At 29.0% G+C, this 54,454-nt stretch overlaps 2 protein-coding genes, 1 long non-coding RNA gene and 2 other non-coding genes across 6 annotated transcripts; 2 read left to right on the top strand and 3 right to left on the bottom strand.

Moving 5' to 3' along the window:
• Positions 1-751: 751 nt before the first annotated feature.
• Positions 752-2,075, bottom strand: LOC100803032 (calmodulin-like protein 3). The gene has a single exon (XM_003549695.5). The coding sequence runs from the start codon at positions 1,903-1,905 to the stop codon at positions 1,216-1,218; it is 690 nt and encodes a 229-aa protein (XP_003549743.1). The 5' UTR covers positions 1,906-2,075; the 3' UTR covers positions 752-1,215.
• A 25,292-nt stretch (positions 2,076-27,367) lies between these two features.
• MIR396D (microRNA MIR396d) lies at positions 27,368-27,475 on the top strand. The gene has a single exon (NR_048685.1). It is a non-coding gene; the product is annotated as a microRNA MIR396d (primary transcript).
• A 4,779-nt stretch (positions 27,476-32,254) lies between these two features.
• LOC121173825 (uncharacterized) lies at positions 32,255-35,849 on the bottom strand. The gene is made up of 2 exons (XR_005889318.1): positions 35,218-35,849; positions 32,255-34,316 (listed from the first exon to the last, which is right to left on the bottom strand). It is a non-coding gene; the product is annotated as an uncharacterized lncRNA (long non-coding RNA).
• MIR396I (microRNA MIR396i) lies at positions 35,541-35,675 on the bottom strand. Its single transcript, NR_048896.1, has one exon. It is a non-coding gene; the product is annotated as a microRNA MIR396i (primary transcript).
• A 14,907-nt stretch (positions 35,850-50,756) lies between the features above and the next one.
• LOC102664297 (uncharacterized) lies at positions 50,757-53,817 on the top strand. 2 transcript variants are annotated; one of them, XR_001385900.3, is made up of 3 exons: positions 50,757-50,956; positions 51,753-53,271; positions 53,364-53,817. XR_001385900.3 is itself a non-coding variant. In XM_006600680.4 (2 exons), the coding sequence occupies exon 1, from the start codon at positions 51,784-51,786 to the stop codon at positions 52,240-52,242; it is 459 nt and encodes a 152-aa protein (XP_006600743.1). In that variant the 5' UTR covers positions 50,972-51,783; the 3' UTR covers positions 52,243-53,271; positions 53,364-53,817. The 2 variants fall into 2 exon arrangements, 1 of the variants encoding a protein (XP_006600743.1); XM_006600680.4 differs by lacking the exon at positions 50,757-50,956 and having other exon boundaries at positions 50,972-53,271.
• Positions 53,818-54,454: the final 637 nt, after the last annotated feature.

Raw genomic sequence — 54,454 nt, 5'->3', positions numbered from 1 at the left:
AGAATATTTTTCAACCATTATAGGATTCATATAATTAAGTTAATCACTCATTTCAATAATTTTAATATTGAAGTGAATTTCGTGTAGAGTATTTAAATTTATGTGGAATTATAAGGTTTCACAAAATTATGATAAATAATTCATCTAAATAATTATGCATTTTAGATGTTCTAACAAACTATAAAATAAAATTAACCGTAAAGTTATTAGTTAATGATTAAAATCATATTTTATCTTGTAAGGTGTATTTCTTGAATTAAACTAAATTAAATTATAAAGCATATTTTACGTAATGTTTAAAACAACTTTAAAATCAGGCCGATTATTGAAATAATTAAAGTACTGATTTAAAACTTTATAGTTTAGCTGTGATCAAAACGCTATTAACAACAACATAATATCATTTCAAAAATGGGAAAATATTTTAAAAAGAGATAGACTTAAAGCATGATTAAATAGAAAACGTAGCAGGCTTATTTGAAAGTTGAAACAAACAAAGGATTTACAAGTTCTACCAAATTAAATTATTAATTAGCTATATATGGTGAATATCATTAGAAATTAGGATATCGGAAGACATCCACATCCATCGTTGAGGGTGATCTTGAAGAGTTGAAAGAAGTAATATTTTTCTTGATTGGATTTCAGAATCCAATGACATTAGCTAGCTTTTAGTTTTCGCTTAAAATAGTCTCCCTCGTGGAAATTAATCTTCATAATTAACTTCGTAAGTTTCGTCCTATGAGGCAGCATAAGCAACATCATTGTTATATAAAATAAAAGTGCATACATCCATAATTTACTTTTCCCAATTTCATGGAGAAAAGAGAACAGGCTGGAAATTCAAGACTTTCTTGTGCTGCAAAGCGCAACTGTAGGCGGAGTTGTTGTATAGTTATTGGTGCAAGTATATATATATATATATACACAGACACAAATTAAAGAAAATAAATTCCTTGCCAAAAAGACAAAGAATTAATGGATCACAACAATAGCCATATGTTACAGAGAAACATGGAAAATTAACTAAGAATCTACACTTACTAAATCAGAATTCATAACAGTATTTCATTCCATGTAAAACGTATACATGATTATGATGTGGGCATCATATTCATATACACACACACAATTTCAAGTGAGTGATGAATTTTCGGTGTTAATAGTGATGGCGGATCTGAATTGAAGAAGAAATTAAAGAGAACCTGTAGTGGATTATGCGTTAAAGAAAAACTTTCCTCCATTCATCATCATTCTCTTGAACTCGTTAAAATTGACCATGCCATCTCCATCCATATCAACCTTCTTAATCATCTCTTTGCACTCTTCAATCTTTCTCCCTTCCCTTAGTCCCAACGAAGTAAGCACCAAAGCCAACTCCTCCACCGAAATAAGCCCATCATTATCTTTATCAAACACATCAAAAGCCTCCTTCAAATCAACCTCTTCATTTTCAATAACACCATCACCCTCTTTCTCATGATCCACTCCTACACACTCACTAGTCAACAAGCAAAACTCTTCAAAATCGATCAACCCGTCCCCGTTGGAATCGTACTTGACAACAATATCATCGACCTCTTGTTCTGTCATGAAGATTCTGATGTTCCTCAGGGACTCCCTCAGCTCCTGCTTCGTTATGAATCCGTCGCCGTTTTTGTCGAAAGTGGAGAACACTTTTCTAAGCTCTTCCTTCTTCTTTTGGGAACCAGTACTCTCCACCTTGGTCGTTGGTGAAGAAGAGGAAGAAGGAACTAAGTTGGTTTTGGTTTTGTTGCAAGCATTGTTGTTGGGGAATAAGAAAGTTTGAAGCCACGCACCAATCTTGGTGGTGGGTACGTAAAAGAAAATATTAATGAGGCCTGCGATGAAGAGAACAGCTAGCAACAGTGTAGATAGATCCATGTATTTTGTTGGATTCGATATTGCAAACGACAGAGAGGGTATATTAAGGGATAAGGAAGAAGAGAACCAGGAAGAGCTAGGAGCAAGTAACCTTGTTATTAGAACCTAGGAGCCAGAGAGCATAGAAACTTTGTCTGCTTTTAATGGTTTTGTTTGTTATAGAAAATAAAAACAAAAAACCACCACAAACTTGTTCTCAACTTGAGTTATATTCATAGAGTATCAGATCAGCAATTTTATTTCACATTTTCTTTCTCTTTTATAAGTATCAAGCTAATTAATTAGCATTGATTTTATAAAATATTATTGCTTGATTTCTTACATTCAAAAATATTATTAATTATCATTTTATAAAATTAAGGATTAAAATGATAATTTTATAATTTAACAAAAATATCACAATTTTGTGAAAGTTGGAATTTAAAGTGACCTGATCAATATTGTAAATCTCTTAAAAAAAAGGGGTAATATTATAAAGACTAAAAAATTTCACCATATAGATTATTTTTATTTAAATAGTAATATTAAGTTCAAATTATATATATAATTACATTAGATTATTAAAAAAACATTATCTCTAATAAGAATTCTATGACTGGATCAGAAATATTTTTGCCACTATATTGTTAATGCGAAATATACACTAGTTTAATCAAAAGAGTAATTTTCAGTCTAGATTTCATTCAATAAAAAATACCTGTGGGACTATAAAGAAAAAGATATTTCAATTTTTAAAGTGCAAAAGAAGTTAAGTAGTTTAGGTAATGATTCTCTTTTTGATCCCACAAAACAATTTTACTTATATAGGAGTATAACAGTAATTAAGATTTAATAAACATATACATTATAACACATAATTAACATTTTATTTGCTGAACTAACGGGCTCACACCCTAATTAAGAACATTTTAAATATATAGCAACGTCGTAACATCAGATGGTCTTCCTTTCCAAAGTGAAATTCAATTCAAGTGTCATTCTTTTCCAAATCAGAAGCTAATTAAAGTCATGGTCTTCGTTGCTTTTTCATTAAGTTATCCATTCAGTAGTGAGTGTAATAAGATGTGTGCACAAACAGTTGCCACAAGTGCTCTCATGTAATAAGGAAATGATGTCTACTTTCTCCCACCCAGTCATGTGATAGAATAAGAGAATCGATTTATTGCTCTTTCTGCTTCTCCACACACTCACTCCAATCATGGTTTCACAACACACACCTCCTTATACAACCGGAATTTCCCAGAGCTTGCATTTACTTTTTCAATATGTTAACATTTCTGAATTATTTTCCTTTTAAAAAAAAAACATTTCTGAATTATTGGTATCCCAATTGGTCTTTTAAATTAGAGAAACGCATAACTGTACGAGAAAAAAATTAATTAATTGTTCGTATATATTCTTACATGCATGTTAGAAATATGTTTCACGATTAAAGAAAATGGGTAACAAAGAAAATTGGTAACAACTATATTCTATATATATACTCACACAAGTTAAGCGTGTTTGGGGTCAGATTGATTTTTTAAACAGATAATTACCTAAGGAATTTGATTCACTACCTTACCCAAAGTTGTAGATATACTTGTCCCGCGTGACAGGTGATGTAGATAACTTTAATACAGAGGCAAATATTTTGTGTTTAACAAAATAGGACAAATTAACAAAAGTTGTCTCCTTTAATTTTTTGGAAGCATTTTTAATAGGAATGTATATAAAAAAATAAAAATAAAAACAATTACATATGGTATCACATGCAGTATCAGTTATTTGATATTTAAATAATAAAATTAAAATATAAAAGATTTTGATCTAAATTTCTTTCTTTTAAAAATACAAAAGTGAAATGAAATACAAAAGGAACCATTCTTTATCATTTTAAATCCTAATTTTTATTCTCGAAATTGGAGTGGATTAGAAAAATTGAAATAATAGAGTTCCATTCACAGGATAGAGTTATTGAAGAGGTTGGTTGTTTCCAAACTCCTCCATAGCATGAACTCATATACCAATTAGTCGTCATATTAAGAGCAATTAAAATTGACTCTTTAAAAGTGAACAACATGGTAGCACACTAGCTAGCACCTCTGACTTTTGTTTGTTTTAGCTTTAATTAATTATCAATGCAAGCAAAGTTATCACTAATAATTTGCATCATTCATTCTAGTTAATTTGGTGCTCGCAGTGGATTTCATCTCCGGTAACTGTCGATGGAGCTGTGGAGGTTTCAGTCTTAACGCGATGAATGTGATTGCACGTTTTCCTGTGAAAAATCGAACAGAAGAGACTAAAGAAATGGTCTCTTGAAAGAAAATGGTGAGAAAGGAAACAACGATGCTTCCATTTAATGAAAAATTACTTGAAACTACATAAATTCTTCATAGCTCTGAGTAATTTAGTTAGTAGTGAAAAGTCTGAGTAATGAAAAATTACTTGAAACTACATAAACTGCTGTTTTTGTTGCATTTTTTCTTTAATTCTTCACTTCTGTTATTTTGCTTTTCATTGTTTGGGCATGACCTGTAGATTTTATGGGCTCCAAGCCAGTGAAGCCTCTTACGGGCTACGGCATTTAACTCGGCCATTTATTTAGGTCCAATGGACGGACCAAAAATAAAATACTTAGGCCTCGACGACTCCTGATGCATTTTGTGTCCAATCCCTCATAAAAAAAATGGTACATTAATTTTTAAAATTTATCATTAAAATTTGTTACTATTAATTATTTTATTAAAAATTATTTAATTTTTTTCAAAAAATTCAATTATGAGCATAAAAAATTGTAAATTTTAGCCTTGGTTCACGATTAATTTAAATTATTTACAATATTATTCCATTATCTTTTGACAAATGATAAAAATATTACTGTGAGAAATTCCTCTAAAAAAAGAACATGGTGAGTGATACTTTTAAAACTTTTTACGCTAATTAGTAGACAAAAATTAATCCATAGTTTATCCCTTTTTTATGATTAAAAACACATCAGTATTGGTATAGAAAAAAGGAATCAAAATAATAAAGAGATAACTATAATTAAAATAGTTCAACGTTTTAAAGTTGTATGTGTTACTTCTTTTCTGTGTTATTTCGAAATGATAGAATTTATTTCTTATTTAAATAATAATTTAATAATTTACCTTAAAATAACATCAACCCGGGCCAGGAATTCATGAATTAAATATTATACTGGTTTGATCTTAGAAATGTTATTCGAAATTAATCTTTTAGAAAGCCCAAAAATATTAGGACTTTAGTTGGGCCATTCAATTGCAATTTGCATGAGACAACGAGTGGATCATCTATTTTGATGCCTAACCTCCTGGCTCCTGAGAGAAATTTTCATCCATCACGCGCCTGAGTTCTGCCTTAGTCTTCATTTTAATTCTTTTAGTTTAAGCCTAAAAATTGGCACCAAGGCTACTTACTAAATTTACCACAATTGACTGGGATGAAAAAAAATTGGAAGAGAGATTTCAGTTTATAAGTATCACTATCAACTTTTGGATGTATCGAATTGTTAAATCCAAAATAAAAGCATCCCACTAGAATATTATTTATAATTTCACACAGCGAAAATTGTGATTTTTATTTTTGGAAAACAATAGAGATTGAAGCCAGAGAGAAGTGAAAATGAAAGAAGAAGAAAGAAAACAGAAGAGGTTGGTCCACTATTCCTATATATTCGTTATCACATGCAGGAAAGTGTGGGAAGAAGTCCTTCCAGGAGGTACTTGAGGTAGGAGCCCAAGAACACCAGTGGTTGGGGCTTTATTACTATTCTGCTTATGCTCCACTTCTAAAGGAGTTATGATTTGATTCTAACTTTTCAAGTGGTGCCCACAGTAGTATTTTTTTATAAATAAAAAAACTTAAATATATCTTTATTAGAGATTAATAACTAATTTCTCGAGAAACATAAAATCTATTAAAGAAGTAAGTATCTTTCATATAATACTTTTTCATATACATAGATTTGGAAATCAAATCCCCAATCATACGATTAAGGGAATAGTAATTCCACCAAAGCAATAGCCAAAGAAAAAAGTTTGCAACTGCATTGCAAGCTTCCTTCATTAGTTCCTTTTTTCCCCTTCAATATTAATTAACTAATATTGAAAATTATGTGTGTCTTTATCTTGTGAAAAATAAAAAAACGTATGTTTATATAAAATTAATAATTTAATTTTTATCCATTATCTCTACTTTTATATATTGATAACTCATAATAAGTATGATAATGCAAATCATTAGATTAGACTAAATTATTAAATAACATGACAGTACATAATTAAATAATAATGTAACTTTGTTCTGTAACTATAACACATTGGAATCAAAATTTTGAAACAAAAATGAATATATTTCACAAGGTAGGGATTGTTCTTGAGTTAGTTTTACAATATGAATATGATTTGTCCTAATTTTATTTTGACATTTTATGATTTTAAAAAAAGAATATGAACAAAATCACACATTTGTTTAATATCTTTATCATTTTTTTCAAAACAGATCTTTATCATTTTCTTCTTATTTTTTATATATATATGAAAACCTTGCCTCACGATCCAAATACTCCAAAAGGGTTATCAAGTGTGAAATTTAGCTTTATCAATGTTTTCTTCTTCTTCTTCTTCTTTTTTTCTTTTTACAAAAGCCAGAATCGTTTAATTTAGCTTAGGGGTCGACTTGAGATTTTTGGTGTTTTGTGCGAATTGAGAAAATGGAGCTCTCATAATTATTTTGAATATTGTTTCTCTTAAAAAAATCAAAATCATAAATAATTTGTTCATGATTAAGGTTCTTTAAAAAAATGATAGAAATTAAAAGAAGATTTTTTAATTACCTTGTGACATAGTAAATCATAAATAAATTTTCAACAAATTTTAATTTCAAAATATTCTCTCAATAAATCAATAACAAAGACAATTAATATTTTTTTATAAGTTGCGCAATATTCATTAAGAAAATAATTAAATATCTTTGAAGAATTCAATATCTCAAACTTGATTTTGGTTCAATTTTTATAATTTCTCTAATGACTCTATTTTTTGTTTCTCTTTTTCCACTCACAAGGTAATAATGAATAAGTAATTTCTCTAATGACTCTATTTTTTTTTTCTCTTGTTTCTCTTTAAATAAGATAGAATTTTATTATTTATATCCTTTTATTATACAAGATATTAATTAATAATGATAGATAATAATTATTTTTATTATTATTATTATCTGTGCAATATTTTGGTATTACACCATTTATTGACCATTAAATAATTATTTAGATTATTTTTTATGTTGTATTTAACATTATAGTTCAAAATATTTTAACTATTGCACTAGTTAATACAGTGAAAGTACGTTGTATACTATTTTTACTTTATTTTAATTTTGATTGAAAATATTTTAAGATATAATATAAGATTAATAGTATAATATATTTACCAAAAAAAAAAGACGAATAGTATAATACATAATATGAAAAAAAAAAATTGAAACTAAAAAGTAATTAAAATCATTCATCTATAAATGAAAAAATACAAGAGTTTAAAATTAATTAAAAAAATAAAACTATAAAAACATAAAATGTATAAAAATAAAATTGTAAGTGATTATAAAATTAATAATTGAAATAGATATTCTATTATATTACCTTGAGCGGCCGTCCACCCTAAACATGTTGAGAATGATACCTTAAAAAATTTCATTTGAAAATTCTAACCAGTAAAAAAAATGTATAAATAGACAAGAATGAAACTAAATCAAGTGTGGATGGAAATAATTTTATATTTGTATAAACTTAATGAATTAATAATAAGTAACGGGCTTTACATTACATAATTAATGTATTTATTTGAAATGGAAATATTATTTACGTTGATGCATGTGGAGAGGAAGTCGAACAGGCTGTTAAACTGAGGCAGTGACCCCATGAAGGCGACTTGATACGGAAACAGACAATCCCACCTCTCCATCTCTCTCTATCAACCCCGTCCCGTTCTAACGTACTCCTACACCTTTATTATTTATTCCTCTTTCCCTTTGGGAAATTATCACATGCTCCTACTTACACGTTCCTTAGCATGGTCCCACTCCCATCACCATTCATTCACCACGCGCTCCTCCCTCAGCCCCACTATGGTCTAGATTAGGTCTGCCACGTGATGAACCTGTAAGACCCCACTCAGCCCACGTGATATTAACTGTCTCCCGTGTGTCTGCGCGTGCTTTTTTTTTTTTCATTTCAATCTTTTCCTCTTTAATTTAATTTCATTATCCTCACCAATGCAAATCCTGAAATCCTTTCTTGGGTGACTATGACAGCATTACAGCAATATAATTGTCAGCCAAATTTTATGTTAGAGTCTATTATAATATAATTTACACATTTATATTTTTTAAATGTACTTTTTGTCTTTTAATTTTTTTAAATATCCCAACTTAGTCCCTTATTATTTTTTAATTGAATCATTTTGTATTTCATTTTTTAAAATTTCACAATTTTAATTTTTTATTTTTTGATTAAGATTTTTTTTTTTCATTCTTAAGAAATTTATGATTATAGTTCTTATACTCAATTTCAAATGTTAATGATATTTTATTACCGTTAAATGACTTGACACGTGCTTGTGCTTGTTTATTAGTAATGTGACATGTTTTTTCTTAGTTATTTAATTAGTAATAACCTTAATTTGTATAAAAAAAATATTAAAAGATTACACACTTTTTAAAATTTTGTCATGATAACTAAAATTATGAATTTTTTATAATTGGAGACCAAATTTCTCAAATAAAAAAAATGACATACTAAAATAAAAGAGAAAATATCTTAATAAAAAAATAAGGTGATTAAAATTACATTTTATTCTTTTTAATTAAGATTTAATAATAAAGTAATTCTAATATCTCATCCTATGGTCAATCATTCAATCACTATCTTGATATCAAATTGAATATAAAAATAATTTTGAAAATTTTCTTATAACAATATTCATGTATATACATATTTTTAAATTATGTAATTCACTAATAAAGTAAGTACATATAATATAGTAAAATTTATTATCAAATAATTTAAACTAAAAAAAAATAAACCTATACGTAAAAACTAAAAAATCAACAACATAAACTTGAGGCCTAGTTTTTGTTTTTCAACTCAATAAATTTGAAGTTCTCTTAAAAAAAATCACATAAGAGTTAAATTTATAGAAACATGCATGCCACTTTCAATAATTTATATTATAAAAAAAAATCACCAATTCAGCGGTTAGTCTAAAGTTTTTATAAAATAGATTAAGATTATAAAATTTCATATACTAAAAAAATAATAAATATTTTATCATGTTATTTTATTTAATGTATAATGTAAAATTTAAAATACAAACAATTACTATTTGATTACATATAATCCTATTTTAGTTGGACGTATAGAAATATGATTTGAGTTAGTTAATTGTGAAGGACTAAAAGTAAATATATGTATATTACGATATAACAATAATAATTTAAAATAGATTGATACGATGGTAGGGATCCGTACCACTACATATCATTAGATGCCGCGGGTGCTCGTGCACCTGACTTGTCAAGCATAAAAAATTGACAGTTTATTCATATTATTGTAAAGAATGGCATGGCCATGTGTTGATTTGGAGGATAGCTCGCGTGGGACCAAAGTATTCAATTATATATCATGAATCAAAATATTCTAAATAATCAAATTATTATTATGAGTATGTAAATGTAGCTAAGCTAAGCTAGGTAGCCCCTCTTGTTCTGCTCAGACTGCTGCCACACGCTTGGGAGTGGATTCATTCATTCACAGCCTTTTTACTTCCAAAATCACTACATCTTATTTAGCACACTCCTTTACTACACTTCTTCTCTTTTGCTTTTTTCCTCACAATACTTTCATTCTGCCCATCTCCCCTCAATTTTTACTGCTAAGTACAATAACTAGGTCAATATATATTTATATATTATCTCACTTATCTTTTGCCACAATATATATCTATCTATCCAGAACTCGATCAGTTTCTCCATTCTCATTTCGACATGAGAGTTGCAAGCTATGGTACATTGGTACTAATTAATTCAAAGGGTTTCTTGTTTATTATTTATATTAACTGTGTTCCTTTAGATTCTCAAACAAGTGGTTTTAGAGTTATTAAAGAATCACACACACACACACAAAAAGTTACTAAGGTGACAAAATGGGTTTGACTCACTACATCTTCCCATTTGGCCCTTTTTTGGTGAGATAGGCTCAAATTTTCAACTCACCAACCTGCTTTTATTCAACGCGTTTGAATCGTTAGAAAATGGGTTGAGGAAGAGTCTAGACTCGCTTGACATATTACTAACTTTTTTTTAAAAAATATTATTAATATATTTTATTATGTGCAAGCATTATTGATGTTCATTTTATTATTTTTTTTAAAAATAAATTATTATTTAAAATTTAAGATAATGCATATAATTTTTTCACCAAATAATTATTATTGAATATCTCTTATTGGTAAATTAATATATATATATATATATATATATATATATATATATATATATATATATATATATATATAATAATTTTTACTTTTTAACAGATTGACCTACCAACCTACAATCCGTTGTTATTTTGTTTTGGCAAGCTCACCAACTTGCCGGATCCGAGTATAAGGTGAGGTGAAACTTTTGACCCACTTTTACAATGTGGATCAAACTGCTCCAATTTATTTTTAACAGACCAATGAGGGATTGATGCATTTTATCACTCCTAATAATAACTTTTAAACAAACTAAGGAGTGTTATAATAGAGAATATAATACTGTATTAAAAGTCTTCCTAATGGTAAGATTTGTTAGACATTTTGTCTTTTTATCATTTGTGAACCACCATACTAAAGAAAACAACTTAATGAATTATATATAAGATATATGATCATATATTAAATGCCCGCCTTAAGATTTTTGATGGAGATGCGGTGTTTGGTTCTATTGGTAGTCTTTGTTATTAGCACATTAACCCTTCTTAATGTTTTCCGAACTCATAGACAATTAAGTTGTATTATTAGATCTTGGTTAGGCCTAGGAGAGCAAGAGCATATGCCGCTAAAAAAGCATAAAACCGTGGAGACTCGAATTTAAGGGAAGGGATCACTATATATCATAAACTTAAGTGTGAGTGGTTAATTAGTCTTACATAGCTGGGAAATAGTTCAATAAATTAATATATAAGAGATGTGACCCATATACTTAATGCCTTATAGTTTTAGGTGGAATTGTGGTTTTCGATTAAGTTATAGTCATTAGCCCATTAATTCTTGTTATTTTTTCGGATTCCTTAGCAAATATATTATATATCAAAGTTTAGTTAGACCTGAGGGGGAGCAAGATCCTAAATATATCAAAAGTATTAATGTTGGCTAGATAACGTGTCTTGTTAATGGCAACATTAAAGAAAACCACTCGATGAAAAATATATAAGAGATGTAAAAATGTAACTCAGATACCCGATATTTTAAGGTTTTGAATGAAAATAGTCTCTTTTAATTCTTTTAACTCGCCTAATCATCATTAGTCTATTAATTAAAGTGCTCCATCAAACTTCTAATAGTTCCTAATATGTAATTTGAGTTGTAAATCATTCAAATCCAAATCACATTTTTTTAATGATGAGTCCGAACAGTGACGGACCTACATTGATATGAAGGTGTGTACTTACACCTCTCATTTTTTAAAATTCATTAAATTTATAAATAAAATCTTATATTTTTATATTTTATTTTATTTATATTTATATAATTAACTTCCCTAATTTTATTTTTTTATAATTTGTACCCACTTAAGATCTTGGATCCACCACTGAGTCCAAACATGTATTTCACAAAACCAAATCAAATTAAGATTTTGACCCCTTATGTGCTGCTATTGAAACCGGTGAAATTATGACGGGATCAATTAAGATTGGATGTTGGGAGTGCATCATACATTTTAATGGAGAATGTCTGTGCTGACTGTTTAGCCAATCATACTCTGCAATTGGAGATTCCCATGTGCTAGTAGATATGCTCCACTTCTTGTCGCCTTTGATTCTTGCTAATGTTTCTGTGGTGCTGGTACCCGAGAACTTGTAGTTTTCACCTTCTTCCTTTTAGGTTTCTGCCCAACCCGAGGTTATAATATTTGATATAATATTATAATAAAAATTGAGATATAGCATATTTACTATAGTATTTTTGTTGACTGAGGTTCGAGGTTAGTAGTTTACATAATTTTATCATCATAATTTTTATGCTTTAGGTAAGTGTAGGCTAACAGCATAAACCTATAAATGAAAAGAATATAATTCACAAGGAAAATTTTACTAATTCTGTGAATGAAAAAAATATAATTCACAAAAGATTCAATTCCAACATGAATAGTTAGATTTTGGAAACCGAAAAAAGAAAAATGAAGTTCAAAGAAATCCTCATTCGTGTGAATTTTGCGTACGGATTTTTAGACAACAAAATACATAAACCTACTTAATTAATGTTGGTCAAACACTTTTTTATATAATACTTATACAATAAAATATGAGTACGTCGTTTCGTACTACATACATGGCTAATAAGATTTTATTGAAAAGACAATTATATACATAAAATTGGTATGTGCCTGTAAGATAACTATGACCTAGGCACATACTATACCTAGTGCATCAGAATTTCTGAACCTAGCTGTTGCATCAAAATGCAGGAACTTTGTGTTTGCTCATGGGCATGCATGATTCTCTCAGAATTAATTAGACTATTTTTTTTAAGTTTTACTCTATTATTTTAAGAACAACAATTGTAGCTACATCAAAAAGAAAGAAAGAAAAAATTACCTTCATCAAAATACATCAATTCTACTTCCATTTGTGAGCATAATAGATTCCGAGTTCTGAGTATATTATCGTATATCTGACTTTACCACATCTGTATATATGTGGCATCTCTGCAGATCTAAGATGAACCAATTAGATGAGTTGTGGCGTATGGACCCCTTCGCATGCTATAGAGAGGGAGATGGTACAACTTAGTGACGAAAGAGAATTAGATGAATAGTATAACAATAGGGACATTGCATACATATGGTACCCCTGCTGAATGATTTCTCTGGCCACTGAGCCCTGAACTATAACATCAAAACTTGAAATACTAAGCATCTTTATTTATAATCCAAAATGCCAAGCATGTTCAAACATTAAGTTTCCATGCAGATTATTATAGTATTGCTGTGGCTCTTTGGGCCTCTCTAATTGTCTTCAGCTGATAACATTTATATACAGCAGTACCAAATATGATGAGTAGTTGAATAGACCTTACATAGCTCAAGGCTGTCTCTGCTTTATACATGTGCAACCAACAAGAGTCATCATTTTTTTTATACTACAACAATGACATCATCATCATCATTAAATAATTACAAACAACATATATATGTATATAAACAAAAGGCAAAAATAGGAGAGAGAATTGCAATGATATAAACCATCATCATACACTGAAAATATTATAAGATCCATCATGTATCCATTATTATTTTATGTGGCTTTTACACATAACATGACGTTTTCCATTGGCTGTATATATTTCCCTCAATCTTGAACTTAATTTAGAAAAAAAAGATGTCCATTATGCAGAAAAAAAGCAAATGGTGCTGAGTGAGAGTGTGACCCGTGGGAGACTGCCACTGCAAAAATAAGGTCATTCAATTCAATTCAAATTCAACCCTAGCTAGCTTTGTCCCCAGTAGTCTTAGTCTCAGTGGCAACCCTAAAAGCCTAAGAAGTCTCCCTACTTTTAGTCTGTGATAAGCTTCAAGTGCAGAATTTGGTTCCATGCAGATGAACAATAGGACAAAGCTCCAGCTGACTGCTGAGTCCAACCATGTCCCCACTAAGATCAAACTATATACTTCTATTGCATATTTACCGTCCCAAAGTTGAATCTATTTTTAATTTCCTCAATCCATAACCACCCTTTTCTTTCTTTTTTCCCTCTCTGATCTGATGTCATTGACACCCATAATTGAGACTATGGCAGGCCCCCACGAGGTTGAATATCCTTCTCCAAATTCATGATGAGGGCAAATGATCGAATGTGTGTAGAGTGTTTTGCATGAATTTTTAGTTTTAATTTTTTTTATGAACTTAAAGTTTGACGGTAGGGAGGTTGCACATTTCCAGGTTTGGATATAACCACCAGCTAGTCTGTACAAAAATTCACCGCAGTATTTATAACCCACCTACTAATTATAAATTGCAGTTCATAGACACCAATTTATGGAATACTAATGTTATTTTGCTTTGGAGAATATTGTTTCTTGTTTGGATGGGAGGAATATATGGGATTTTGGGTAAAGAAAATTATGGTTTTGTTTTTGAGTTAGAATTGATTTTACTCCTAAACATTGTACTTCAAAATTTTGTACTTTTACTTGAAACTTGCATTTTGAAATAAAAGTTTCCAACCTGACCTATTTCACTTCAAATTCACTTTTAATTAGAATTAATTTACAAAATCACCAGAATTAAGCTTGTAAATGCTTATCCAAACACACTTACAGTTGCTGCCATAAAATTTCTAGTCGCTTACAATTTATTAAGGTAGGATAAGGACCTGGAAATTTTGTGGCTTTACATACCTAAGTACATGTTGTAAGACATGCACCTACTATACTACAAGGAACAACACAAAATATATAGAAATTATTAATTCAAATGATACTAAATTTGATCTCTTTAAATAAGATTTTATGTTCAAAATAAATAAAAATATAATTAAAAAGAAAGACTCATTGATTAATTAGATTTTTCTAGTGAAAATTAGTTAACAACTACTTCGCACGTACTTTGATGGTTAGCTCCGGCTATGATTATGATCATAATGGAAGAGGGGACATCGTTCAGGTGGTTTATAAATCACTGATATCAGCAATGTTAGTTTTGATTAATTTAGTCACTCTCCAAACACATATATATATATTTCGCTTTAATTACTTGGTTTTGATTATATATAGCCTAATAGCCTACTATCATTTCTAATCACGCAACAATTGTTGGATGCTAAAATGGTCGATTTTGAAACCTATATAAACAGCATCAGGAAGAAAAATAAAATAAAACGCATTCAAAGAACATGCGGTGATCCCGGCCGGTGCTGAGTGCTGTGGTGGTGGCATGACAGAAATTCTTCTGGCTACTGCCGCATCAATGATGTTTAATTGTATCCTCCACCACGTGAGACATATATATTATCTTTATATCATATCTACCTAGAGTTTTGGTATATTAAAAACAAGCCAATTAGAACGCCATGTTTCGGTGATATTTTATATATATATATATATATATATATATATATATATATATATATATATATATATATATATATATATATATATATATATCACTTAATTAGAGATAAAGTGTTTGTGTGTCTATATATTTTATATATAACTTTTTTTTTGGAGTGTAAATCATTATTAGGGGGTGTGCCTGTGTGTGGTAGGGTATTGGATTAAGAAACTGACACCTAATACGGAACTCTGGCTAACTAATAAATAAATTCAAATAACCACAAAGAGGGTGGAAAACTGGAAAGATTCATACTTTTGGGAATCAAGAAGTGAAAGATGTGACTTTGAAAAATTGTCAACTAGTGGCTTGGATTATTCTAATGGACGCGTCTTGTAACAATCCTTTTCTTTTTACCTCTGAGTGTGTTCGTGCTCTTTCCTCTTCCCATTCTATTTTTGAAATTTTTGCGTGGGATGGTAATTTTTGTAATCATCCTTAGTTTGCACGCCTAAAACCAGAATAAGAAATTGATAGAGGCTCGTGACTCGTGACTCGTGACCAATCTCTTCTTAATTAATCCTGATATAAGACAAATGAAGTTTGTTAATGCATGTACACATATATAGCAATCGATGTTATATATCCAGCAGTTCAAAAGGGAAATTAAATTTTCATTGGTCTTATATCAGGATTAATTAAGAAGAAATGTATATTAGTTAAAACAAAATAGGGATCGCTGTTATATATCCAAAAGTTCAAGAGGGAAATTAAATTTCAGTCATCAAGAATATATAGCGAACAAATTAGTACGAGACGGAATTATATTATACTCATTTACAGCTCACATGCAATTGTGCGACTCGTTTTGAGTTTTACTATGTTTCTTTGATTTCTTTAATTCAGATCTTTTTTTTTTTTTGTGAGGTCTTTAATTCAGATCCATACCTTGCCAGGTGCAATTTGAATTAATTTTAGTTTATGGGATGTTTTTAAGTATAACATTTTATTGTTCTCTTCCTCAACTTCATCACTATATTATTTTGAAACATTGTTCATATTTTGATAGACCATCTTTCTCTATTGAATTGTTATAAGGATAATAAATTGTTTATTCCCACGTATTCATTAATTGTTTCGTCAAATAAGTTATTCATTAGTTAAACTTCCATAATAGGAAGTCTTGGTGTCTCGATTAAGACAGTTCTTAAAATCTATTGTTGATAATAGCAGAAGTTCTTGGAATAATTAATGAGAGCAAGAAAGGGATTGTTTCACAATGTAAGCCTTATTCTTCATTGTCCACGTTGAGTCGATCCCATAAATTTGCAGGCAAAGTGATCATAATACAACTCTGAGCTTTAGTTCAAAAATTATAATGACCATTAAGAGTTAAAAGGGATAACTCAATTATTTTTCAAATGTATATGTTTGTCGATATCGAATCAAACCGCGCCTAGGATTGTTTCATTGGGTAGGTAAATTGGTGATGTTCCACTGAGTCAAAGAAATTTGGTAAAAAAAAATCTTTTCAAACTTGCATATGATAATGAGAATGTTTTGCTCTAACCTAACCAAGTCATTCATCTTTAGTGTATTGCAACAAAAATTTGGATTAGATTCAATTTTTTTATAATCAATTCCAAAATCACGTTGAGAGTCAAAGTACAACTTTTTTTTTATTTTTCCAATTTTTCACCACGATTTTGCATCTCGAAATCAACTATGATATCTATCGAAACATGTTATTACTCAATTCAGTAAGTGGTTTCCATACACATTTTGATAACTAATGAAAAGCACTGTTGAGTAAAAATACCATGAATACATGACAATCATGGATATCCATCCCATTCATCTTGTGTAACACTTAGTTTTTCTACCTTCATGATTAACTTGATTTGCATCATTTATAAGTTAAAATGTTAATTAGATTATAAAGTTTAATTAATTAGATTTTCTGGAAAATTTTCAACTATTAATTCAATTGAAACTTAGTTGTGTGACAAAACAAATAGTAAAAGATTCTACTAATTTATGCAAGAAGACAATCAACCTTTTCATGAAAGTCAATGTGATTAGCCAAATTAATCACAACTAGTCTTCTAAAACATTTAGAATATTCTAGAATAAAATAGTATTATTTTATTCCATATTCGATGCACATTTTACCTAAGACACACTAAGTACCCTCAATCATCCAAGAAGTTACCATGTTACCCTTTATAAGCGAAATGTAGTCTAATAGGATAATCAGTCACACTAATTGAGAATATGTTAAACTATTTTATATTTTTATTTTATTTTTCTTAACAGTATCTTAAAGGAATGTGTTACACCCATTGTTCAATTAGATTAAATAAAAATAAATAAAACGTACTTAAAATTGAGAATTACACTAAAATTATAAATATAAAAGTATAGGGAAACTAAAATTATAATTTATCCAGATTTTTCATATTATATTACATATTGATGCATAAAATATGTATTCACTAAAGATAAGTGTATCCTACGCAATAATAACAACGGACTCAAAAGTTTGGATATCGTATTCTAGAGACTATTTGTGTTCCCAAATAATTTAAATCACATAAGTTAAATAATTTTGAGTTTTTATCTTGAGTTGGAGATTGTTTATGTTTGCATTCAAAAAATAAAATTAAAGACAGACAATAATTTTAAGGAAGAGATATATATAAATAAAAGTAACTTTGATTATGATTTCACATGTACCATTTTTTTCTTAATTCTTATTTTAATTCTTAATACCTCTTATTTTAATAATCAGCCCATGGTCAAGGGTTTGAGGATACTCTCTCCCCCCCCCCCCCTAAATCAATCCTACAACCATTTGGGATTTAATTTAGGATTAAAGATAAGTAGCAAAGAAGTTTGTAAGAAACAATTTATAGTGCCAGTTTGATCATGCAAGCTTTATGAATCCTATCATTCCATAGGTTAGTTAATTACGAGAAGATGATCACTAATACGCAATTAACTAATAGTCAGAGTAATCAATTCCAATATAGAAGTGAAAGTAATAGATAGATACAATCTGAATAACATAAAAAATTATTAAAAAGAGGAACTAAAATACATAGGTATAACTACATCACAATCTGAGTTTTAAGGGATTTAGCCAATCATGATCATAGAATAACTAAACATCATATAATAATACATTAGAAATAAAAGAGATAATTTTTTTTTACAGATTCGGACCCCAATTGTTGCTGGTGCAATTCTCCTCTCAAAAGTTCTTGTTATTCGTCAAATGTCTAATGAATTTCAAATCCCCCAAGTAAAGACTCTAGTTTCTTATTCATAGATTCCTGAAGATAATTGCTTTAATTATGCACACTATGTATAGGTATTATAATATGATCTCTAAAGACAATTATTTTAATTAGACACATTATAGATAAATATTCTAATATGATATCTAAAAATAATTACTTTAATTAAGTGTATTATAGATAAATATTTTGATTAAATTCCTAAAGATAATTACTTTAATTAAACACCTAAAGATAATTTTCTTAATTAAACTCACTATGGTCAAGATGATATCTACCGCGACCGTTATCAAAATATCCTAACTAAAATTTGAGATGTTTTGAAATGACGATGGTCCTCATGATTGATCATGATTTTTCTAGTTAATCATGTTATTTGTCAATGTACCCCAATTGTTATCAAATAAAATTAACATCATATCTGTATGAGATTGTGTATTTTTTAACTTTTTCACTTGATCAAGCAATTCTACTTCTACAAGATAAAAATTATGTCAAAACATGAATTCTACCAATAAAATAACACAAAAAATCTCATAAAATATCACTAAAATTATGATTTATCTCTCTCTCACACATATATACACACACACAATTTTGATGTTTATTTGCGTTAAACGTTTATTACATAGAAAAATGCTAATCATTACGTACATCACATTGTGCACGAAAACTTATTTTATAATTTCAGTTTTTTAAATTTAATATTTAAAACAATCGATCCATATTATAATTCATACATTTCATGCCAATGTTATTCAATTTGAATAGCAATGTAGTTTGCCATATAAAGATACAATTACCAATATAAAAAAAATATAAAGATATAACTATTTAAATGTTAATAGAATATTTAGCACATAAGTTGCAATATGCATATCAAGGCTAATTTTGAAACACTGGCTCAAATTAAATATAATAATTGATTTGTCGGTGAAGGAATTTATTGCATTTTTTATAGAATAATTGCTCAGTTCATGAGAAAAGTCTTAATCTTTAAAGATATTAGTTATTTTAGTTTTCTGTTACCATTGGCATTAGTTATCGCTAAATTGGCTGCTTTATGGTTTTCTTGTTCCTGGCTAGTTTCACATCGATCACATCAAAGTTCCCAACAATATAGTATCAAAGCCTACGACCTGTTCGAAATTGAAGAAAAAATTGCCAATTAATTCAATCAATTTTTTTAGTTTAGTTTAAATTGTCGGTTCATTATCATCAAACATATAAACTAATTGAAATAAAATTTGTTATTTTTGACAAAAATTAGCAGTTCGTTTAGTCAATTAGATTCAATATTCACTATGTCATCTTTAATTTTTTTAATGAAAACTTATAATTGATTTTCACTCTTACATTTCTAAGAAAAAATGTTTGAATATTATTTATTTTAATTATTTAATTTTATATGTTCAATTAAAAGTATTTTAATTTTATTGATACTAATTCGAATAGTGTAATTGGCATTAAAGTTTTTAAAAATATATACAAAATAATTAGTTAAAAAACTTAGTGTAAAATATAATATTATATATATATATATATATATATATATATATATATATATATATATATATATATATATACATTTTTACATTTTTAGTATATATTGAATTGTGTTATTGAATAAGATAATGTTTTTAATATGATAATTACAATTTTCAAATAATAAAATTTGAAATAACAACAAATTTGGATTAAAGTTATTGGATATCCTAACCCTATGATTGGTGAGCGCAGATGAAATTACCAGCTAGCTGCTACCAGCCAGCAACAAACAGTGTGACATGTGGCCGGCAGTGAGTGCAGAAGGGAGCATTGGCGAGACAGAAGAATATAAAACTTATATTTAGTTAATTACAAATTAAAAATGAAAAGTATTTAGTATCAACTTTTTGTATAATCTTTATCATTTTCACTTACTCATGTATTCAATAATTATTTTTAGATCTTTTTAAAAAAATAGATTTTTATAAGTCTAAACTTTAGTAATTTTTTAATTATTTAATGATAAATATATAACATTTTATCATATTATAGATATAAAATATCTACCAACTGAGATGATTCTATTGAGGAAAATCTCATTTATTTGGTTATTTTCAGTAAAATATTTTAATTAATTTTTAAATTTTTTTTATTAGTTGAAAAGTTCAATTAGGTTAATTGATAAATAAGTTTTTTAATATTTTTTTATTTTTAATATATTTAATTTTTTATTTATCATTTTAAAATAAATTATTTTTTGATTATTTTATACTTTTTAGATATTTCGATCATCGAACATTTATTTATAATTTAATAAATTAATTTTTTAGTTTTTAACTAATTTTATGATTAATTTTGTCAAATAAAACCTTAAATATATATTTTTATTTAAGAAATTCATTTCCACCCGGATGAACATGATGTTAGTAATAAATATAGAGATGCTACTTATACATAAATTTATAGAGTGAATAGGTAATTTAGTCCTTGAGATTGTACTCATTTTGTATATTAGTCTCTAACTTAATATTAAATTTAAAATAGTCCCTATCTTTGCATAAGTGTTGCAAAATAGTCATTTCGTTAAATTTTAAAATAACGTCGTTAGTGAAGTCAATTTTAGTGCCAGGTGAACTATCCAACGTGACACCAAAGGATGACATGACATGACACATGAACGTGCCTCTTAAAAGATGTCACGTCATTTGATGATAACAAAACGAGTAAATAGACAATTTAGTCCCTGACTTTGTACCCCTGTTGCATATTAGTCCCTATCTTTTGCATAAGTATTGCAAAATAGTCATTCCGTTAAATTTTAAAGTAACGTTGTTAGTGAAGTCAATTTTAGTGTCACGCCATTTGATGATGTTAGAATGAGTGGCTTCTTCAAATTTGATGATTCTGAACCAATTGAGGTATATATACGAAAAAGAACCCACACACACTTGCACAAATAAAAAGAACCAAAAATCCACAATAACAACCTTATCTCTGTAGCAATCAATACCAATGGGCGAGGTATGCATAACCATTCTCTTTTTCTCTTTTTTTTTCCTTCAATTACCATCAATGTATTATTCCAGGTTTTGATTTTTTTTTTGTGTGTGTTTTGAATAGGAAGAAAAAAAACCCAGAGGAAAACAAAGTGGAGGAGAAAAAAGTAGAGGAAGAAGAAAAGAAAGAAAAAGAGAAAAAAACAGAGGAATCAAAATATGACAAAGAATCCAAGGAGGAATCTGCGCTGCCAGAAATCATGCAAGGCACAACCTTTGTAATGCACGAACACTTTAGCACGATTTTTGGCATCTTTTAAGTTAGGGACTATTTTGCAACACTTATGCAAAAGATAGAGACTATTTTGAATTTTTCATTAAGTTAGGAACTAATATGCAACAGGATTACAAAGTCAGAGACTAAATTGCCTATTTACTCGTTTTGTTATTATCAAATGACGTGACATCTTTTAGGAGACACGCCTACATGTCATGCTACGTCATCCTTTAGTGTCACGTTGAATAGTCCACGTGACACTAAAATTGACTTCACTGACGGCATTATTTTAAAATTTAACGGAAGGACTATTTTGCAACACTTATGCAAAGATAGAGACTATTTTGAATTTAATAATAAGTTAGAGGCTAATATATAAAATAAATACAATCTCAAGGACTAAATTGTCTATTCACTCAAAATTTATAATACAAAATAGGGATCGATGAAAAAAGTAACGGAGATCATTAATGAAATAAAAAACAAATACTGAATAGAGTCAGATAGAAGTAACATTTGATTTTGCAATAATTTTAGTGGAATAATTCCAGAGCAGCAGTATAGAATACTCATAAGTCATAAGTCATAAATCATAACTAGAACCACACGCTCACTCACTCACACGGTAAAATCTTTCACTTCCATGCGAATGGAAACAAACCAACCCACTTGCTCCGTACGCTACAAAAGAAAAACAAACTGAATATCAAACTGATATAACTGGTGTCTGCTGCTCCTGAGGTGGACCTTACAATAACACCTCTCATGTTTTTTTTTTCTTTCTCTATATATTATTTACATTCGAAGGTAGTATTTCATTTAATTTTTCTAGTAAAATAATTAAAATATAGAATTACGTCCTGTGAAACTGAAATAAAATAAAAACATTTTTTGTATACGTAAAGTTGCTCAAGTGAATATGGAGGACCCACTTGAGCTCGGGATAGTGACCGACAATGCCACAACCCACCACCACATTAAGATAGAAACACGCACATGATCATGATGTGATGATAATATCTTATGTTATCCGCTTCTCATATTTTATGTTATGATGCCATAATAATAATAATGCAATGCAACTAACCCAATCGCCTACAAACTTCGTGTGAGGGGCTCTATGTCCTATCGTATGTCATCATATCCCCATCCCATTCATTCATCACCGTCACAGTAGTACATGTACATTTTATGCTTCTGTACACAGGTCTCAAAAATACGTAGAGCTTCACACATCAACTTAAACAATTTAATAAACTGTGTTAGATTTATAAAAAATTTAAAATTTAAAAGTATTGTAAATAATTTAATATAATTATAAAAAATTAAAATTTCCCAAATATTATATTATTTTAACAAGTATTTGTACGTTTTAAATAAAATATTTTAAAATACAAAAACCAAATTAGTTTAATTTTCAATACAATTTGATTTTCGTAAATTATTTGAAGAAATGTTTTATACTTTAATTATATAAATAAATAAATTATATAAACCATCGATAGTTCGATTAAATAAAAAAGTTACCAATGTAATTTTTACTCGACTTATAATAGGCCATTTTGCATTCGGCCCAACTTATAATGAGCCAGGTCAAAATAAACATACCTAATCCCAGATAAAATGGTTGTAGAGGTCCACGACTAAAGATGTACTGATGTAGTTCTTGAGTCACGAGATTCAAAATTCAATGATATTAGTATCAGGGAACCTTTTTTAGTTCTTAGTTTTTCTTATTGTGTTATTATACGTACGCAATGGAGTATCCATTATCTTTATTAATGCTTTTGAAAAATTTATTCATAATTTATAGTAAAATTTTTCTTTTTAATTATATTTTTTTATTCATAAAATTTGAATTTGAGATCTAATTTAAAGAAGCTAAATTTAATTAATTCGAATTAATAACTTGTTGATAAACTTTTAATTCCTACTCGAACCAGTAAAAACATTGATTCCTATTTACCAAACTTTTTAAATTTGGCACACTAGTTATAAGTGGATTATCTTAAAAGAAATGCATATTTGGCTCAATAATTTAACAATAGCATTTTTTTTTCTTCATTTATTCTCAATTTGTTTGGTGTGGGATTAACTTTTGAAAACACTATGCTATGTTTTGTTCAATGAAAGTAATAAAGAGAGAAATTAGAGAGATTTGTTCATTTCTTTTAAATACTCGCACTATATATCCTTCATATCATACAAATATTACTTTTTTTTATTATCATATTATTACTGTGAAGTATTTACTATTTTAATATTTTAATACATGTTTGATAAAAAAATTTATTAACTAATCTCTACCTGTCGTCAGAACTATATACACTTTTAACTTGGAAAGGTGATAGAATTCCATTTTAATTTAACAATGTATAAACATAGTTGTCAACAATGAGAAAGGGAAAACCTTTATATCAAAATATTTTATTTTTCTTTTACTTTGTTACCTAACCAAATAAGTAGAGAAACAATGTATCTTTTTTATTTGCTAATTAATAAAAAGAACCTAGAACTTTAGGCCGTGTTTGTTTATTGTTTTCAAAAATAATTTTCAGTTCTTTGAAAAAAAGTGTTTGTGTTTTGAATACAATTGAAATATATTTCTGTTTTTTTTAAGAAAAAAATTGTCCGTATAATAGTTCATCAAAATGCTTGAAGAATATGAGAAAATATTTTCCAATTGTTTTTTTTTTAATTCTTGTGTTCAAAAATAATTTTCAAAACTTATATTTTTGGATGAAAAGTTATTTGTCGAGTAGAGTAAAATTGTTTAAAAAATCGGTTTTAAAACAAAAAGTTAAAAGAGAAACAATTATTTGTTTAGCTTTGATTTATTTTCTCTTTCCCTTTTTTCTAATTCTTTCCTGTACACATTTTTCTACATTCAAGCATATAATAAGAACTTGATAGTTTTGAATCATTTAAGAAAACGATGCTTTTGTATTTTTAGTTTAATGGATATATATATACTTGTTATTAATATAAAAAAATTACATTATCAATCAATTAAAAATCATCATTGATATGAATTTTAAAGTATTTATTATTAAAGTTAACAAACTTACAATAAATAATAATTTAAGAATAAATGATAGTGTAAAATTATTTTACATTTTTAGTGCATAACTTTTTTTTTTTTCATGCTAAAAGGTAATTTACATTCTGGGGGGCGAGGATTTGGAAACATGTTTAAAAAGGTCAAAATAATTAGATTAGATTTAGAAAAAAAAAACTAATAAGTTAAAATAATAAAATATAAAAATGATAAAAATCAGTATTCTTAAGTTTAATTATCTATTTTTCTTGACTCAGTTTTATCTTTATGTTTAGTCTTATATAATAAAACATAATAATTAATCTAAGAGATAAGATGATTTTTTATTTACAAGATAATTGGTTATTTATTTATTTTAATGTTGTTCTAGAACTTTAAAATTATTTATTACTTTTAACGTTTTTATATTAAAAATCCTTTGTTAAAAGTGTTAGCTAAATATTACATTTAAAAAAAGTTACTCTCAAATATTCTTTTTAATATTATTTTTTGTACATTTTTTAATATTACAATTTATTCTTCTTTACCTAGCTAAATCATAGCTTATAAAACTAGTTCCTTTTAAAATTTATTTTTCCTCTGTCAAACTTTAACTTTTACAAACCTATGAATATTAAATTATGATGTACTTTCTCCAAAGTGACTTAGTTGTTTAGTTTAGTCTTCCTTAAATAATAATACATGATATTCTTAATTTAAATTTTTGAAAACGTGAATTTAATTTCTTACATTAATTTTATTTTTTTAATTTCTATATTACATCATTACAAAACACTAAAAAAATGAATAGAGTTAGTAAATTATATTAAATATACAGGGAATATGTTGATTTTTAAGAAAAAAATTAAGAGTTTAATTTATAGGAATTGCTAATGTGGAAATTATTGAAACACACGCTTATTGCCTTTTTCCGCTCATGTTACCATATTAACCTCTTGCTTATTTTCACTTTGTGCAGAATTGATTATAAGTTTATTCTCCAAAAAAAAAAAAAACTTGTAAAGTTGATTGTTTCGTATATTCAAGAAATTAAACTAAAAGAAAATGTTATAACATAATAAACTGCCAAAAATATGAACGTTATTAAATAGCTGAATTAATGGTGGACACACTTTAGACATATTAATCTTTTGATACATCTCAAGTAGCAAAAGTGCAGATAAAAGTGGGCGCATTTTTAAATTTGAGCCAACATTTGGCATTAAAAACTCAACCACTTTCTAGTGTAGTACACCTTGATTTGTGTAAGTAGCTAGTTGTAGATGTGTAGCGCATAGCTGGAATAGCTCCAGGATATATACTCATACAAGTGTAAAAATAGAAAGGCCCTCTATATAGAAACAATCTTTAGCTCTTCTTCTTTTTATCCCTTTCCCGTGGTTAAGTTAGATTTAAAATTAGAGAAATAATATACACAAACATACATTTATTTTAAATATTTCATTAATATTTCTCATTTATATGTATTTTTTTTAAAATTGAATGTCTATACACTAATAATTTTAAATAATTTTATATTATCATTTAATTATAAATCATGATTTAAATTACTTTAACATAATTATTTTAAAAATCAAATAAATTTATCATATATAATAAATTATGATTGAATAATTATGTAATATATAACTTTTTTTCTCTTTTCTATTTTTCACATCATAAATCATATAATATATCTATATTTTTTTCTATCTAGGTGTCTTATAGCATTTAGAATGTTCATGAAATAATTTTTAATACGTGCACAATAATAGTCCCTTCATTGGGCAGCCTCATATGCCACCATATTGTGCATTCTCATAATAGCTCTACACAGATTAATTATTCTCTCAATAATAAAACAAACATCTGCATTACATAAGCAAAATGATTGATTAGCAACTACTATTGTAAGTCTGTGTGGTTGTTTTATTTATTTACAAATGAATTGAAAGAAAAACAAATTAATACGTATACAAAGATTGGGGACCATAAACAACCCATACTTTAAATCTACACACAAAATAAAAAAGAGATCCTGCTCACATGGTGGCATGTGAGGGGAATGGGAAGGGTTTATTCAAATTACAAAAGCTCTCTCTCTATATTTATATTTTTCTTTTTGTTGCTTAAAATCTCATTTGCCTGTCAATTACATTTCTTTTCTTGATTTGTCTTTTTTGGAAAGATTATTGTTCTTTACCCATCTGACGTGTTTGTATGTGACCCACTGCGCACTCACCGGGAAAGTAAGCCATTTTGTGGGTAAATTGCACCTTTGTAAGTGAACCCTACTCTCACCCCCTCCCTCTCTCCTCTCTATAAAGCTGGTAGATTGATATTATAAATGGTAGAGTGGTCCACGAGAAACTTTGTATGGGCATGGTTATTTCTCGCTTCTCACCCTCCTTTACTTTCTTATGCTAATTCCTCCTTCCCCTATATCTCCACACACCCCTCAATCCCTTTTTCTCATTATAACTTTTGGTGCCTTCATTAGTCTAGATGCTGTGTGTGTGAGATCTGAGCTCAATTTTCCTCTCAAGTCCTGGTCATGCTTTTCCACAGCTTTCTTGAACTTCTTATGCATCTTATATCTCTCCACTTCCAGCATTTTAAGCCCTAGAAGCTCAAGAAAGCTGTGGGAGAATATGGCAATTCAGGCTTTTAATTGCCTTAATTTGGTATCCTAGCTGGCTTACCACCACTTGCAAGATTCAGAGTATACAAGGTGAACACATCTTCTTCCTCTTCAATTCTCTTTTCTCATCCTAATTATCTTTTCTTTCACGGTAACTCTCACAACCCTCTTTCATCTTTGTTATATACCGGGGGTGTGATGTTGATGTGTGTAAAGTAAATATATGTGATCTCTTTCTCTGGAAGATTTTTCAGTGTGATATACATAATAATCTCTTAATCTAGAGATTTTATATATATATGGCTTTGTTATATATAGGATTCACTTTACCTGATGAATTTATAGCCTTGCCGATGCATAATTCTGTAATTTGATCCGGTCAAATTGTTTTCTTTCTGTTTAATTTAATTTAAGGAAAGAATTGGAAAATACCCACTTTAATTTAATTAATGTCCGAATTTAACAGTCCTGTTTTCTGTGAAAAAATGGGTAGGTTCTTTTTCTGTTGGGTCTTGGATGAACAATGACAATGTGGGTTTTTTAATTACCCTCCGATGATAGGGTTGAAAAAAGCACATACACAATATATATATGTGTGTGTGTGTGTGTGTATATTAAATCTGATGCTACACGTTTGAGCCATGCAAGGTGAGCGGCAGTAGAAAATTGAATTTTTATTTTTGAGATAAATTAAAGAAGAAAAAAATTAATGTTTCCTAGTTGTCTGTAGAATTGGGTGAACTTTCCCATTAACTAATTTACTTTTTAAAAATTTGATTCATTCAATCAAATGGTGAAAAAAAAGGGCAGTGCTTGCAGAGAAGATTCCCCCACCTATCCTTTTTATCATTAATGATGATAGTTCTTCCTGTTGCCCTTTTAGTTTAGTGAATCCACATCGTCTCCTACATTTCTGTGAAAAAGGTTAACCTTTGTCACTACGTGACATCATTTTTTTAACCACTCCTCTCTCCTGACATCATTTGGCGTATTGATTTTCAATCCCCTCTTCTCTCTCTCTCTCTTAGCCTCTCCTCTGGCTGCCTGTCTCTTTCTCTCTAGAAACCCAAGTTGGTGCTGAAATCTTTGGTAATTTAATTTATCACACTTACAGTTTTACACGCTCACATGGTCACGAACTTTGTCTAGATCACTGTGTCTATGTTGCAGACTGCATTGTTGTAAAAAGAGCTAAATAGACCCAATTTAGCATACCAATCTGAAAATCAATTGAATTTTCACACCCGAAATAAGCATCTGGGTATGGCAGAATCTAGCTTTGTAATTGTTGGCCTAGATCAGTAGAGAGAGGGAATAACGGGGGATTAATCATGGCATTTCTATTGTATAAGATAAAACGGAGAACCTTTACCAAATATAAAGCACATGTTTTCATACACTTGGAACGTTTTAGCTTAAGGGAATGCCACAAGTTGTGCAGAGAAGGTAGGACCACAAAAAATCAGATTGATCAGGGAGACACGGAAGCATGGCATTTCTGTGCATCTTCGTATAAAATGGATATGATTAGTATATTCATGATGAAGAGCTAGTGTGATGGTACTATACATAATTCGGTAACAATGCACCAATATATATCTCTATCCATATATATATATATATATATATATATATCCAATTTCTATTTATTTTACAGCGTTCAGGGAAATAGTGCAAATTTTGAACACGGGCACACGAAACCCCAATGAGTATACCATGAAACGGATTTGTGAATTGTGATACGACATCGTGTGAATTACCAGAGAGACAGAGTTATAACTGATCATGGATGCACAGTGAAGCCTTCAATGACATGAACTGAATACTCGGTTAAATTTCCTAGTACGGAATTATTCTTGCTTTTGACACTACTGTTTAATATATATGGCCTTATTGTTTATTAATTTTATATTTTTTTTAGAAGGAAGAAAGTAAATGTGATACATTTTTCTCATGTCGGAGGCTAAACAGGAAAGTGTCAGTTGCCATGCAGTGTAACTTGCTACCCGTTGTTTCTTTAATGTGCTAACCTAAATTCCAGTTAAGAAAATTATATATAATTATTGCCAATGGGCCTCTAGCTTTGATGGCAAGGCTTCCCCACCACACCTCCCACCTCAACACAGGTATATATATGGGAATGTTCGGATTCATGCACCTAACAAAAAATATCATTGTAATTAAAAGCCCAAAATATTGGTTTTGCCTTTTTTTTTGGAAAAAAAAAATTGTTTACCAAATTATTTGTCGTTTATGAGAAATTAGAAAGACATTCTGCAAGGCACAAAACAATTTAAAAAGAGCACAGATTCCTTTTTTTTTCAACAATAAAGAAGTATACATGCTTATTCATGAGTCACTAAAAGCTTGCATATATAGGTTATCTTATTCCACTCACACTCAGAAAGAACAATCACAGTTTCGGATTTGAGTCTCTCTTGTCACATGACCAATATGCTGGGAAAAGATAGAAACAAATTATCTGTATCATAATTAATTAATTGTTTGAGCCAGAATTTTTTATATAATTTAACAAAGACAATTAGTTCCAACCTCTTTCATATTGTAACAATATGAGATTACTCAAAATTTGGAAAAAATGTTTTTTTTTTTAAATAATCTTACTATTTTTTGTACATATAAAAGTCCAACCCACCTGCTGGTTAAAAGCTATTGGCTATGTACTAACCCATTATTTGTTTTAGGAAAAAATAGGAAAAGAGAAAGATAAGATAGATCGAAATACTACATTTTTGGAGAAATTTTTGTCAATGGAAATCGCGAGAAAAAACTCCCCCGTCCCCTCAAATTGGCATGAAATGGGGCAGGAGATCTAGAGAAGATATCTCTTATTTTTTTTTTCTTTATAGTTTCTTAAAAATAAATATTTTTATAACATAAATATTTTAAAAGATAATAAATATTTTTGTTAAAAAAATAAAGTAGAAAGTTTAATTTTTAGATTAAATTTATGTATTTTTATTAACTTTATAATATTTTTCACACAATTTTTTTATTTATTTATATTCTATCTACTACTTTATCAAAATAAGTAAAGAGAAATTTCTTCATTTCTATTCTTCTTATTTCTATTTATTCAATTAACATATTCTTTCTACTCTATTTCTCATTTATTTCTTTCCTTCTTCTTTCTTTCTTTTTTATTTTTTGTTCACTTATTTTTTTTTTCTTTCTATTTCACTTCCAATCTAAAAAAAAGCATATATACTGTAACTTTAAGATGAATTCTACTTATAATATTAGGAATTTTGAAAGAAGAAAAAAAACTAATTATCATTTTCAACAAGTAAATCACGCACAATTAAAGAAAAAAAAGATCCATCTCTAACAATTATTTATCTATTTCTATATTATAAATTTTATTTTTATTCTTAAATAAGAACATTTTTAGAAGTCATTTTTAAATGATAATGTTTTTAAAAAAATATTTTAAAATGAGATGACTTTAGGAGTTATTCTTACTATCATTGAGCATTTATGTTTATTTTTTATTTTTTCCAATGCATTTTTTAAGTTAATTTGATTTTAAACTAGGCCAAATTTTTTCTCTCAACTATCTCAAATCATTATATCTTATCCTTTTTCTTATGCTTAATTTTTTAACCTCTTATTTTTAAAATCTAATTTTCCATCTTTATTTTAAAATAAATTTTTAATATTTTTTAGAAGAAATTATCAATCGTTAAAATAAGTTTACAGAACACTATAAATATTTTAACTTAAATTCAAAATATAACTAACATTTAAATTTGTGCATTACATGGGATAAAAGATTGTTTTTATATAAGGCTAAATTTATATATTGAAAAATATTTATTTATTGTAAATACTTATCCTGTGCATAATAATTAATGGCCCATCTAAAAAATCTCTACGTTTAATTTAATTTTAGAAATTCCATTCTTTTTCACGTTAGAGAAAGTTGTTGTAAAAATAAAATAATTCCTTTTATTTTCTCTTCAAAGATGCTTTCATGTTACCTGGAGTAACGTATAGAATAAAAAGAAAATCTCGGGGAGAAAATTCAAGGGTTCCTCCATCATACTTCTTTTTTATGAATAAAATATTTGAAATAGAAATATTCATCAAGACATGGATCGAGCATACAAAAGGCAAAAAAAGCACCCCTTGAGGATCCGTACATATTTTGAAATGGAATTTTAGGAAAAATGGTAGTAGGGTTATATATAGATGAGATCACTTATTATATTCATACAATAGATTTGTACAATATTTTTTTGTAATTTTTTCTTATCATTTTCCATCACATCAACCATCTTATTCAATACTCCTCTCCTATCTTCCTCTCTCTCACTTGCATAACTTTTCAACCAAACTGTTTGTACCTATACAATTTTCTCTCTATCAACCAAAATCATTTTTGTTCGTATTTTGTACTCCAATCAACATCAAGGAGCTTATAATGGGAGAGGCAGGTAAGATGTTTACATGGTTGAATTTCAAGTGCAAAAGTAGGTAGTACCAAGCAAGGTTAAACTGTGATCTTGAACCAGAGTCCACCATTCTACTAATTCGAGCAAGACGTTTGAGGAAATTGACATCCATTTCACAAGCCATAATCCTTTGATCAGTAGCACTATAAACAACCAACAAAGGGCATGTGTATTGGATATTTTTCTGTTGTTGTTGATGATGATGAAGATGATCAATTGTGACCTCATATTCATTAGAAGATAAAACAAGTTGCAATCAAGTATGTAGGATTGTCATATTAAGCAGAATGTCGGCAGGATCCGTTAGAATTGGATTGGCTCTGTATTCACATTACACGCCCCGTGAAAGATGATTAAAAAAAAAAAGAGTCCTATTTTACAGTGACATGAATAAATGAGTAATAAAATTACAACAATAACAATACATACATGCCCACCATCAATGGTAGGGTATGCTATTGACGTAAGTAACTCGGTGATGAGCCACCCATACAAATAGAGGACGCCCAATGAAAATAATAACACCTTCCCCCTTTCCGATGTGAAAGTGCCAAAATAACAATAAAAGGAAACTATGTTGACCCATGATGGGAGATTAGAAATCGTACACATGGACGGAACAATCATGATGATTATTTTCAAGTATAAGTTTCAACTTGTGAATTATGCCTCAGGCTCTATATGTGCATTTAACCTGGCATACCAAGAAACCATGGCAATTAATTTCTTATATTCTTTTCTTTCATTTAATTTGTTTGCCAGGAGATAATAGAAAACGATTGAAAATATTACCAAAAGAAAAATAAAAGGACTACAAATTTAATGAGTGTGGAATTAATATTTAAGAGAGATTAATTATTAACTAACTGTGACTGCATATATACAAAAGCAGAAAGGTATATATATACACACTCAATAAATGCTGGAAACATTTAGACATGCTTGAATCTGGTTTTCATATCCCTGAAAAGGAAATCTTAATTGGCCAAAAGATCAATGAATTCATCATAGCATTATTTGGGGGCGGTTGCTCAGAGTTTATAATCCAATTAATAGTGATCGATCGATGGCAATGCAACGTGATAAGCGAAAAGCTCATCAAGGGATACAAATTTGTAATGATTTTAAAATGTGATAGTTGTTAGCCACAAGACAAAAGTGGCACTGCTAAGAAAGCAAGATCAAGAGGATTGTCTATTAATTTATTACCTCTCTGTCGTTTAACTCTTTTCACCGATCTTCCACTCTTGCACATCACGGAGCACAACGAAATCTAACTTTTTCAGTTTAATCTTTCTCCAAAGTTTAAAAACTAGGGAAGAAGTATAATTAAATCAGACAATTACAAATCCACAATCCACATCATTTGACTACAACGCATCAGGTCTATCACAACTTATTAAATTAAAGGAAATAATTAATAGCAAGGATAACCATGAGTGAAAAAGCATATTTCAAGAACAGTATAGATCCAAACAAGCAAAAGCAGGACATCATGTTCAATCAGTTTAAAGTTATTTATCATCCACATAGGAAAAAAAAAAAAAAAGCCATAGAATGAGGAACAAGTAAGAATATGTATGTTAGATTAATGGGTTACAGTAGGATTAGGATACTGATCTTGCAAATAAAGTGGCATGCTCATATGACTTTTACATGTCTTTTTGAAAAAGGAAAACAAATAAAAATTAAAAATTAAAAAGAGGTGGAGTTGTTTATTGGATGGACTCATAGTGCTCGTGAATGCACCAACTAAAAAGTCCTAGTAAAGTTGATGGCGCTGAAGCTCGCCATTTTGTCGGATTTAATAGTAAGACACAAAATGAAGGAAAATAAAAACTTTTTGTGGGATATATATTGATGTTATTAATAATATCGGGATCGGGCACTTCTTTTTCAAGGCCATGCAAGATCGATTGCTTTTTCCATAACTTGAAATTGCTTTTTGCCGTTTCTAATTTCAAAAATCTTTCGGGAGAAACAAAAAGGGGAGTCTCATTTGAACTGATTCTCAGCACTAGGAAGCAAGTACTCGCAGGTGGTCTAAAAAAATTCCCATTTCCCGTAGCATGGTTGTCTCTAACTTGATTGGGAAAAAGAAAACCCTAGTTTCCTTCACAAGCTGGTTCTGCATTGGTATTAGGTAGGTTTTCTTTGTTGCATAGCAAGCAAGAATCAATCACCATAATACATAGTCCTGGAGGGTTAATTTTAGAGAGGATCCTTATGGTTAATCTTTTCCATAAAAGCTTCACCTAACCTAACCCCTTGCTAGGGTCACCAACCAATGGCTTTAAAGCATTCATAAGTTGTTGGAAGTTCCATACGAGAGATAAAGGCAGTATGGTCACCTCTCTGTGGTCCATTGTCTAACAATCTGTAACTGAAAATGTTCCTTCTAGTTAGTCCCGTGCACCCAAAACAAAAATTGTTTGTTGTCACTTGCAGATATTTTTTTTTTGAAAAAAGAATATCTTGATCTAGCAATAGCAAGCTAGCTAGGATGAATCTAGATATACATACTCTATTTTTTTATTTTTGTTAGTCAAGATAAGAACCGTATAATTGTTCCTAGCTTGCTAATAAAATATAACAACAACAAATCGTGATTAATTAATAGATACTAACTTGTGGTTATGCTGAATCTGCAGGCTGGAATATATATTAAATTACTGAATTCTATCTGTGACTTTGCCGACTAAAACAGTACAAGTACACAAATCAAAGGTTTAATGAATTGAGTGAGACATGTTCTATGGAGAAATCTCAATGATGACCATTGATCCACTGTAAGTTGAAACTTTAGCCTGCATTTGTAGGCTACACAAAAGACCATTTCAAAACAAAAGAAAAAGGCTAATATGGTGAGTGAGCAGAGAGACGAGAAAAAGAGCAGAAGCAGCTAACGCTGAAATTATTAAAATTATAATTATTATATTCTGCACAGACAGGACTAGCTAGCTAGAACACAAAAAAGAAAAAATATTTTCAAATCAAACAGCTACGCCTATACGATGCATTATCATAAATCAATAGTTTTCATGTGCAAATTAACCACTACCATATGTTCCCCTCTCGTTTAAGCCTGGAATTGCTGGCCAAAGTTAATTAAGAGGAAATTCAATTGGGATATAAAATTTAAGGCAAACACACACACATATATATAACGGATTTCAAACATATTAATTATTATAAGATCTGAAAATAAAGTTTGCATAGTGATTCCGCATCTACCAAAATCGTGAGCCGAAATTCCCTTGATTTTACATAGATCGAATCGATACCTGATCCGTTTAATTCCAGAAGAAGAAGCCAATTTGTTGGGGAATCATCATCCTCATAGTCACAAATCTACCCAACTGGTACAAGTTTATTCTCTCACAAAATACTGCATCTGAGAATTCTGATCACACAATAGAGATATATATCTGAAAATTCAATGTCTTAAATCTGAAAAAGATTTAAGTCAAATCACAAAAGATAAAGGAAAAAAGATACATTGCAATAATTTATCCCTATATATATATATATATATATATATATATACAATTGGATAGGAAGCTTTAGAGAGGAATCTGGAGTTTGAGATAAGCTAGTTCGTTGTTGTTGACCCTATCTGTATCTTCCCACAGCTTTATTGAACCGCAAAACAAGGTGTGGGAGCAAGAGTGCCTTGGCATGCATGCAAAGGAACTCTATGGATGCAGTTCAAGAAAGCTGTGGAAGAATACAAAGAGGGCCATGATATTGAAGACTGAAGATAAATACTCCACAAGCCCATATATAGGGTTTTCTTTCTCTTTGTTTTCTTTGAAGAAAAAAAAGAATCATTGAAGGTTCATAACATAATCAGAACCCTAATCAAGAGGGAAGGGAGAGAGGTCCAGAATAAGAGAACGCCAAGCTAAGAGAGAGAAAAGCTGTTGGTGTAGGGGAGGAGATGGTGTGGTATTTATAGGAGAATTTAGGCGTTTTTATAAACTTTTTATTATTTATATTTTAATTTAATTTTGTTTTTCCATCAATCCCTAGAAGAATATCTGACCCAAGAGACTACATATTACTGAACCCCGGCTTTCTCGAACCCTAATTAAAAAGCTGACTAGTTTGATCCCATTAGAGATTACATTAGACCCATAAAGTATAATTTACAATCAACAAACGTATGTAAAGTTTTCTTTTTATTGGTGTAAAATGTCATTTAATATTTGTGCGGCTATGATTCACCTTTCCGGATCTAACGGTGGCTGTTACATTTGTGGGGGGCACACCATGGGCCCACCTCTAGATCTGTCCAGTTTTTTCGAACTCCACGCGCTTCTCGCTATGTGTCCGTTCACTGTTCAGTTGCATCAGCCCGCCAAATAAAAAATTGATTAAAGCAAATTAATTAGTGATTAATGGACAAAAGAACGTATAAAATGGACGAGCGTTTGGAAAATTTTACTGGAAACGATTTCCAAACATCAAATGCCCACCCAGAAAAAGTTAACAGATTAACTTGGACACTTAGCTAATTCATTTTCAGCTAACACCAAAAAATAAATTAAAATTAAAATTTTTCTTATAGAAAAATAAACAGAATTTTTTGTCTTTCAATTACATGTCAGAATACCGTTTCAATAATTATGAACTTTCTAGCTAGGACGACTGGTATAAAAGTTTGGCCATCGTTACCTAAGTATGTTTTTCAACGGACCTAACCATAATACATAAAAAGGTTTAAAGATAAATAAAAACTAATCTTACAATGTTAACAAATGAAATTTTAGCTTTTTTTTTGTTTTAGAAATTGTTTTGTACCAATTTTATTTTTGTTTATCCATAAGTACGATTAGTTTCTTTAACTACAATAAATATTTTTTTACGAAGTATTTATTAACTTTATGTTTTTTTTTCATCCATAATGTTTAAAATCTTACTTAAGGGAATATAATTTAATAATAATCATTATTAAAAAAATCAAATTATTGATTATTATTGATTTTGGATTTTGTTATATATGTTTTGATTTTTTTAAAACATGTTTGATTTTATAACAATTCTCAATTGTTGATTTCTAATTGATGATCGTGAATTTTTTTTAAGAACGCGTGTATCTCATCACATTAGAGTGCATCTCATGCATATATTGATAGATGATAGCTTACAAATTTTACACCAACAATCCATGTATAAAAACTCTTATAAAGTGAATTTATTAAAGTTCGCATGTATCATATATTATTATAAACCCTTATATGATTTCATTATTTATACACAAATTGCTTAAAATTTGAACATGTCAAATAATAAACAGAATAATAGTTTAAGAAGTTAATTATAATATATTGATTGTGCAAGATTTTTTACATAATTATCAATCAATTATTAATTGTTGTATAATCAAAAATTATTTTTTATGATAATTAATTTAAAATTTAAATTAAAAATAAAAAAAATTATATTTGATTACTTGATAATATAAGCAAATAATATATTGAAATCATTTATTAGAGATATTATAAATAGAATCAATAGAAATGTATTATTTAAGGGATCTAAATTAGTACAATCCGAGCAATAAAATATTGATATAAATATGTTTGAGAATTAATACTAGTTTCAAAGGAGAAGGAAGAATGAATTATTTGTTGGTATTGAATTAAATTATTAAATAATATTTATTAAAATCAATAAAATATTAAAAATTATTTAGATGTTAATCGATCTTTTATTTTAAAAATTATTAGATTAAAAATATTTATTAGAAATGATTTTTTTTGTCAAAATATATCTGTCTTCAGTTATAATTTCTAAACATAATAAAAAAGTCTACGTACCAAAAAATATATATAACCAAAACGTCAAAAGGTCATCATTGGAAATAATTTTGTTAATTTCTCTCGTGAGTGTATTAGTTATTGATTAAAGGTAATCAAATATCAGTGTAATTATTGTTTGTGATTTTGATTGCGGTGAATCCGTGACACACACACGCCCCATATATGGAAAACAGAAGGCTGAGACATTTTATTTTTTATTTTCCTTTAAATACTTGTTATTGTTGACGTTTTTGTAACTCGAAAACGAAAATAATGTAAATAAATAAATTTGGTTGTTGTAATATTTTAAAATTGATATATAATTAGGCGCGTGAAAAACATGAAAAGTGGATGCGGGTGTGGAAGGGGACAGGCGGTTATAAAGAAATGGAAAAGGAGAGGAAATAAGCCCCTAAACGAGGAACAGAAATTTCGGGATCACATGGCGGCACATGGGATATAACCCCACTGCACTGCGTGGACTCGTGACTCGTGAATCGTGACTCGAGACTGAGTCTCACTCGCTCGCTCTCAAACTCAAAACAAACAACTGCCGAACCGTAGGGAGAAAAAGAAGACAAGGAGTGCGTTGCATGTTGGGACAAAAATCAACGTTTTATTTCATCCCTCTGTCAATTGTGATATCGTATTGAATATGATTTAAAAGATAATTTATTATTTCCGGTGACCAATGGGTCTAATCACTTTGTTAAACAAAATGTCACTGTTGTGAACTCTTAATATCATTTTTAATTATTATAGATTAAGAAAAAATTTCAATTATAAATCATTTGATTAAGAAACATAACTTGTTATCTTTTGATTTCAATTATATATATATATGACTAGATTTTTCTTCTTCTGGATTTTATATATGACTAGATGGTTCATAACATTTTAACCAAATTTTGTTTTACTGAGCCTAACTCTATTGATACAACTTTAAATAGATGGATCACACTACATTTTCGTCTGAATAATTAAATAGATTATTTAATTTAAAAAATAACATAAAATTAACTTCTTCTTTTTTATATAGAGCAGGAATCTCATCAGTGGAATTTTTTGCTTACAAATTAAGTTAATTATTTTTATTATTGACAAACTGGCATCGACATCAACTTCCTTCATATTTACGAAATTGATATTATTTTTGGAATCTAGTGGCTACATTCATTTTATAATTGATTCATCTTTAAATGACTAAAATTGACATCTACTCTTCACAAAATGAAATATTTATGTCAAGTTTTATTAGAGGACAAATTTTGGAAGATTAAAATGAATGTTTGCCATTTATTCAATTGTATAATCATGATGTCTGATTCGGCTTGCAAATTCTAGAGTTCTCAAATGAATTGACCCAATTAATGTATGGGTTCAGATTTTAAAGAAACCATACCAACATTTTTTCAATCTTGACTTTGCCGGCTGGCCCAAATTTTGGTAGATTCAAAAAATCTAATTTGTTTTTATACCGTATAAACCATTAGTGTTTTTTTTTATTATGCACGTATATAAGCCATCAGTCAGGGAACATATTTTCTAAGTGTTTTTTTTTTTATAAACATAATTTGGATCAAACTGACAAAAATGAATAGGCTCCATTTTAAAACACACATATATATATATATATAAATTATCATTTAAATTACTTTAAGATAATTATTTTAAAAATTAATAAATTAGTTATAAATGATATAAATAAATTCATCCGATTCAATTTGAATTATTCAAAACTCGATGTGTTTTTCAGAAATTAAATATTACTCTATGAACCTTATTATAAGATATTTTGGACATCAATCATACATACCAATAAAAATAATCAACTCAACTGATTTTAGTAAATTTATTTAAAAATACTACTAATGTACTAGTTATGTCCTTATTAATGATCATTAACTTATTATAGGTGATACAAAAACATTAAAATCTAATAATATTATGTATCACTGCCAACGAAAAACAAAAATACTTAAAATATTTAATAAAGGTAACTAATAGAAAAAAGAGTAAATGCTTCATACAAATTCTAAAATAACTTATAAAAAAAACTGTCAATTTCTTCAAAATTGTGCCTTATAATAAAGATTAGAGGGACTATCTTTCCAAGAAAAACTATAAAAACCAGTTCTAAATAATTTTTCAATGACCGGAAATTAAGATGTTCTAATTTCACAAAGGGAAGAATCAATCAGGGGAATACGCTGATAACAGACATTTTTATTTTTTTACAATTTGCATACTAAAATTGAATTTTTGAGTCCGATTCATTAAGTCCGTAGATATATTTCTGAATTTTATCCACGGACTTACGGATTAATCATTTAACCCGCCTAAATCTAATATAAAAATATTATTAATTTGTTATGTTAAAATTTTTATATTTAATTTCAGTTGTTATTATTAATTTATTATATTTAAAATTTTAATATATTTTAATGTGATAAATTTTAGCTTTAAAAATAAAGTTATTTTTTTATTTTATATATTTTCACTTTTTTTTAAAAAAAATTTTATAAAAATATTTTTTTGAAATTACTTTTTAATCTTGTTTATCCGCAAACTTTTATAAATTGAATACAAACCTTAAAAAGATCATTTATTTTACCAACGGAACTTATTCAATCTGTCTATAAAATACATGTGATGCATGTTTGACAAATTAGATGGATCCGAACACGATACCCCTAGAATCAACACCTCAAATCAATCGCTTCTCCTATCTTCACCTATGTTCACCTCAGCACACTCTTTTTGTTGCATTAAATGCACATTTTTTATATTTCCATAAGAAAGAAAAAGAGTTTTAGTAAATATTTTCAAGCTCCTACTCGAGAGAAAACAAATTACAGAGATTAGAAAACAAATTACAGAGATTAGAAGAGAATGAATATGCTTTAAAATTCTTGTTTTAGAACTTCTCAGACAATTCTTAGAATAGCCGCTGAGGCTAAGCACTTGGGTTTTTTACCCGTATATTCATTTCATAGGACGATCGATTGCCTATGATCACCCTTTATTATACATATTTCTTTATGATTTGCTTAGAGCCTTAAGAGGTTTAGTTAAGAAGGAATACTTGTAGTTGTTTAAGAGGCACAAATTAAATTAAATACTAAATTTATAATTTGTATCTTTGTTCCTTATAATTATATTTTAGTGGAATTGTTGGATGTGTGCAAAAGACTAAACGTAATCTTTGGATGAGACTAACCAATATTTTTTTCTCTGTACATTTATCTCTATCTCTTATTCTTTATTATTTACTAACTAAGGAGGTTGATATATATTGTAGCTCATTTTATAACAACGGTTTTATAAGGAAGTCATTTCCAATCCAAATTGAAGTGAAGCATTAGCTAGTTTGTTCTTTTAATTAAGTGTGTTTATAAAAGTTTTGTGAAAGAAAAAAAATCAAAACACTATTTATCACCCTTACGTTTCCTTGCATGTATTTTAGGTAACAACTTGTTGTCGTTGCATTATCCCAAATAACTATTTTGCGAAAGGTTCAATTTTAATAAAACTCTTTTATTATTTGTTAGATATTATCTCTAACATTGGTCTGCTGAGAGCAAAGTTTGTATCATTCTCCATGCGAACAAAACCTTAACTTAGTTTTGTAGATGGAACTTATTTGCCTAAGTGCAACTTAAATGTTTGGAGTTATATATCCTACTGCATATGCATCCTCGCACAATTCAAGCAACATATACTTATAAAATAGAATTATATTTATGTGTAACATATTATATATTTTATAATTATTAACACTTTGTATTGATAAGAACAATTTTAGAAAACATTTTATGTACTAATAATATAAAATATTTTATATTATTATTTAATTATAAATTATTATGTACGATAAATTTATTAATTTTTATAATAATTATTTAAAATTAAATTCATATTAATGATAATTTTTAATTAATTAATAATTTAAAATGGTGATTAAATTCTTATGTTTTTAAGATCTTGCTAGCAAGTGGAAAGGTAAATCACCGAGTTAATGTGGACCTACACATGAAGGTTGCTACAAGCCCACTTCATCCCCAAAAAACATCTACTATTATTATGGGGCATTTGAATCATGTACTCCTTTGTTTGAATCTTATATCCTTATTGTATTATGAAATGTCTATTCTGAAATATAAATTTATATTTAAAAATGAATTTTTTAAAATATAATGAGAGGTGGAGGATTTAATAGTGCGAGTACAAGAAACAAATGTCTTATGATGGTAATTTATCATGCATAACACCCATAATGGCCGTTAAACTTTGCTCTTATGACGTGAATGAATAAATAATTTCAATATTTTTTTAGGTGAAGAAAAAGATATTGACATTTGATCCTGTCTTCAAACCTATTAGACCGACAAATAACTTTTGAGAGCCAATTGAATTTCAAGCCATTAGAGTATGTTTGAATTTTCATTTGTGGTGTGCTCTAAATTCTCTACGAGCAATATTTTCTAGTATATACTCTGTATTTTGTAACATATTTTTTATTGATTAAAATTTACAAAATCATAAACGGAATTTATTAAATAAAGAGTAAGACCAAACAGTTATACAATTTTTAATAAATCCCAAATAATAACAATAGAATATATTAAAATGAACGTGTTTTGTCGTCAAGCCAATTGAGTCTCCATTGTTTAGCAAGGATATTTAGATCTTATGTTTGCAAACATATTTTTAATTTCTATCCATCTTGTATTGACCCTATTATTATAAATAAAATGATGTGGTATTTGCAATAAAAAAAACTGAACGTGCTAATCAATATATTAGTAACGAATGACGAATCTCTTGTTTATATACATATAAACATTAGTCTACTGAGAACAAAGTAGCAAAACATACCAAATGGAACACTATTAAGGAGAACAATTGCATGTAAGTGAAATTTCGAGTTCCTATTGTGGTTGGCAACGACACTGAGGGAAGAATTGCGATTAGATTATTACAGATTTCAAAATGAGAGTGGGTTCCGCTTGTTTGCTTAAGTACATGTAATTAGCTGGCACTCACTCCTTTTGCCCAATCTTACTTTCACTCACTTTTGCTTTTCCTCCCTTTGATCACATATGATACCATTTGATTTGATATAACACTAATAAATGTCATTATTATGCCATCCATATAGTTTTGATTTCATATAACACCATGTCATTATTGTGCCACTTATTTATTTTCGCTTATTATATATTACTCCATGCTACTTCAGTACCTAATTTTTTCTGAATTATTGTTCGTGGTAAAGAACTTTGCTAATTATAAATTATTGAAGAGAGTCTTAATTCTATATATTCATCCTTATAGTTATATTAAAAATTAAAATTTTTACTGTTAAGTACGAAATTTGCTAATTATAAATTATTGAAGAGAGAATTCTATATATTCATCCTTATAGTTATATTATAAATTTAAATTTTTACTGTTAAGTACGAAAGTATATCATCATTTTTTAATTCTTCTTATAATGACATGAAGTATTACTGTTATTCATATTTTTATTTTATTTTCTTTTAAACACTGCCAATTATTAATAATTTCTAAACTTTTTTTTACATTTTCTTAATTTTAAATTTTAAATTGATTGATTTTAATTTTTATTAAAATAATTTTTTGTTTCAAATTTGGTTTATTTGTGTTTAGGTTATCGATTTAATTTTTTACTTTTAAAAAATTAAAATTTTGTCATGTGACAGTGTACAAAGTGTAGCTAGCTTGCGAGATCATACAATTTAAGATACAAACATAAAAGTAACTGATGAGAAGATATATTATTTATTTATTTCCTAAAAGAAAACATATATGGTTTAAAACAAAAAGTAATACTACTACATATTAATACATATAATATAATTATTAAAATAATAAGTCAATATGATTTATTAGTTTAGTAAATTAGAGTGTCATATTAATAATGTGAAGATCATGAGTTTGAGATATGTTTTTAAAAAATATATTATAACTCAGGTATAAAATAATATTTCAAGTTTGAAATATAATTTTTTTTAAATAAATTATTATAATTTATTTTTAATTTTATTATGTGTTAACATTTATTTTTTACGTAAAATTTTTATTTTAATCTAATTTTTTTTTACTCATTATATTTTAATTTTATACATATACAAAAAATTAAATGAATTAAAACCATGTATTTAAAGGATTTTTTCATATCAAATCAATTAAGTAACATTATCTTATAAAATGTATAAAATAATGAGATTGAAATCTTTGTTTACAAATCTTACATGTATTATTTAAAATATAGTAAATATAAAAGTCAATTGCGATGTCATTTAAAAAATAGTTTTCATTTGATAGGAAAAATAATAAACTAAATTTTAAAAAAATAATGGAATATTTTTATATTTAATTAATATAGCGTGTGTATTTTTATTTTGTGTCTATTGTCTCACTTAATTTTATTTATAATTATACGTATTAAGTCCTTATTACTATGGTATAGATAGAATGACTCATATAATAGGCTATAAACATTATTAGATATTCTTAAACAAAGCTTGTGTAAATTAAGCATGTTTGAAATTTTCACTCATTAAAACAAAACACTTTTCCCAGCTTTTTAAAAGGTCTATTTTCTTATCTAAATATAAGGACTATTTTCTTAAAATAAATTACTAAAACAAAGTAAAAACATACGTGTATCAAACTTTTACAATTAATACAGATTGAACTTGAAGACATTAATACTCCATTCAAAGACATTATGAGCTATGGATATGCATGGATCAAACTTTTTCAATAAATATAGAGATCGAACTTGAAGCTATTAATATTCCATTCAAAGACGTTGTGAGCAATAATACTTAGATACAACATTGAATAATTATATTGTCATAAATAATTATTGAAAGTTATAGACACAGTTAAAGTAAAAAATAAATATTTCAAGATATAATATAATATACAATATAAAATATATATAATAATTGAAATAAAAAAATTAATTAAAAAATTATTTATAAATAAAAGATTACAAAAATTTTAAATTAATTAAAAAGACGAAGGTTTCAAGGGAGAAAAAAGACAAATAAAAGTAGTAAGAATAATTTTAAAATTTTCTACAAAATCCTCCTACTAGTTATATATAAAAAAATTATTTAAGGTTTTCTTTTAATTTTGAAGGCATTAAATGTATTTATTTATATTAAGAAAGTAAATTTATTAGAGGATATAATATTACTTAATTAGTAATACTTGTGTTTTGGAGGAATTAAGAAGGTCGAACATTATAGCTCATACCATAATCCATCATTTGTTGATCTTGACTAGCCAACTACACATGCACTCAACTCAACTGCAAAGACTATTACCATATATGCATTTGTTAATCACCAGCAGCCACATTACTCTTATGAGTAGTTAATACTATGCTAGATTCTAACTTAGCCTTTAATTTGGAGTTCATGTAGGCACACATCAGTACCTCCAATCTTGGACTCAAAGTAGGAAGACATTTTCATCTCTCACTCGTTGTACGTCATGAAAAATCCATGTCAAATGCACTGTCTAGCTAGTCACCCCTCGTCGCCTTCAACACAACTTGCATTGCACTAGCTAGTTACTCCCCTTTTATATTACTTTGAAGAAGAAAAAATTATTCTGTTTAAGACAACATTAAATATATTTTTCTCTATTATATCCTTATAAAATATAGTAATGTACTAATAAAAATAAAAATAAAAAATACTTTAAATAAAAGGCATGATAAAATTATAGGAGTAAATAGTTTTAATAAAAAAAATAAATTAAACAACATATGCTTAAAAAAATAGCAGTAATAAATAGGCAAGTTCCCCGTTTAACAACATATTTTTTTCACTTTTCCTTAGCGAATACTAGGAGGTAAGCAATAAATTACCAACATGTGTCAAATTTACATTGGCGTGGTGATTGGAAACTCGATCGAAAGCAAGTGTAATATAATTAATTAAGTATAAGTACTGACACATTCAGTATAGAGTATAGAATTAGAAGGTGAAAGACACATGCAAGTAGTGTAATGTGAACAGGAATAGGAAGACAAAACATAATTAGTTGTTCTTGGTTGGAATTTGGCAACAGCAGCATTTGTGGGTTTAGTTTTGTCCAGCAAAGAAGAAGCGTCAGGAGGCGTGTAATGCACGTGTACAGGTTTGGCGACAATTGCATGGAAATGCATGTACTCTTTTGTCAGTGTATCACTGACACCATCTACCAAACACACATGCCCGACACGATGAAAGAAAGTTTGTCAATTTGATTTAACCCACGACTTTGTCTTTCCCATTTCCCCATTATCCAATCAACCTTCTTTCTTTCTACCTTATTCTACATACTACTATCGATTACTGTACCCTTTTTTATTCTAAATCCCTTTTACTATTACTTACTATTATTATATTTTTTACACTAATTTTAGGGTTTGATGCGTCGATAATAATAATCAGTGATTTTTTTGGATTAATTTTAGATATATTTTGATGTCATTAGATTATTAAAATGTGAGTTTAAATTTAATTTTAACTAAAAAATAACTTAAAAGATGAGAATTCATCTATATATTTTAATTTAACTTTATTATTTTAGTTTTTTTTTCAATAAATAGAAGTAATAGACAAAGTTTGAAATAATTTAAGTAGAGCGGCCTGTCTTCTCTCTCAACCAATACATGCGCACTGGAGCTGCTGTTGTCGACAATCAGTGAGGAAGCTCACCGAGGAAGACCAGCAGGGAAAAATTAATAAAATAAATAATTTGATTCGCAAGGTTATTTTTTTCTTTTCTTTTTGTCTTCCTTTAATATTGAGAGTTTTGTTAAAAAGAAAAATAATTGAATAATAAAAAATATGCTTACTTTAATAATTTTATTTATCTACTACGGGATAATATTATGGTATTAAAATATATTTTCACTTTATATCATGAATCAAGTAAAAATTACTTATTTTCTATTAAGATTCCACTCTTCTTTTCTTCTCATTTTAAATGAAAGAATGATTTATTTGTGTTTGTTTCTGCAAATGAGAACTAATTACATAATATATTTGGCTAGGTTAAAGAAGTGAAAATAAAATATAAAAAACATTTAGTATTATTATTCTTGTGATCCTACTTATCTTGAACAAGATTATTTTCTTTGGAGAATGTCTATTATCTTTATAAAAATGCTAGCTTCTTGAATATTGTGCCTAGAATGCTCTTTAGGAAATTCTCAAAAATTGAATTTTTGTGGAGTCTAAGAAATTAAATTTATTAACATTGTGTTTAATTAAACATTTTTTTTTTATCAATGACAAGTGGCTAAACAAGTGAGCATAGACTACTAGAAATCTAGAGTCCACATAATAGTGGAGGATTTAAGTAATTCACAACAAAATTTTTCTTCAAATTAACATCGGTATTTATCATCATTGTAAAAAATAAAACATGTTAAATAGTTGAGGAAAAGAAAAATGAAATAATTTTTTTCGATTAACCTGATATTGGTATGAAATATTTATCATAAACATTTTGTTATTGACTAATTTTTATTGAAAAATCTGATTAATTACTTTTAATGAGATTATATTTTCATTCATAAAATTTGAATCTAAGATCTTATTTAAAAATCAGGTCAAATCTTATACCATTCAAATCGACACATTGTTGATTCAAACAAATGATTTTTTTCCTTAAAAAGAAAGATAACACATGTTGTTAGTTAGAAATCATGAAATAACAAAACATAAAATATGACTTGGGCGGGGTGGGGGGAGTTACACTGCCATGAAGACTTAGCATATGTTTAATTTTAATCTTTAAGTTTATCACCCCACATTCTCCCTTATAATTTAAGAGTTATATAAAAATTTGTCAGAGAAATAGTGGAGGAGAACAAATCACTATAATTATGGAAAAAGTACAAATCTACACATATAATTACATTACGTTATATACAATCACAATTATGCAGGAAAATCGATAAAAAAAAATTATGGAGAATTCTACATGCAGAGATGCATTAGTTAATTATGTACAAAAAAGATGCATCAGTACAAAGAATGGGATGTAAAATGTAAAATCATAATTCCATGCTAAAAAGTGTTAACTTAATGGCTTAACTGTCAGAATCAAAATAAAGATATTGAGTCCAACACGTGTTGGTGAATTTTCATTACCATTCAGATTATTAATTTTTTCAATTTTATAAATAAAAAGCCTAAATACGGGTGTCTACTGTCTCGTGTAGGAAGAGCTGGCACACTCAAGTACACGATATATGCATTTTTTTGGAGTGAACATGGATCCGGGTCGATCCGATAAATTTTAATAAAGTGAAGATAAAAAATTGGGTAGGTTCTAATAATTATTGATTCGATTAAAATATTTTAAAATTGACATTAGTATTCATATTAGATATGAACGTTTGTGTTTTGTATGGATGATGAAAGATTTTGAAAAAAAAGAGAAGTATAATAAAAAGAAGTAGAAGAGATTAGAGAATGAGTGTATGTTCCTTTTCACGTTTGAAAACTAATTCCAAGTCTAAAATTGATTCTAAATAAAACTTCACATGTTTAATTTTATGTTGAAAAATATTTTAAAATTGATCATCTGTTAAAAGATATGGAACATTTTATTACAGATAAAAAAATCTAATATAAAATAATTTAGTAATTATTTTTTATTTAAAAAACAAATTTTTTAAAGAAAAAATAATAATTTATGTTCATTTACAATACGTTTGGATATCAAATTTATGCACAAGGCCAATACGTTTACGATGGTTTGTTTTTTTTTGTTTTTAAGCTTGTCAAATTTTTGTGTTCCAGATTTGCTATTCCAACAAATAACTATGCAGTTACTATATCTACTTCCCCTATATACTAATACACTCTCCCTTCTCAAATTTTTTCCCCAAACTACCCTGTAAAATACACTCCCCCCCATCTTTTTCTTTCCCAATTTAATTATTTTCCAAAAAATGTACGTACCTTTTCCAGATAACTCTTTCAGCGACCACAAGAGGTAAGCACAAAAACAATATCAAATTATTGATGATTATACAGTGAATATTCAACAAGTGAAACACTGTTGTTTGTGGCAAATCTTCGAACACACAACGTGCACTATTACGGGGATGGGGTATCACTGTATGAGATGCATTGGTCTTCAACTTTATATCTCAATAATACAACAGAACAAAGAAACATATCAATAATTTCAGATGGTGAGCAAAGGGAGTTATTTTTTCAGTCACGTATGGAAGAAGGCAATCTTAAGTTTATATGTGGAGTGGTTGTTTGTTGGAATTTGATCGTGTGTTGGTGTATGGGATTTTGTTAAGGTGTTGATCTTTTGTTTTGTTATTTTAATAATGAAGTTGGGGGAGAAAGAGTTATACAAAAAGGGGAGGGCGTACATTTTTTCAGAAAATATTTAAATTGGGGAAGAAAGAGACGGGGGAGTGTGTTTTACAAGGTACCTTGGAAAAAAAGATTGAGAAGGGGGAGTGTATTAGTATATAAGAGAAGTGGATATAGCACTGCCAATAACTCAATAATAATTAAGCCATTAAGTCAACACTTTTTAGCTTGTCAATATTGTTAAAAAAAGTCATAAGTTTTCAAATTTTTTTAACTCGTTGGCCGTTTCTCCTTATGGTGCATATATATTGGGCATTCCTTTATCAACACCTATTTCAAATCAAGAGGCCAGAAAGCAACAAAGCCCATACTGCCAATATGATATGCAAATTCCAGTCCAAATTAAAGAATTGTTATTCTTAGACTCTTAATTGGTATTCTCACCCCTGATTTTTCAAAAACTTTTGGCAAGACCTATCTACCCTTGGCATCATTTCCCAACATCCCCTTTCTCTTACAACCCACTTCTGCTGCCTTCTTCTCGATCTTCTTCTCTGTTTTTTCAATTCACACCCTCACCTCCTACTTCATTTCCCCCTCCTTAAATGATATTAATGTTTTTTGTTAAATTTATTTTCTTGATAATTAATTTTTTTAATACGAATTTTTAATTAATGTTTACTAAACTTAAAAATTGATTGAAGAATGTTCCATAAAAGATTTTCTTGTAATGAAAGAGATCTAATCTAAAGCACTAAGGTGAAGTGTATTGTTTGACATGTTTTTTTAGGTCTAAGAGAAGGCTTTTTATCTTTACTTGGGTTGTGTATCTTCCACCGTCTTAATGGGTTGAGCCATCATGGTGTATCAAAATATTTCACCATATCGTGAGATTCATGGGATGTAATTGCGTCTATGTCTATCTCACCCTCTCAGACTAAGCTGTCATGGTACGTTGAGAAATCCTATCATATTCCCAACTTCTCAGTGTGTGATGTGATTGGAGCCTTAGTGGGATTATAATTGGTTTATTCCCAATTTAGGGAGGGATTTGATTTGTGAATCGGGATACAATCCAATCTAGAGAATACACAATGCCCTAGCCTTAAGCACTAGATGCTTAGAAGTTGAGTGGTGTGAAACGGGATAAGATCTGATCCAAAGGATATGGAGAAAAATCACACACACTCAAATTATTTACTTGTTTTTAATTCAAAAAATCATAATTATAATTCCAAATTTAGGGGAAAAGAGATCAAGTAGGTGAAAGCTGAAAATAAGAATGCAATCTTAGTCAGATTCAGTCGGTGGTAGTTGGATCAGATTGAATTCTAAAGATGTTTGGGATGAAATGAAGCGTGGAGAAAAACATGTAGATAGACGATTGGGCTAAAAGTTCTCCAAGAAAGGAACCAAACCAAGATGGGCCCTCACTTGATTAATAGCAGTCCATTTTATTTAATTAGGTGGGCTATTCACTCGTACACCCCACACTTACGTCCCATCCCAACCCTAATGCAAATAACCAGCAAGTAAATAAAAACCACTTCTTCTATTCTTCTTTAGGGGGTGGGCTACGGTGTTAGCCGAGGCTTTAGTGGTCCGTTTCCATTTTATGACGAAAGGGGTGAGAGAAAGTAAGAAAGAAAAGGCCGATAATATGAAATGAATTGAATAAATAATAATAATGGACCTCAAGAGTCCAAATTTGAAATCCAAAATATTTGCCCTATTTTAACTCCGAAACAGGTTCCAAATACCTACCTGATAGAAGGCATCGAACTTGAAGGTCCAATTAGCTTCTCGGGTTCGTTCCCAGGCCCAATCTGTATCTCTTTCCGGTGAGCCCTCCTTCTTTCTTTCTCTCTCCTCGAGGCTAGATCTCACTCCTGTCCTGTGAGCCCGATTCGGATCTGCGTTTTCACCGTCAGATCCTGTTTTATTATTATGTGATGAAATGAAATACTTGATCTGGACTGCGATTTTGCTTCCTTTTTTTTTTTTTAACAGTTTTTGCAGTGGTAGACCATTGAAGATAGATTTTATGTTATATGAGTTGTGGTTGATAGAGAATCTGGTGTGGCGATGATGATGTTGTTATTGAGAGTTTCTTTTCTTTTATACGATTGAGTTGGGCCCATGCCTTCTTTGGGTTTGATCGTATGCAAGGCCTAAAGGGTCACTGTCTTAATATGTAGGAGTAGGATGGTTGTGGTCACAACTCTTTGGGCCTGTAACTTTAAGATGAGGAGGTCATCTTTAAACTCTTAAACAATCAAATCACCATGTTGTTGTCTGCAAACATGACTTTGAAATTTGGTTGTTTATGGTCTTGTATTCTTAATTCAATGTTATACACACAAATTTATGTTATTGGCCTTCATTTCTCACTTTCATGACCGTGCTATGTAAATGGTTCAATTAATTGATTTAAGGCATTTTTATTCTTTTATTGTTGTTGTTTTTTTACTTCCTCTGCTTGCTTTATGATTCATGACCAATGATTTTGTCTCTCCAAGATATGTATGTATGTTAGTTTAAATCCTGTATATTTTGCATTGCAGTTTTGATATGTTATAAGTTAGTGATCTCATGTTTTCTTCATATTTGTAGTATTTCACCATTAATTATTTGTAGGTGAAGCAGGAAGATACACATCAAAATCAAGATGGTTACTGTCGAAGAAGATAAACTGGCTGCGACCCCTGATGTGAAAAATGCTCCAGTCACTACTGATTTTCAACCCAGCGAAGATAAGTCTGACCATAATGTGGAAAATTCTGAGTCTCCTGATAAGGATCTCTCCAGTTCCAAAGCAGAAGTACTTCCTGCATCTGAAACCCAGGCTTCTAGTGCCAATGAAAATGAAGGGACATTGTCCAATCTTGAATTAGACAACACAGAAGAACTTCCTAATAGTGAGTCAGAGAATCCCAAGTTACTACCCAATAACCAATCAAGCAATGATGGGGGTCCCCTTAGCAATCAGCATGTTGAGTCTGAGGCACCACTCAAGAATCCATCAGCAAGCTTTGAAGCTACAGCTGATGATAATGTTGTTAGTCCTGAACATCAGACTAGTAATGATGTGGTTTTATCTGCTTCTGAGGCAGAAGCCTGCGTCTGAGGCACCACCAAGCAACCAGTTGCTCAATTTTGAGACACTTCCAAATAATGGTGTGCTACATTCTGAACATCAGACTAGTAATGATGTGGTTTTATCTGAAACACAGCAAAGCAATGAGGTGGTTTTACCTGAAACACAGCAAAGCAATGAGGCAGTTTTATATGAAACATAGCAAAGTGGTGAGCCGATTACATATAAAACTCAGCCCAGCAATGATGTAGTCATGTCAGATGCACAACGCAACAACGATCCAATCATGTTTGACACACAGCCCAGCAGTGAGATAGTCATGCCTGAGACACAGCCCAGCAATGAAACTCTCGTACATGAAGCACAGAACATCAATGATGTGGTCATGTCTGAAGCATTGCCTGAAAATGAGTTGGTAAATTCTACAGCAGATCCCAACAATCATCTCTCTCATCCAGAATCTTTTTCTCATGATCATCAGTATACTAATTTACACATGATTCCTGAACTTGAATCGCTGCCCAACTCTGATCCATTGCCTAGTTCTGAACCAATGCAAGACATTCATCTCACAGACATCAAACCGTTACCTCATAATCATCTGGCCCAGTATGATACACTTCCCAACAATCATCATATGGACCATTCTGAGGCGGTGTCCAACCATCAACTAACTCACTTTGAGACACTATCCAATGAACAGCTAGCCAATTCTCATTTGTTGCCTGACTACGACGGGCTACAAAATAGTGAAACACTACACGACCATCCGATAGTTAATTCTCAACCACTCTATGAGATAGTCAATGCTAGCAACATACCCAACTATGGGATAGTAAATGCTGAAACTCCATTGAACAGTGAGGAAGCTACTCCAAAAACTTAGCCAAGCAAGAGGAGGAAAAAGAAGTCTATAGTCTGGGAACACTTCTCCATAGAAATAGTCAGTCCTGGACGTAGAAGAGCATGCTGCAAGCAATGCAAGCAAAGTTTTGCCTACAACACTGGTTCAAAAGTTTCTGGTACTAACCAAGGCTAACAAAGACAAAATCTGAAAAGGTAAATATAGTATGGTGTTTTCTCTCGATTCTGACTCAATAGGCTAACAATATAATATTTACTTGTCTTCATATCTTTTGCCTTGTTTGTAGGGTCAGGTTCGGATAAGACATGCCTTGCATTGGGGCAAGGTATGTGCATTGAATCACGAGTTATCGAAAGAACAGCTTGGCAAACTGGAAAGTACCCCATTTAGTTTAATGCTGACTAGGATGGACAATAAAAACATCCGTGTCAGCAATTTATTGTTGTTCGAGCTTGTGAGCCGCTAAAAATTTATTTCGAATTTTTTTTTTGTTTTAAATTTTTTTTGGTGCTGAATTATTATTTTTTTTGCCTTTTTTTACTGTAGCTGGAAGCCAGAAAGTCAGTCGTTTCAAATTCAAGACACGTTGATCATTTTCTGTTAAAGAAATCACACTTATACTTGGCTTGCCAAGTACAGGTGTTGAGATAAATCTTAAACAAAAAAGTGATGATTCTATTGTCCAACATTTATGTGATGGAAAAGTTTCGTATGAAAAAATTGTGTCAGTGATGGAAAAACTAAAAAATGATGATGATGTTGACAACTTTTGTCGGCGCATCCAATAGGCCAGAGACAATGAAATTCCTCCGGGTGTTGCAATGGTTGGAAAAGACCTACTTTACGGACAAGGACTTGAAGTCAAAATTTAATGAATCTCAGCTTGTGGCAACATTGTCCCCCTTTGACCATGAGTTGAAAATGAGTGTTGTTTGTGAGGCATTTGCTTCAATGTCTGATTCTGATGGAGAGTTTAATGATAGTGTATCAACTATCCAAAGCAACATTGGGGCATTAGAATTGGTAGCTTTTAAGGATTTTCACGAATTTTTTATTCACCTTATTTTAAATTTAACATAGCTGTCCTTGGATGATTGGCTGTGTATAAAATTTGGAAGTACTTCAGCACATGGAGGATGTTATGAAGCAGTTGGTTGATGGAAATAAATTATTTTGATCCCGGCCAATTTCTGGACCAATTTGAGTTATCAAAATCGTGATTAATTTGAACTGTTACAAAAAAAATTACAATAAATTGCCTGGGCTTGTTGAACACAATCTTTTTTGAGGATAATTCAAATTTTATTTTTACAAAGACATATCATCAAATGACATGTTTAGAAAGAGACAATTAGAGACAATCTTGAAATTGTCAGA

The sequence above is a fragment of the Glycine max genome, chromosome 17 (assembly GCF_000004515.6).
Source record: "Glycine max cultivar Williams 82 chromosome 17, Glycine_max_v4.0, whole genome shotgun sequence".
NCBI classification, from domain to species: Eukaryota; Viridiplantae; Streptophyta; class Magnoliopsida; order Fabales; family Fabaceae; genus Glycine; species Glycine max.
This window is presented reverse-complemented; position numbering and strand designations above follow the sequence as displayed.

Excerpts from the sequence above, each read along its gene's own strand:
- LOC102664297 (XM_006600680.4), top strand. The coding sequence starts at position 51,784 with ATGGTTACTGTCGAAGAAGATAAACTGGCTGCGACCCCTGATGTGAAA.
- LOC100803032 (XM_003549695.5), bottom strand. The coding sequence starts at position 1,905 with ATGGATCTATCTACACTGTTGCTAGCTGTTCTCTTCATCGCAGGCCTC.